This window comes from Nicotiana sylvestris, chromosome 3 (assembly GCF_000393655.2).
Source record: "Nicotiana sylvestris chromosome 3, ASM39365v2, whole genome shotgun sequence".
Classification (NCBI taxonomy): Eukaryota; Viridiplantae; Streptophyta; class Magnoliopsida; order Solanales; family Solanaceae; genus Nicotiana; species Nicotiana sylvestris.
The window spans coordinates 91,911,037-91,983,125 of NC_091059.1; the positions used below are offsets into that span (position 1 = coordinate 91,911,037).

Genomic DNA, 72,089 nt, shown 5'->3' on the forward strand with positions numbered 1-72,089 from the left:
AGTACATAACTGCAATTTAGCAAATAACTCAACAACAAAGAACTATCACTATAGGTCCCAATAATACCAACTTATAGCCTAAATATGATTTCTAGCATCAATTATAGATCAGGTGCTCTAACACATAGAGTACAGTAAAAATGTTCAGATAAGATAGCCACACAGTTCCATGAAATCTATTAAATCACAATTTACACGGTGCACGCCCACACGCCTATCACCTAGCACGTGCGTCCCCTAAACATCAATCACATAACATGTAATTTGGGGATTCATACCCTCAGTACTAAGTTTAGAAGTGTTATTTACCTCGAACAAGCCAAATGAAATACTGAGCAAGCCCAACGATGCTCCATAAATGCCATCCCGCACATACCGACCTTCGAACGACTCAAAACTTTAGCAACTCAAATACATCAAATAAGTCCAAGGAAACAATTTCAAATGATAAAGGTCGAATCCTTAATCAAAATCCCAAAAATATCCTAAAAGTCCAACTGGGCCCGCACCTCTAAACCTAATAAAACTCACCAAATCCGAACCCATTTAATTACGAGTCCAACCATACTAGTTTCACTCAAATCCGACTCCGAATCATCGTTCAAAACTCAAAAATTCACTCAATAAAACTTTAGACAAAAGCCCCCAATTTTCATCTCAAAATACTAATTAATGATAAAAATAATGATATATTCATGTATATTCACCAAATCCGAGTTAGAATCACTTACCCCGATGACTTTCTTGAAAAACCCATATACAATCGCCACAAACCAAGCTCCCAAAGTCCAAATGTAAAATACTACTCTAACCCTTGTTTATATCGTACAAAATCTGACCTCCCATTGTGTTGACCGCACTTTTTCTGTGCGGTCCGCTCATTTCAGGTTCCGCAACCGCAATTCAAAATTGTGCGGTCGCACTTCACAGTGGCTTCACTACCAAGCTTCAGTAAATTAGCGATAACTTTCTATACAAATATCCAAATGATGAATAGTTTACCTTTATAGAAACTCAACTCAAAGGGAAACAACTTTTGTTTTTGGATCATCTACAAATTCCTTATTGATTAAAAGATATAAGCTTCCGAAGTCAAACCATCAAACCTGCAGATTCTCCTTTCTGCGGCGGTCCGCATATTCCCTCTTTGGTCCAAATATTTCCTTTGCGGTCCGCACATTTCCTCTATGGTCCGCACATGAGGCTTTTCCTCAACAGTCCAAAATGTGTCCTCTGCACTCTAATTGTTCCAGAACATCATCAGAGTGTCAAAATGTCCAAACTTGTTCAAAACTCATCCTGAAACACACCCGAGCCACTTGGAAGCCCGTCCGAATATACCAACAAGTCCCGTAACATAACACAGACCTACACAAGGCCTCAAATCACACCTAACAACATCAAAATCATGAATCACACCTCAAGTCGAGCTTAATGAACTTTGAATCTTCAACTTTCAAAACTCTCGCCGAAATATATCAAATCAACCCCGAATGAACTAAATTTTTGCATACAAGTCCAAAATAGCATAACGAAGCTATTACGATTCCCAGAACCATGATCCGAATTGGATATCATCAAAGTCAACTCTCGATCAAACTTATAAACTTTCCAAGCCTACAAATTTCCAACGTTCGCTAATTAGCGCCGGAACCTACTAGAAATATCCGAATGCAAATCCGGGCATACACCCAAATCCAAAATCACCATCTGGACTTAACGGAACCATTAAAACCCTAATCTGAGGTCAAATACTTAAAAGTCAAACTTGGTCAACTTTTTCAACTTAAGACTTAAGTCATGGAATTCGTCCTTTCAAATCAATTTCAAATAACCTGAAACCAAAACTAACGATTCACACAAGTCATAATACATCATACGTAGCTACTTATGCCCTCAAACTACCGAATGAAGTGCAAACGCTCAAAATGACCGGTCGGGTCATTACAACATAAAATAACACAATTTAGTTCAAATGTCGGACAATAAATCACTAAACCAACATAATATAGGGTGAGTAATGTACTAAAACTATAGCATTTTTTCCTAACATCACCACCCCACACTTAAATGTTGCTCGTCCTCGAGTCAACCACCAATTCCTAGAGCACTTTATTTTCTTTTACCACACCATACCTGTGGCTATGGTTGATAGCAACAATTAAACTTTAGCATATGCCTTAAAACTTCCCTTTACTTTATTTCATACTTCAAAAATTTATTCAACAAAAAGACAACATGTTTATAACAATCCTATACTCACAAACCGACTCAATATCACAATGCATTCTTGGTTTGAACACTTAACATCATAGAGACGTTCTATCCCTTGCGAAATCATGTGCCTCACAACAAGAACAAGAGAGTAAGTTGAATACACACATTCGAATCAAATACTCAAATATATTTTAAGGACTCAAATAAACCAAAAAAGTTTGTCACTCTCACAGAGAAGTCACATACATGCACAAAGTACCATAGGCTTGCTCATTATGTAAATCTCTATTAATATAGGCTTGCTCGATCTAAAATAAAGTAGGATTTTTCCATGGTTATAACGTGGGATAAGGGAAAGGTAAGATATATTTTGGATTAGTGGTTCATCCACAAAATCACTTTAACACACCACATAATAAACTTCAAGTGCAAATTCTTCAATCCACTTCAATTTAACAAAATATCAACCCCAAAAATATTTCCTCTTTCTTTAAGCACTACATTAATTCATATACACTAGCAATGACAAGATATGCTTATTTTCCTTTGCTACATATTTTTTTCTTTTCAACAATACTCTTTTTTTTGTACCATTCCTGCTAGTGGTGTATTCCTTACAATACAAGTGCACCTTTCTTTCTTTCATTGGTTCCATTTAAAAGCCACCCAAGTTTCATCCTTACTTCTTTTAGCGCTTATTTTAAAATTAAAATGCTTTAAAAGGTAAAAGGAACAAATTAATGATAATTAAGAACAAAGGGGTATAGGCTTGTAATGTGGTTGCCAAATAAAAGTTTATAGGCTCAAAAGGGTTGACTAGGGATAATTTTTATTGTGGTAAGCATTAAGCTTAAACAAATCAATAAACGCCTAAAATTATTTTTCAAACCTAGCAAAACCTAAAATTTCGCTTCAACTCACATATCAGGCAAGTTCTAGACTTTAATGCAATGACACGGACTATATAATTTCTCACCACACATGGCTGACTCACTAAGGACAGTTCTATTCTGATTCTCAAACAATTACAAGTATTCACGGAGCCACAAAATATTAAGCATCAAGCACAAAATGACACAAGCCAAGAAAATGAGATATAGGCGTCAATAACATGATATCTACTCAACAAGGCATCATAAGCATTTTCAAACCATAGGGAAGGTAGTACACATGCTAGAGCCTAAATATGCTACTATCAAACAATTCAAAAGGGCACCTAGAAATTTCATCTTCCTTCTTTTATTCCCTAAATCCTATTCTACTCTAAAAATATAAAAAAAACTATGACTCGGTTCAAACTACATCCCATGAAAAAGAACCGAGGCACAAAGAAAAATCACGGGGGATTACTATTACCTAAAAAAAAATGTAAAAGACATGTTTTTTTGGATTTTTCTCTTTTCAATTTTCTTTTTTTTTTTGGTCGGACTTTAAACCCTCAAGAAAATTGTCTAGGATATTCATCGTCGGGAAACGTCTAATCTTTTTTAATTTTTCTAAAAAAAACACTATTCCATTAAACTAACACAGCTAAAATAAAATAGAAAGTTAACCAGACAATCTCCTCACCCCACACATAAAATTGTGCATTGTCCCTAATGCACACCATAACTAATAAGAGGGTAAAAGAAACACCCTGGTAGGCCAAAGGCCGAAGCACTAGCAGCTCATGAGGTACTCAAAATTCACTCATGTCACGACCCAATTTCATTATAGGTCGTGATGACGCCCAACACCATTGTCAAGCAAGCTAATGCGGAAATATTAATGCGTTCTCATTTTACTTTACCAAAACAAGTATAGCAATTTCTTAATTTGAAGTTAAAACAAGTGATAATTAGTAAATTACCAAAAATAATTATACAATCCCCAAAAGAATAGTCTACTAATGTGTGTGCCAAGACCTGGTATCACAAGTATGTGGGCATCTAGTAGAATATATAAAAGAGTAAATCTATCCTACTATCTGAAATAGAATAGACAGCCAAAAGTAAAGAGAGACTCCATCAAGCTACTGAATGGCATAGGAAGGGAGCAGCTCACCGTGGAAGTCTCGGACTACGATCAGGAATACGCACCAAACTGGTAGCCAGATGTACCTCCCTTAGATCATGTACAATTAAATACAAAAGCATAGTATGAGTACATAAACAATATGTACCCAGTAAGTATCCCGTCTAATCACAAAGAAGTAGAGACGAGAGGTCGACTTGATTCTTACTAGGGTGAAATAATATAATAAAGTTTTATGCTAAGATAGTATCACAGTTAGCCATTTACATTTCAGAGCATTTAGCAAAGTAAGTCATGAATAATATTTCAGATAAATATCATGCGCATGTTATGTCGAGGTCGTACGGCCCGATCCAACAGAAAAGAAACTGTGCACTGCCAGAGGGTCGAAAGGCGCGAACCATAGATGCATCTATTTCTACCGAGGCGATCAGCCCGATCCACAAATATCCATTATCATCAAGAAGGTGCATAAAGGCACATTTATATTCAAATAATTCATACAAGTGTTCAAACAAGTGCATATGTGCACATATATTCATTTCCAAGTCTCTAGCATATCTTAAGTGATCTCATTAGCATGAAAGGATATAAAGATTCACAAATATGGTATGATACGGGTCCTAAACGACCCGAATAATTAACATAGTAGTAGCTACGTACGGATTCTCGTCATGTAGTGCGTAGGTAGCCCCCGCATTTAGTGGCAATTTATTCAATTATTACACCTATAGGGACAATTCCCTCTTACAAGGTTAGAAAGGAGACTTACCTCGCTCCAAGGCGTACTTCCAATACCAAAAACGTGATTAAACCCTCAATTTGAAGTTGGACGATCCAAAACTAATTAAACGAGATAGGAACTAGTCAATACAAGCTCAAAAGTTTGTATTCTAACTATTGAAGTAATTTACCAACCCTAAACACAAGTTTCCTAAAATCCTACCCCAGGCCGACGTGCCCGGGTTCCGAAAGTTTTCGAAGGAAGTTGTTCTTTATAACCTAAGGATCAATAATATATGATTTCTACTTCATTTCATAACAAATTTTGTGGTTAAATCTAACTTTTATCAAAACCCTAAGTTTTGCTCTAACCCCATGATTTTTCCTTAATCTTTGTGTGTTAATCTACTCAAGACTCAATTATTAAACTAGAAATATGTGGATGAACTTACCTTAAGATGCTAGGTGGAATATCTCTCTTTGGAAGCTCCCAAATCACCCAAACAATTGTGGAAATGTGTCAAAAGTGACACATTCCCATATTAAGTGAAGGCAATACCTTCAGCGATTTTCGCACCTGCGGTTAGAGGAATGCATATGCGGTCTCACTTCCACGAGAGGGGGCCCGCATCTGCGGAATTGGGCCAGGCAGGCTGGGGCCGCTTCTGCGGTCATGGAGTCGCTCCTGCGTAGCCGCTTATGCGAAGAAGGAGCTGCATCTGTAGTTCCTGGGCTCCTCCCCCTTGGCCGCTTCTGCGATGGGTTGACCGCATCGGTGGTCTTGCACCTGCGACTGACCAACCGTAGGTGAGGTTATGACAGATATCTGGAGCTTCAACTCCTTGCCAATTTTTCTAACTTCACTCGAGCCTCGTCCGATTGATGCTCGGGGCCCCTGAGCCCCTTCCAAATATACCGACAAGTTAAAATGGACTCGCTCGAACCCTCGGAACACCCGAAACAATGCTAAATCTATGAATCGGCCCCTAAAACCAATTGAATCAAACTTATGAACTTTAAGTTCTTAAATTCACTTCTAACATGACGAAACATACTTATACTACTCAGATTGACCCCAAATTTTGCGTGCAAGTCTTAAATGTTATATTGGACTTGTACCGGGATCTGGAACCAACATACGGGCCCTATACCAACATGATCAAGCATTATTCAATTTCATTAAATCCTTTAATTTCATTTTAACAATTTCTAACAAAAATTGATTACTCGGGCTAGGGACCTCAGAATTCGATTTCGGGCATACGCCCAGGTCCCATAATTTCCTACGGACTCTCCGGGACCGTCAAAACACAAGTCCGGGTCCGTTTACTCGAAATGTTGACCAAATTCAAACTTAGCCTTTTAAGAAAATATTAGGGAATCAAGTGTGCCTATTTCAACCGAAACTCTTCCAAATCCCGAACCAACCATCCCCGCAGGTCGTAAATTAGTTAAAGTAAGCACATGAAGTCTTATTTAGGGGGACGGTGTACTAAAAAGCAAAACGACCAGTCGGGTCGTTACATTCTCCACCTCTTAAACAAATGTTCGGCCTCGAACGGACATAGAAAAGTGCCTGAGCTAGGAAAAAGATGGGAATATCTGCTCCGTGTGTCCTCCTCGGACTCCAAGGTCTCCTCCTCATAACCTAGGCTCTCATCCATCTGAATAGTATTGAAGTCTAACATATGGGACAAGTCGGCATGATATTTCCGCATTATTGATACATGAAAAACTGCTTGAACTCCCGATAAGCTGGGGGGTAAAGCAAGCTCGTAAACAACCTCTCCAACTCACACAAACACCTCAAATGGGCCAATAAACCTTGGGCTCAGCTTTCCCTTCTTCTCGAATCTCATAATACCCTTCATTGGCGAGACTTTCAAGAGGACCTTCTCGCCAACCATGAATGATACATCACGCGCCTTCTGATCCACGTAACTCTTCTGTCTAGACTGAGTTGTGCGAAGACTCTCCTGAATCAACTTTACCTTTTCCAAGGCATCTTGCACCAAGTCTGTACTGTACAACTTAGCCTCACAAGGCTCAAACCACCCGATAGGAGAACGACATCTCCGACCATATAAAGCCTTAAATGGAGCCATCTCTATGTTGTACCGATAGCTATTGTTGTAAGCAAACCCTGCCAAGGGCAAGAAATGATCCCATTATCCTCCAAATTCAATCACACATGCTCTAAGAATGTCCTACAAAATGTAAATTGTCCGCTCTGACTGTCCATCGGTCTGAGGATGGAATGTAGTGCTAAGCTCTACACGGGTCCCCAACTCACTCTGAACGGCTCTCCAGAAATGGGAAATGAACTGAGGGCCTCTATCTTATATGATGGAAACAGGCACACCGTACAACCAGACTATCTCCCGAATGTAAATCTGAGCCAATCTCTCTGAAGTATAAGTAGTCACAACCGGAATAAAGTGTGCCGACTTGGTCAACCTATCAACAATGACACACACTGCATCAAACTTCCGCAACGTCTGGGGCAACCCAACTACAAAGTCCATAGTGGCCTTAATACAAATGAATCATTAACAACGTTTACCCTTTTAAACACCATGGATTAAGTGCGACACAAGAGCATCAAGAGTTAACTCAACACATCAAAGAACTCTTTCTATTACTTTGGTCATCGTGGAACCCAAACTTACACATCCTTTGCTCTCCCTAAGCAAACCTCGCATTTAGAATAGTAGCACTTAAAACGAGGTTAATGTAAAATCATTCATCTCTCTCAAGGAAAAGTAACAAGTCCGGCTCTAAGTACCATATGCTTGCCCCTTATGTGAGTCACCACTAATGTAAGTTTCATTCAACTCAAGATCATATAGGGCTTTTGTGGAGACATAGTGAAGGCTTTTTGGCTTAGGGTAGGTAATGTTTGGTCTAAGTAAGTTCCATATTCCCTTAAGCACTTCTTTTGTTTCATTTTGGCTCAAATTCATTTGACTTTTTTAGTCTTTTCACTTATTTCTAAGGGGTTAGAGAGACACACTGTCACTCTTTCTTATGCATTTCAAATCTTTTCTCCTTTCTCAAATTTCCACACCTTTCATTCTTTGCTTTTCTTGAATCCCTTTTTATTCAATTCTACTTTGAGCATTCTTTTTGTCTTTTTACTTTTCTTTCTTTTTCATTGCCTTTCCTTTTCTTCATTTTGTACCTTTTTACCACTTTGTTGCCATCCTTGTCTCTCCCCCCAAACTTATACTTTTGTCATGTGCTAAAGGAAAGATCGGGTGCTAAGAGAGGGTATCTTTTTGAACGGGTAAAGGCTTGTATCATGGTGCTTTGAAGGAAAAAGGTCTAAGGCTCAAAAGGTTTGACTAGGGATCTTATCATTGGTAGGTTATGGAAGTGTTCAAGCTATCATTTGGACCAAGGAGAGCCTATAATCATGTCTCAAGTCAAAATTCACTTAGGATTTTGCCTCAACAAACATTCAGGGCAAGTTCTAGACCAATGGCTCAGGACTTGGACTTGTAGTGCGATTTCTCACCACACAAGCTATGGGATAGAGTCGGGGGCGCACAACGACCTTAGATAAGATTTGAGCGCACAATGGTCCCGAAAAACCACTTGATGATTATCGGTCAATACAAGAGTCTCAAGGCCATGATATTCACCGTCCTAAACACAACAATTTGTTTTTGATCATGAGATCAAAGACAAATGTGCTAGGACCAAGTGAAGTTGTGCTTGAGGAACCCTTAACCACTAACTACTAAAAGCGAAAAGAAAGACGGACTCAAACCCTTAAGAAGGTTGTCATGTCATCCATTATTGGGAAGAGCCACCTGGTTCACGCAAACTCCATCTTTGGAAAGAACCTTGGCATTAAGAAAACCAAAGGCTTAATGCAAACGTTCAAAACAAGAAGCTATGAACACAAATAAGGAGCTACGGAAAGGAAAAATGCGAAAAGTAAAATGAATATTTACAAGAGGGGATTTAATCGAATATACAATAGATGGGATGAATATGTACAATGTAACATACCTTTATATACAGACTTAAAGTAAAATAAAAGTACAAGAAATGTAATGAAATGTTAAAATTATATACAAACCACAGATGAAAAATAAAGAAAGCATAAAAACTGTCAAATATATACAATAATCCAAATCTATAAAAGTAGGGCCTACCCCCTCAAATGAAAGCTGCCATTGTCCCCAATGCCAACTAAACCAAATAAGCACCAAAAAGAAAAGGGGAAAAGGATATAGAGACTCCCTATGGCCCGTCTGTCTACATTGGCTCCTGAGTGGTCCCTAGGTCCTCAATATGCTCGGAAACCTCAAACCGGTTCCCTATGGCCTGCTGCTCTGCTGCTAGGACCCGGGCCTGGACTTGGACAGGATCCTAAGGTGCATCTTGTGGCTGACTACAGGAGGTCTCCGGTGGGTCTGCTAACTGGATGATTGCATCGTCTGCTCGGGGAATCATCCTCTTCTTCTTGGGAGGCCTCTAGGACTGCTCAGGCTGAGGATGAGTTGCTGGTACCGGGTCTTGTAGCAATAAGTTTAAAGGCAGACGATCTACCTTCATCCTGTCAATCTTAGCCCTCAGCTCCTTTACGGACTCCTTGGAAGCCCGCGTCTTCCTCAACTTCTTGTGCTCCTCAACAAGCTCCTTAAGAGCCTTGTTGTGTGAATCAATAGCATCCGTGAGCACTTTCTGGGTGTCAAGTATTTTCTTCTGGTTTGCCAGAATATCTTTGAGGGAATCCTCGATAGACTACGAGACCTGCGGAGGCGGAGGCAGAGGTGCTGACTGAACTTCCACTATAGTAGTGAGGATAGACAACTTGGATGAAGCTGTCCGCATCTAGTTGTTGATGCTGAGAAGAGCTTGGCTCAGTCGGTGTGCAGTCATTGGGTAGGCTCGGGAAGAGGGTATCTCGGGATCTGCTGAAGTGGATGGACCAGGAGGAATGTTTGCAGAGGTGGAAGCAGGCTGAGTAGGAGCCACTACCACAACTGGCTCTTCAGACTGGCCAGTTGGAGAAGTAGTTGTTCCCTTGAAGTTCTTGCTCCTTGGGTTGTCATCACCTTGCATATTGTACCATAAAAATAGGGCCTTTGCTTTCCCTTTGATATCAAACGGCCTTTTTTCAACTTTGAGGTCCCTGAAGTACATGGTCATGAAGCTGGGGAAGGGCTAGTTTCTGTCACCCTCACTAACTACCTATATAATTACCCGAGACAATACCTTTCCGACATTAGTCGAGTACCCCGACATGATCGATGCCACCAAAACTGCTCGATGAAGAGGGAGGGAGTTATCATGAGTGGTGGGGTCCAATCTGCTGCACACAAATGTTTCCTACCCCTTGGCTTCGAAATTCAGATTTCTTCTCAAAATTTTCACTCCCGCATTTAGCCAATCGGGGTGTGGTACCTGGGATTTCCAGATACTGTGCCAACCAGGAACGGACCTCCTCGCCCAATTCCATCTATACCATATACAGTTCTTCATCCTCCTCATCAAAGCCAAGGTAATCATTTATTGTTTTCCCGTCAAAAAGCACCTTCGGATTTCGCACCTTGGTCACTTTTGTGCCCTTTTTGATGTGGGAAACATTGGTATAGAATTCCTTGACCAAGTGCTTGTTTGCATCCTCACAGTTGTTTAAGAAATACTCCCAGCCCACTCTCTCTCTAAACTGCCTTCTCACATTAGGGTTGTGAGGTAATAAGTCTGTATCAACAAAGCTCCTCTCCGGGATCAACTTCCTCACCGGCAACCATTCCTTAAATTTGTGATAAGCTACCTCGCTTACAAACCGGTCTTGCCACACCTCCGGGTTTCTAGTTTGTTCTACCCCGCCAACCTGGGGCTCACCCCCTTCTCCTACTACCTCTTCTTCTCCTACTGCACCCTTTCCGGATAATGAAGCTATGGGAGAGGTGGAGTATTCATCCCCACTGCCTTCAGCTGAGCCCTCAGAAGATACATTTACTGACGTTTGGGCAGTAGGGGAAGGTGGGGGAGTGTCTCTTAGCCTGTTCCTCTCCGGCCAGTTAGGGATATATTTTGGCACAAAGTCTGAAGATATCTCCCGGGAGGGCTCGTACTCACTCCCAAACATGTCAATAGCCCTATCAGCAACTTTAATCATCTTCCTCATGTTTTTAATGTTTTGCCAGGCTTGAGGAGTTAGTCTTATCATTTTCTGTTTCCCTCCCCGGGAGGATTCTCCTCTGCCTGGTTGTTTAGAGCCCTTACCTCTTTGTTTCACCATTGTCTGCAAACAACATCCATTAGGTTTGTTAGTATCAGTACAAGTAAGTAAGATCAAAGTTGCAGAAAAGGTTGCAGATAGTTGCAGAAATCACACAGTGCGGACCGCACAAATGGAGTGCGGTTGCACAGAGGCCAATGCGGACTGCACAAAATGGTAATGCGGTCCGCATAGAGGTGGGGTTCAGACTACCCACTCTCTGTATCCAGGCAATGCGGACAGCACAAAATGTAGTGTGGTCGCACAAGGACCAATGCGGACCGCACAAAATGTAGTGTGACTGCAGTCCCTGAAGATTAGAATACAGACACTCATCAATGCGGTCCGCACAAAATGCCATTGCGGACCGCACTAAAGCACCGCGGACCGCACAGAATCGACCACAGTCCGCACTGAGTGCCCAGAAGCAACACTAACTTAGGGTTCAATGTATTTTGATTTTAAGTTCAATTTTACACCTAAGAAAGGTTCCTATGTGTTTGCCCAGTGTTTCTAACTACCTAATCCTACTTTAATCAAGAAATTAACTAACCTAATTTTACCAAATCAAAGAAGTACGGGCAGAACAAAAGGGAAGCAAGAAAAATAAAAATTAAAAGAAATTAACAAAATGAAACAATTAAAAAGAAGTTAATGGTACCAAATGTGAGATGAACTGAAGGTAAATGAGTCCAAGGAGTGAATTACGAGCAAAAGGAAAGATGAGCAGTGCTTTTATGAGTTCTGAGAGCAAAGAGTCAAAAAGTGTAAAAGGAGGACCTCAGGCCCTATTTATAGAAAAGGACCTGGGGCCTAACTTACCAACCCAATGCGGACCGCACAAAATGGCCTACGGTTCGCACCACATAGCATTTTTCAAGTTTGAGAAGGCAACCTACTGCAGTCCGCACAAAATGTCGTGTGGACGCAGTGGTCCACCGCGGACCGCACAAAATGTAATGCGGCCGCAGTGGCAAACTTCAGATAGCTGGACTTTTCATCCTTCATCAGTGCGGTCCGCACTAAATGTAGTGCGTCCGCATTGAAAACTTCAGAGACCTGAACACTTTTTCCATTATGTCCTGCACTGCATCAACACAATCCTGTAGTATCTCACAACCAGTTAGTCCAAAAATAAATCCTATACTACAATAAAAATCAAATAAAAACAAGAAGAAAAACACATGGGTTGCCTCCCAAGAAGCACCTAATTAAACATCACGGCACGACGCAGGTTACTATCAAATTATTTTAGATGAAGAAGTGCCACCACGTGGCTGTCAACAATTTTTCCCAAGTAGTGCTTGACCCTATGCCCATTCACTCTAAAAACTTCCCTATTTTTGTTCTTTAAATCAAGTGCACCAAATGGGGTCACACACACCACTTCAAAAGGTCCAATTCATTTAGACTTAAGCTTTCCCGGAAACAGACGTAACCGAGAGTTGAACGAGAGAACCAAATCACATACTTTGAACAACTTGCTACGAGCATATTTATCATGAAGGTACTTCATTTTGTCCTTGTACAAGGACGAACTGGAGTAGGCATAGAATCTGAATTCATTAAGTTCATTGAGCTGCTCCACACAAAGATTGGCTGCAACATCCCATTCAAGATTTAGCTTCCTCAAAGCCCACATGGACTTGTGCTTTAAATCGACCGGTAGATGGCAAGCTTTCCCAAACACCAACCAATACGGAGACATACCAATCAGAGTCTTGTAAGCAATCCTATAAGCCTATAGAGCATCATCCAACTTCTTTGACCAGTCGGTCCTATTTGCATTGACCGTCTTTGACAATATGCTTTTAATTTCCCTGTTGGAGACTTCAACTTGACCACTTGCTTGAGAATGATAGGGAGTAGAAACTTTGTGATTGACACCATACTTTGCAAGCAAAGTGTCAAAAGCTCTATTGCAAAAATGAGACCCCCCATCACTTATGATTGCACGAGGAGTACCAAACCTTGTAAAAATGCTCTTCTTGAGAAATGCAACAACACTCCGGGCCTCATTGTTGGGCAAATTCATGGCTTCAACCCACTTTGAAACATAGTCCATCACCACAAGAATGTATGTGTTCCCATACGAGCTAACAAACGGGCCCATAAAATCAATGCCCCACACATCAAAAATATCAACCTCAAGAATGGTATTGAGAGGCATCTCATCTTTCTTCGAAATTCCACCCGCTCTTTGACATTCATCACACCTCTTCACAAGTTCACTTGCATCTTTGTACAAAGTTGGCCAATAAAACCCACAACTAAGAACTTTGGAAGCCATCCTCGCCTCGCCATGATGGCCACCATAGGGAGAGGAATGACAAGCCTCCAAGATACTCAATTGCTCTTCCTCCGGGACACACCTTCAGATCGCACCATCTGTGCAAATCTTGAACAAGTGCGGCTCATCCCAATAGAAATCCAAACTATCCTGCTTGAGCTTCTTCCTTTGGTTAGAAGAGAGCTCAAACGGGATATACCAGTCACAAAGAAATTAGTAACATCGGCAAACCATGGCATATCATTCATCGACACCGAAAGGAGTTGTTCGTCGGGAAATGAATCATTGATCTCTAGGCCGTCATGAGGCCTTCCCTCCTCCTCCAAGAGGGACAAGTGGTCCACAACTTGGTTCTCACTACCCTTCCAGTCCACAATCTCCAAAGCAAACTCTTAAAGTAACAAGACCCATCGCATCAGTCTAGATTTGGAATCCTTCTTTGTCATCAAGTACCGGAGTGCGGCATGGTCGATATGAATAATAACCTTAGCACCCATAAGATACGGTCGGAATTTTTCCATTGCGAACACAATAGCCAAAAGTTCTTTCTCGGTCACCGTGTAGTTCACTTGAGCATCATTCATTGTCTTTCTCACATAGTACACCGGATGAAACATTTTGTTCACTCTTTGAACCCAAACCCGCCCCAACCGCAACATCGCTCGCATCACATATGAGATCAAAAGGCAAGCTCCAATTTTAGATGCGGTAATGATAGGAGTGGTGGTCAAGTTATGCTTGAGAAGTTCAAAGGCTTGCATACATTTTTCATCAAACGCGAACTTAGCATCTTTTTCCAACAACTTGCACAAGGGATTCACCACCTTTGAAAAGTCTTTGATAAATACTCGGTAGAACCCCACATGTCCAAGAAAACTTCAGACTCACTTGACAGATATAGGGGGAGGGAGCCTTGAAATCACATCAATTTTTGCTTTGTCTACCTCAACACCATGCTTTGAAATTTTATGCCCAAGAACTATGCTCTCTTCCACCATAAAGTGGCATTTCTCCCAATTGAGAACAAGATTAGTTTCTTCACAACGAGCCAAAACTCTATCAAGATTCTTCAAGCATTCATCAAATGAGTCCCCCACAACACTAAATTCATCCATGAATACCTCCAAAATGTCTTCCACCATATCGGTGAAAATGGCCATCATACACCGCTGAAATTTAGTCGGCGCATTACACAACCCAAAAGGCATCCTAGAAAAGGAAAAGGTGTTATATGGACAAGTGAATGTGGTCTTCTCCTGATCTTCCGGAGCAATCAAGATTTGGTTGTACCCAGAATACCCATCCAATAAATAGTAGAAGGCACGCCCAGCGAGTTGGTCTAACATCTGATCAAGAAAAGGCAACGAAAAGTGATCCTTGCGAGTCACTTTATTCAACTTGCGGTAATCCATGCATACCCTCCAACTGGTGACGGTTCTAGTAGGAATCAACTCATTTTGTGAATTTGCAACCACGGTCATGCCACCCTTCTTCAGTACATATTGCACCGGTAAAGTCCACAGCTATCAGAGATGGGGTACACAACCCCGACATCCAACCACTTGATCACCTCCTTTTTCACAATTTCTTGCATTGCCTCGCTCAACCTCCTTTAATGCTCCAAGGAGGGCTTTGCATCATCTTCCAGAATAATCTTGTACATATAGAATGCGGGGCTTATCCCCCGAATATCAGCTAAAGTCCATCCATTGCCTTTTTCTGCTTTTGAAGCACCTCCAATGTGACATCAACTTGCATGTTAGTAAGACAAGAGGAAAGAATAACTGGCAAAGTAGAATTTGAGCCTAAGAACTCATACCTGAGGTGTGGAGGTAGTGGTTTCAACTCCAACACCAAAGGCTCCTCAATTGAAGGTTTTGTTGGTGGAGTCTTTCTATTCTCGAGGTCCAAAGATAATTTCCTAGGCTCATAAGAGTAAGAGCCCATTCCATGTAAAGCATTCACGCACTCCACTCGGCTTGCATCCTCATTGACATCAAGATTCAATAATACGGCCTCCAATGGGTCCTCCACATTGATCATTACACCGGTACATCAATTATCACTATTGTGACGAGGTCCACAAAAGGGTATAACTCGGTACTATTGGGTTGCTTTATTGATTTGCACACATGAAAGACCACTTTCTTGTCACCCACCCGGAAGGTGAGTTCCCCTACCTCCACATCACTTAAGGCCTTCCCCGTAGCAAGGAAAGGTCTCCCCAAAATGATAGGAACTTCATAATCTACCTCACAATCCAAGATCACAAAGACAGCTGGCAAGATAAATTTGTCCACCCGGACAAGCACATCATCAATAATACCCAATGGTCTCTTCATCGTTCTATCTGCCATTTATAATCTCATGGAAGTCGGCCTCGACTGCCCAATACCCAAAGTCTTGAAAATGGAATAGGGCATCAAATTGATACTAGCCCCCAAATCATATAGAGTTTTAGCAAAATCCGCACTCCCAATGGTGCAAGAAATGGTGAAAGCACCGGAATCTTCAAGCTTCGGAGCCATTGAATGCACTATTACACTAACTTGGTGAGTTATCTTTATAGTTTCACAATCCATAGACCGCTTCTTTGTTACCAAGTCCTTCATGAATTTAGCATGGCCCGACATTTGTTCAAGAGCCTCCACCAAAGGCACATTGATGGATAAGCTCTTCATCATGTCAATGAAATTTTTAAACTGATTTTTATTTTTCTACTTCGCGAGCCTTTGAGGATAAGGAGGAGGTGGCCTTGGCAAAGGAGCCTTAGCTTTAGGCACACCTAGCTCTGGCATGTCTATTATGTGTTCCATAGACGGGTTCACATCATTTTGAGTTTCCACCTCGACATCTTTAATATCAATCCTCACTTCTTCATTCACATTTTCATCAATCACATTTTCAACCACCAAAGGAACTTCATCTTCTTGCAACTCAACATCATCATCCACAATTTGCTTTTGTTTTGAGGCATGCATATCACCGCCTCTCCTACTTCTTGTTATTACCACCATAACATGATTGTTCCCACCCTTCGGGTTCACTACCGTATCACTTCGTAGAGCACCCTTAGAGCGAGTATTTAAAGACTGTGAGATTTGGCCTAACTGCACCTCCAAGTTTCTGATAGAGGTATTGTGGGAAGCCAACTGAGCATCCGAATCCGCCTTCTTCTTCATCATCTATTCGAACATCATTTTAATTCTACCCATATCATTGCTAGAAGAACTAGGACCTAGAGATGGAAATGGGGGTGGATTGTTCGGTTGTTGGTACATTTGGGGCCTTTGAAAGCCTTGCCCCCGGTTTCCTTGGTTTCCATTGTTCCATCCACCTTGATTGTTATTACTACCCCAATTGTTGTTATTACCATTCCAATTTCCTTGGTTGTTTTGATTGTTGTTCTGATTTCCCCAGTTGTTGTTACCTCAATTACCATTTCCTTGTTGTTGATTGCCCCAATTGTCGTGGGGTCTCCATTGTTGTTGGTTGGAAGAATTGCCTCTTTGGCCTTGATAATTATTCACGTATTGCACCTCTTCACTTTGTTCATCATAACCATCATTTTGAAATCTACCACAATTATTGTTAAATTGCTCTGAATTCTCTTGGTTCTGTTGACCTCTTTCTCTTCTTTTGTTGACAAGCATGTTAACACCCTCCATGACATTCACTTGGCGAGGATTTTGAACTTGTTGCAACTGTGCCTTTGCTAGTTAGTTCATTGTAGTTGTCAACTCAGCTATAGCCTGCCCATGATCATATAATTCCTTGTGTAAATGAATAACTATGGGGTCACCCTGGGGCACATTGGCTCTACTTTGCCAAGTGAAAGAAGTGTCAGCCATCTCATCAAGAATGTCACAAACCTCATCATAAGACAGCTTCATGAAGTTGCCCCCAGCAAGTTGGTTCACTATGCATTGGTTTGTGGTGTTAATACCCTGGTAGAAAGTCTGTTGGATCATCGCCTCGGTCATATCATTGTTGGGGCATTCCTTCACTATTGTTCTATAATGCTCACAAATCTCATGCAAAGGTTTCGTGGGCTCTTGCTTGAACGCCAAGATCTCATCTCTCAATGTAGCCATATTCCAGTGAGAAAATCTTTTGCAATGAACTTATCCGCCAACTCATCCCAAGTAGTGATGGAATGATTGGGAAGTCACTCAAGCCAATCAAGTGCTTTCCCTCTAAGTGAAAATGGAAAGAGTCTCAACCGGAGAGCATCCTCGGACACGTTAGTTTGCTTACTGCCCCAACATGTATCCACGAACCCCTTGAGATGTTCGTAAGCATTTTGATTTGCAGCGCCAGTGAAATACCTACGTTGCTCTAGTAAGGTCAACATCACATTGGTTATTTGAAAATTGCCCGCCCAGATTCGGGGTGGGACAATAGCACTTGCATAGCCTTGGTTCGTAAGCACTCTAGGAGCCATTATTGGAGGTGGCAGATGAGGGTCTGGAATATTGTCATTTGCATTAGCATTGGCCTGGTGGCCTCTGCGTTGTCCTTGAGGTACCATAGGCACCTCATCATCTCCGACGTCATCTACCTCCTCCCCCGCAATCATATTTCCAAGAGGGTCATTGGCGTTGTTTGCTGCCATTTGGTACCTGAAGTTGTGACACACACAAATTAGTAACAAAGAAGGAAAGAAGAACAATACACAAAACTAGTTAGATAGATAGCAAAAATCGTTAGCTTCCCGGCAACGGCGCCAAAAAGTTGATCGAGGCCAACCCTGTACTACTATTGAGTAGCGAGAGAGGGTCGAAGCAGTTTTTACCCGATTAAGGTCGGGATCGATTTTCACAAGGAGCTAGAAGTTGGAGTTTAGTTTCTATCTAATTGAGAGTTGTGTATATGTTCCAAATTACACTTCTAAACATTTTTGGGTTTTTGTTTTAATTCTAATTTTATCAAACTACAATGCCAAATTAAACTAGAATAAGCTAAGAGTAAACTATTGCGAGTTGTTCAAATGGTTAAAAGGCACTAGGGTAGTGACTTTTGCCTAGGTGGTCAATTGAGGGGTACTTGTGTCTAAGGCATGATTGACACATTTGGGGAGTATGATATAACCGTTGCACGATTTTACCCACTCTACACCTCTCGGTGGTTCGAGCGATTTTGTTCGAATTGACTTTCTCAAGACCAATTGGGTATGCAAATTTGCACACGCAATCAAGGTTCAAGTCGGGTATTACTATCTCTAGGTTTAACCCTTTAATTGGGGCTATAAATCTCTTGAGTACGCCCTAATTCCTTGTTGGACCAATTTTAGAGACTTAGGCTCTCTTTCTCAAGAAGAGCCAAAGTCAACTAAGCACAAACTAGTGTTTGCAACCATCAATTCAGCAATTAAACATGAAATAGGCCCAAATATCAAACACTCATAGTCAATCTAGCCCTATAACATAAGACCCATCAATTACCCACACTAGGGTTGAGCCACAACCCTAGCTTATAGGTCTAGCTACTCATAATTGAAGAAGCAAACATAGAAATAGATAAAGAAAAACTCATATTAATTAATTGCTAAGATAAACTAGAAGATTCAATGTTGAAATGAAGCTAAAATTGCTCAAAATAGCCAAAACTATCGAAGTCACGAGCACAGCTCAGTACAAAATCTATCTGATGACCTAAAAATGGAAAAGAAGCTATTTATACTAAGCTAAAAATTTGGACAAAAATACCCCTGCGGGGCTAGTGCGGACCACACAAAATCACGCGCGGCCGCACTAGGGCTTTGAACTTGAAAATTCAACTCTCTGAACTCGGGCAATGCGGACCGCACAGAATAGAGTGCGGCCGTGGTGGCTTCTAGTGCGGTCCGCATGAAATGGAGCGCGGACCGCATTGGATTTAATCTCTAAACTGGCACTTCTCTGATCCTTGGTTCTACGGACCGTACTAAATCGAGTGCGGCCGCAGTGACTCTAATGCAGACTGCATTAAATCTCATGCGGCCGTATTGCCTGTTGGCCTAGAAATCAAACTTTCTGAACCTCACTTGTGCGGACCGCACAGAATGGTGTGCGGCCGCATTGGGCCTATTTTACCCGAGCTTTGTCTTGTCTTGGTACTTGTGCAAGTTTTACTCCTTTTTGAGCTGATCTTTGACATCTTGTCACTTTGTTGATCAAACCTGCAATCAAGCACAACTTGTGAGCATTTTGGGACTATTTTGTACAAATTTCTAATCAAAACATAAGCAAGAAGGAGTATAAAATGTATCAAAATTCCCGGTTATCAACAGGCGTGTCCAACTCTTCAAATCTCCCAAACCCATGGACATAACTACAAGACATGTCAAGTACTTGCTCAATTTCTCCCATCATTTCATCTTCAATGTATTCTTCATCCCTAATCAAAGCTTGTTCAAGAGGATCTATGGGGCTCATATAAGGCACCAATGACGTAGCATCACTTTCCACCACAGAATGGATAACTCTTCATAGTGGGCTAGCAATCTAAGTGATTTATATACATTGAATACCTCCACTTGATCACCGACTCTCATCGTCATCTTTCCTTCGCATATATCAATAATAGCTTGGCCCGTGGCTAAGAATGGATGCCCCAAAATAAATGGGAATTCTTGATCAGGCTCGTAGTCCAAGATAATAAAATCAGCAGGGAATATGAAAGAACCCACTTGAACTAATACATCTTCAATAACTCCTTCAAGATGAGCAAGGGGAGCGATCAACCAACTGTAAGATTACTGATGTTGGGTGTGGCTCACCCAAACCCAACTGTCTGAATACAGATAGTGGCATCAAATTGATGTTCGCTCCAACATCACACAAAGCTTGCCCAATTGCATGCTTACCAATCGAGATTTGGATAGTGAAACTACCCGGATCCTTCAATTTCTGAGGTAGCTTGCTTTAGATTCTAGAGCTACATTCCTCAGTGAGCGCCACAGTCTCAAATTCAGTCAACCTCCTTTTATTTGCCATTATGTCCTTGATGTATTTTGCATATTTGGGCACTTCTTGCAGGATGTCTACCAGTGGAATATTGATTTGCACTTGCTTCAAAATATCAAGAACTTTTTATACGCGACATTATCCTTCACTTTCTGCAATCTTTGAGGGAATGGAGGTGGTGGCCTCACAACCAATGGTGGGGGTTTCTTAGCCACCGCCTCTTCAGCTGGCTTCTCTAACTCCTTTGATTTTTCTGATTCTGACTTTATAGTAGCTAGCTTCTCATTAAAGGTCACTTATTTTCTCTTTTTCGACTGGACTTCATCTAACTGTCTCCCATTCCTCAATGACATAGCATTAATAGATGCCTTAGGATTAGCCTCAATATCGCTGGGAAGAGATCCAATTAGTCGAGTATTTTGGGCACTGGCAAGTTGTCCTATTTGTCGCTCCAAATTTCTCATTGCTGCGGCTTGGGCCTGTTGATCAACCATTACTTTATTCATCATTTCCTCAAGGTGACTCATCGAGTTTGCATGTTGTTTAGCCTGAGGTGGTCTATATTGTTGTTGAGGTGCTTGTGGCTTGTATTGATTCTGAGCACCTTGGTTTCCACCCCAAGAAAAGTTTGGGTGGTTCTTTCAGTTAGGATTGTAAGTGTTTCCATACTGGTTTGTCAGGCCCCTATTTGCATTACCCATAAAACAGACAGACTCTGGATTAACTAGGCATAAGTCACTTGTATGACCCTCTCCACCTACTTCACAAAATAATTGAACCTGTTGCATTGGCTGGGCTTGTTGCTTGTTAACCAAGGTCATCTGATTAACTTGGTTGGTCAATATGGAAATTTGCGCAGATAATGCCGAGATGACATCTAACTCGAGAACCCCTGCAGATGTTTGCACTGTGTGTCTGCCCATTTCTCATTGCCAATCAGGATTGCTTTTGGAGAATTTGGTTTATAACGCATATATCTCATCAAAGCTTTTCTAAGGTACTTGACCTCCAGCTGCAACATCTACCATAATCTTTATCTCAGGATGTAGTCCTTCTATGAAAGTGTGAGCTAACACTTCGTTTGTCTGATTGTGATGAGGACAGTCTCTGAGCAGCCCCTTGAACCCCTCCCAAGCTGAGTATAAAGACTCCTTCGCTTTCTATTTGAAGGCGATTATTGCACTTCTGATATTTGCAGTTTTGCCTGAAGGGAAGAACCTTGCCAAATATTTCCTTACCAGATCATTCCATGATGTAATAGAATTAGCTGGTTCTGCCTTCAGCCATTGCTTTGCTTCACCCAATAGAGAGAACGGGAAAAGTGTGAGCCTCACATAGTCTGGAGTGACTCCGTTGGTAATATAGCTATCACTAGCCTCCAAGAAGTTCAGGATGTGCTGTTGTGGATCCCATAAATTTCCCATTCGCATGTAGTAGCTGGATCATGCTCTATTTCAGCTCAAAGTGCCCAGTGATTTTGGGCTTCATAATACTGGAGGTGACATTAGCAATACTGGGCATCTCCACCTCCTGAACAGCCATATGTTGCTCCTCTGATATGTTCACAAGAAATTGAACAAGTGCCTGAAGATTATTTGTGTCCATTGTTTCCCTCAACCTCCTATAAAATGTTCTTTTAGGTTCAAGGTCAAAGCCTTAAAGTCTGTCCTGGCTTCTGACCCAGCGCATTCAATCAAAGTTCCTGAGATCAGAGCAACAATCAAGTAACGTTAGGCTTGACGAAATAAATAATGAAAGCAAAAACTAGAAAGTAGTCGATATTCAAGTTCCCGGCAACGACACCAAAAACATGTTGCTCACAAACGCATACGCAAGTATACGTGGTCGACAAGTAATATAGAATTGTAAGTCCAAATATCATACCCACATGGACTTGTGATTAACTATCAACTAAATTAAACCAAACAATTAATTTATTCAAGCGAATCCTAAAGTATGAATATTTAACTAAAACTAATCTAGAATAGTAAACTAAGAAATTAAAGAAACAAATTGGCGAAATTTTAGAGTCGAACTCAATGAGAGACAATATTCTAGAGCTATGTGTTAGCTAACAATCCCGTTGAGTCTTCTACTTAAATTATCTAATTAATTTATCTGGTTTAGTGGTCGACAGGGTTAATATTACTCGTAGCCTTCTCCCGAAGTACTACTCGCCTATTCAAACTAGCCTAACGCCTATATTCCTATGGAATTAGGATTAACAAGAACACATTTATAATTCCCGTATAATAACCAAGCAATGCGATATTCCTATCCTAACCGCAAATCTGTTCTCGATACTCGAGTTCAAGATCTTGCTCTACTCAATCTTATATGCAATCTAGAATTCCCTCTCCCCAGTTCAATCCTAGATTCATAGATGGTTTTCAATTGGTGATCAAGTAATCAAATAATTAAGCGCAAGATTGAATAAATAAACCAATATGATAAAATAATAAGAACAATTCAAGCTTCAAACTACAACGTTCATGTAGCACACCACAACTCTAGAACTAATAAATTATGAAATTAAGAGAAGATAAGATAAGATAAGAAAAACTAGTTAGAAGCCTCCTCCAAGCGTGGTGTGTCCTCCTTAGGTCTAAAGCATGTCCAAAAGTCCTCAAAATAATATTTTTACATGTATTTCTACCAAGTAGGGTTGGGCCAAGACGAAATCTCCCTTTCCTAGTTGAAATAGGAAAACTTGCAAACTTATTGGTTTTCATGCGTCGCACTGTGCGTCGCCCAATACATTTCTTTAGCAGTTGCTTCTTCCTTGAATTTTGACGTTCATAATTGATCCTCGACCCCCGAACACGATCCTGGCTTAATCCCCTGGGCTTTTACTCATACTTCAAAGCTCCAAATAGCTCGAATAAGTTCCACAATATCTACATAACTCAGAATCACTCCTATAAGGCATAAAACACAAAATAAGTGCAATACACTAGCGATTACATCTCAAACACAATAAAAGTGCAATAAATTAAAGTGTGATAAACGACTAAAATACATAATTATATCCCACCATCAGATAGTATATAAATGAAACTTTTCCTTTAAAATATAATTCTAATATTTTAGGAATTTAAATAAGAAATGCTTACTGTTGAAAAGTTCATATTATATGAGGTCACAAACCAAATCAAGATCAGATGGACTAATTAATAGGTTGTTTGGTCAAGCATCTAATTTAGCTTATTTTGAAAAATATTTTTCTTTTCAAAAGCGCTTAAGTACTTTTGAGAAAAATAACTTGTGTTTGATTAATTAATTTGAAAAATATTTTTGAGTAGCAATTAGTGTTTGATCAAGCTTTTAAAAAATATTTTTAAGTGTATTTTTTTAAAAGTGCTTTTTTGAAAGTGCTTTTGGAGAGAAGATATATTTTTCTGCTCTTCCAAAATTGATTATACTTCTACTCAAATATATATATATATATATATATTTTAAAAGTTTGGGCAAACATTTAACTTTGAAAAAAAAAAGCTTTTAACCTAAGAGACAAACACGCTATGAGAGCAAAGCCTGTTGCCCCGTTCACTGCACGTAAAAAAATAAAAAAGGAAAACGCAGTGAGGAAATGGGAAGTGACGGGGTAAAATTGGGAGAAATCGTAGACAAGCGTAGGCATAGCCCACTCCGTACAATCATCCAATAGGCAGCTGCTGACGTCCCCCCTCTTCCGGTCAGATGTACGGCCAACTTTCCTTTCCCATTCCTTATCCCCCTTCCCCCCCCGATGTTTCTCCCCTTCACCTCCGGCGCACCTTAGCATCTTCCCCTCTTTCTCTCAAGAACCGATCCGCCCGAACCGGAGCCGAACCGGTTTCCAATGGAGAGCCAAACCGCTGTCCCCACTAGGCCTCACGCCGGTGGACGTGAAGACTGCTGGAGTGAAGGTGCCACTGAAACCCTAATCGAAGCTTGGGGCGATCGTTACATCAGGCTTAATCGCGGCAATCTCCGGCAGAAGGACTGGAAGGAAGTCGCTGACACCGTTAACTCCCGTCAAAACGGCGTTAAGCCTCAGCGCACCGATGTACAGTGTAAGAACCGGATCGATACTTTGAAGAAGAAGTACAAGCTTGAGAAAACCAAGTCATCTCCGTCTAAATGGCCGTTTTATAACTGTCTCGATTATCTCATCGGTACCAATAACGTTTCTACCTCGCCGTGTAATAGAAAATTGACTGCCGCGATTACACTTACCGTTAAGTCAAGCTCTAACCCTAACCCTAACTTTGGTGCCGTGAATTATTCCGGCAGTTCATCGAGGATGAATTCAAGTGGTTCAAATTACAGCTCGCACGATGATTTGCCGTTTGGGAGTGGAGGGAGGAAGAATAAAATGGAGTATGTAGGATTAGCGGAGGAAACTACAGCGTACAAGGAGTTGGCGCGGGCAATATTGAGGTTTGGGGAAATATATGAGAGAATTGAGAGCACAAAGCAGCAGCAGATGGTGGAGTTGGAGAAGCAGAGGATGAAATTCACCAAGGACCTGGAGGTTCAGCGGATGAATATGTTCATGGAAACTCAGTTGCAGATTGAAAGAGCTAAACGTCCTGCCAGGCATCCTACTTCGACAGGTGAAATTTCAGATATTTACTGCACTTTTTTGCATTTCTCCTGGCTTTATCTTTATTGATGTAGCTGTTCTTTAGAATGTTGGAATTTATGTCTATCTAGGGTTAAACAGGTTATTACAAAGTTCAGCAAATGAATCTATTTCTCGGTTTGAAAGCTGTAAATGTCCTGAGATGAAACGAATGCTGAAGAACTAGTACAGTAATCTGTTTGAATTGTGTAGTTAAAGGGAATCTTTAGAGTAATTCAGAAACCAACTTGTTGTATGTCCTTAAAAGTAGTGAAATTGAACCAATCCAGAATATCCTGTTCTTTATACGATCAGTTGGATCATACTTGAAGCTAGAGCATTGAATCATCCATAAGAGATCACAGATAATCTGTTACTATGTTTTTCCAGGTCCCATTTTGAGTAAAATTGTCCACGAAAGATGCTATTCATGAGTGCATAACCCCATCATGTTTGCATTTTTTAATGCAAGCTATGGGTTGTAGGCAGTTACATCACTGTTCTGTTACAAGATCCTATAGTTCCCAGCATCTTTCTTCATGCTTTTTTCTTGCCTTTAGGGGCTAAACCAAGAAATTTTTATAACCTAAGTGTTATGTAACCTATGCTTATTTCAAACTTTCTTGCTATTTGTGATTGTGACTGGGTCATGAACTTTGGGAATGTTCCTTTCCAACAATGCGTCTGCAGTCTGGCTTTCCGTAGAGTTAATTGATTTTCTGGAACTTCGCACATTAAAGTCAACCCGCAGTTACATAGATCGTATAGTTCATATGTTTGAAAGATGCGGGTAGAGGATATGTGAGCTGATTAGTAGGCAAGCTTAGGGTTTTAGGCTCTTTTTTCTTGATTCAATTTGATTCCTGTATCTGAAATGTTGCATTGGTCGGTGCTATTAGTTTGTTTTTCTCCTGTATGTCCTTGAATGCACTCACATACATGGGTAATCAACGATGAAAATCCATTGTAATCTAAGTTTCTTTAAAGTCAAGGTCTCACTTGACACACTAGTCATTTCATTTTTTATTCGGAAAAGGGTCAAAAATATCCCTCTACTATTAAAATTATTTCAAATTACCCTTTGTTATACTATTTGATCAAAAATAACCTTGCCGTCTAACTATTAAACAAATATGCCCTTGCTTTAATGGAAGAGCCACGTGGAGGGCTTCTAAGCCTTTTTAATCTCCAACCCAAATTAATTGAATCCGACCCATTACTCAACACCCAAAACCCGTAACCCATAAAATTTAAAGCCCCTATTTCATTTCTCTTTTCAAAAAATTGAACCACAGTTTTACGTTCATGTCGAGAATTTTCTAAACCTTCTTACATATTCTTCATCCTAGGTTTTCACCCAAACTAAAATTATTGTTTAACCATGTAAAAATCATTTGCAATACGGATAAGAATGATGGTGAAAAATTTGGGACACGTCAATCAGTATTGAACAACAAGAGAGAACACATATATTCTCCAAACAACTGGTTTCAATCATTCATTGAGAAAATTCTGGAGGCTAGTTTAACAAACCTCAATCGCCTGGCTACTACCTAAAATGGAGTTTCTCTTACATTTAGACCATTTCAAGCTAAAATAAAGGCCTCTGGCAGATTAATCCAGACCAAGCTATTCTCGCGAGAGATTGATGGCCAAAGCGATCACTTTTTTTTGAAGTTCTGAAACCACCGAATCCCATCATAGTTGCAACATCAAGGTCTATTCAAGGTTCCTCCTCTGCAGCCTTCTCTTTCTGGGTATCAATACAAATACCAAAGTAACCATCAAAGGAAACTTTGTTAGAGAAAACACTGCTGGACAGGGAGAAATGGGGAGGTATATAAAGTTAAGTGTATGACCAAAGTCTGCCTCATAGTATCCGTACCAAAGTCAACCAAATCAGTCCCAAGTTTACCAAATCTAACATCCAAAAGTAAGCTTCACAAGTACAAACCTTCTTCTCTTTCTTCTTTTCTCGGTGTAGACGTTTCCTTTTTTCCTCTTTCTGCTGTTATTTCAACAATCGCTCCTCAAAATCTACAAAAAATTTCTTGACTGATGAAAGAGAACTGAACTATTTGGGTTGAGGGTCTCTGATTTTTAACTCAAGGGGTCTTAAATTTTACGGGTTACCGGTTTTGGGTGTTGAGTAATGGGTCGGATTCAATTATTTTGGGTTGGGGATTAAAAAGGCTTAGAAGCCCTCCACGTGGCACTTTTGGTAAAGTAAGGGCATATTTGTTTAATAGTTAGACGGTAGGGTTATTTTTGATCGAATAGCATAACAGAGGGTAATTTTAAACAATTTTCAATAGTAGAGGGATATTTTTGATCCTTTTCCGTTTTTTATTTCCTTGTTGCCTTGCCAAGAGTTATTTGCTCCTACTTCCGCACTGTAATTTTGTATCACGCAACTATCTCTATATTTTGTTTCTTACTCTTCTGAATTGCCTCTGACGAGAAGGCAATATCCAGAGGTAGATTGTTTACCACTTGTGTGACATTGTCCAATTTGCATCTATGTACTCACGACTTAATTGTCCAAATTCTCGTAGAGTAATCCCTTTCTTGACGCAGATCTATGCAACCATTCAGATACATCGAAGTATATGAATCAAATATATAAAAGTTGCTCTGTTGAAGGAAGGGTTACAAATTTAATCGACCTTTAGCAGCCTAGAAGTTTTAGAAAAATGGCTAGAATAGTAGAAAGTCTTCTTCAGAGTAGATGGAGTTGTCAATAGTTGGAGTTTTTGAGGTCAGAATCTCTTTGGATCAAGATGGATCCGATGAGAAGGACCAATCGATCCAAATGTACTGAAGCGATGTCGAAAGATCGTGAACAACTTCCATATAGGCCTATGAAACGGCGTGGTGCTGAAAAATGACTGCTGGTGGATTATGGAGGCACGTGGGAACTCCTATTGTGGCTTGGCTTTTTGGACTTAGTTCACATTAGAATTTTGAGTTGATTGGTACTTACTGATTTATGCACAGCACCCACGGAAAGCAATAAAATCTCCAATAGATGCGACAATAGCCAAAAAATGCACAGGCACTGAAAATTCCTCTCCTAGACATCTCTGATAAATACATGGATTAATTTCACAATAACTTTGATACCGTGTGAGATAAAAGAGAAATAAGGAGAAGAGATTCAGGAAAAACATGAAGACAAATGTAAATTCACACCTTCGATGTATATAGTTACATTTCTCGATGTGGAGTACATTTATGCAATCTTCTATATTACTCCCTCCCTTTCAATTTATGTGTCTTACTTTCATTTTTGGTCTATTTCAATAAGAATGTCTCTTTCTATATTTAGCAAGTTTATAGGAATGACTTGGCATGTTTAAGACCACAATATTTAAAGGGTAATTTTGGTATCTTATACATACCTTTAGTGTGAGAGACCCAAAAAAAATTTAAAAAAAATAAATTACTGAAACAAAGGGAGTACATATAAGTCTAATCTGTTTAGAACCGATAAAACATGTTGATAGTTGTAAGAAAATACAAGCTGGCCCGGATACTACAGTAATAAAAAAATAGTTGTAAGAAAATAGTAGCAATTTTGGACTGGTATTTCTTTAATAGGAAGCAAAAGTTGATATTTGACGCATAAATCTTGAAGCTCTACATGTGGTTAGGTCGGTCAATTTCACTTTGACCAGCATGTTGGCGCCTATGTTGCACGGACTCTCCAAAATGATGCCGCACCCGTGTCGGATTTTTGGAGGATCCGACACACATTCAGCAACATTTTCGAAGAGTCCGAGCAACACAGGTTGGCGCTTTGTTAACTTACTAAATCCTACTCAATCGCGTTCAATTGAAAATTATGGTAGAATATAATGACCTTTTTAGTGATTTGTCATTACTTCTCCTGGGCACTCAATATTTTCTTTGAGTCAGCACCCTCAGTATTATCTCTCTTTGAAAATTGGCCTAAATCTCTTCTTTGTCGAGTTTACCTCATTCTTTTTAACTTTTTGACCTATCAATTTTGTGGCCTTGGTTAATAAAAGCAATTCATGGTGTTACCACATAAACACCTTCCTTCATATCTCTTGGTTTCTTCAACTTCCCATCTTTGATGGGTTGGTCTAGCTGCTTATCTTAGCTTCATCTGCAACATAGATACAAGAATCACAGGGTTTCTCATTTGTTTTAAAAGCTAATAGAGGTTTACATTTGACCTAAATGGTTGAGTTGATGTTATAAGTTCTGGCACTCACTTTATCTTCAAAATTTGGAGCGTGCGGTTCAGTTAAAAATATTTCACAAAAAGGAATCATAAATTTTCCTTGTGGAGCATTGGCTTGTCTGAGCTAGAGTAATATGAACAAAGTGGTCTAATTTATTTCTGGCTATAGCTTCGCCCACACCTTACTCTGGTTTAGGAACAATATTAAAAAAAAATACTATCATTAATGCAGGACAATTGTAAGGGCACATTAATAACAAGAAAAGTACAGGGATCTATTTGTTTACAAATGCAATTGCTAGCTTTTGCATTTTTTCCAACGTTTTCACTTTCTTTTTGTTTGGTTGGGGGTGGGTGGGTTGGGGGTCAAGTTGTTGTCATCCTTTTTGATGATGTTGTTTGTTTTAATTGTTTTACCTCTTTCTTCCAGTAAGTGCACAAGACTGAGAAAGGAAGAAGACATATGGGATAAGCTATGGTTACTTGAAAATATAGTTATCCATCCCTATGTATGTTTTATATTGAAAATAATCATGACTAATTGCCAAAATTCCGTATACAAAATTGTCATATGGTGTGTATTGTGCGTATTGCCAGGGTAAGAGTATGAGGTTCTATGTTCTTCTTGTACATGGTATTGTGCCACCTGAGGAACAGGATGTATGAATTTTGACTTGGAAACAGTAGTGCAATTACCTTTGCAATACTTTTGTAGCATAGGATTCTATCTCCTTCCCTTTCTTTCTGACACGAAAATGACACACTGAACTATTTCTCTATTTGCTTTTATATGTTCACCTTTTTTGTGGTAAGAAAATCTCTCTCTTTACTTTTGATCTTTACCTAATGATTGGAAGTCGGATGTGTTTGTATTGTTGAATGATGTGGACGTTGCTATACACTTGAGTTTTACTTGCTTATTTTCTAGAAAGGTGTACCATTGCTAACCTTCATGTACTTTTCACAGGAAAATAGTTATCTGCAGCAGTTACATCTATTAGGGCAGGCTACTGCTGCTGACCAAGGGCTAAAGTCACCCGAAGTTGCTTGTAAATTGTTCATGCAGTTAACAGAAGCTCAGGAAACCAAGATTAATGTGTTTGTATTTGGGTCTGCTGTGTTTATGTAGATGATATGTTGATGTGCTAAAACATTAGCTGTAGTAGTATTTATTAGGATGAAGTTTTTTACGCTTTCGTATTACTCAATGTTTTATGAATAACTGGGCTTTTCACGGACTTGTTTACGATCAGTCTGCAATATTGTAGGAACACGGGTATTGAGGTTGTGTGTAACATTCAACTGCCTTGATGCTTCTTCTCTTGAATGATCAATGTACGTACTTCCATTATTTGCTGCTCTATTAAGCAGGCTACTGTTTGCTTGCTTGCAAGCAGTTGACTAGTGGTTTACATCATTGAGGAAAGGACTGATGGGGGTCTATTATAACCCAGGCTTCTGGGGTATTGTTGTTGGGGCAGCAGCAACAACAAAACTATGGCAGGTTTCTATGTCATGGCACATCAGTGGATCATTTCAACTAGCAACCGTGGCCACACTCACGAGTAAGAATTACAGGAACTTTGATTCCTTGTACTGTAGTTGCAAATATGTACCGCCTTCTCAAGGGCAGACAAATGGTCTTAGATTTAATCCTGCAATAACTGAACATTTATCCTTCATGGGTGACTACTACATATATGCATATGTAAGTTAGCTGACGAATCTTGATGAGAAACCATTGCTGATGTAACATGAATCCTTGACAATGGAATTGTGGAAGTGTTTTAAACTGAGAGTTCGGGTAACTTGGTTGGGGGGGAGGGGGGGGGGGGTCTAGGCTAGCTTGTTATTAATGATCATCTGTGTAGTTTTTATTTCAAATTAACTATTGCTGCGATCTTGATGTCTAAAACATGTCCAACATCTTCTCCATGGTTTTACGTCAAATAGAACCGCTAAAGCTCAAATGCATAAACGTTAAACTTATTTTTTCCTGTTTTAACTCCTTTTTATTTAATTGAATGAAATATAATTCTAATGTTTCCTCCAATAATTAAAATGCTACTGGAAAAGGAAAGTGCTGGACCATCTTTAAATTGTGGACTCTTAACCAAAGGAAGTCAACTCATTGAAAGTGAAAAAGGAAATGAAAAGAGAACGAAAAAGGAAACAACTGAGCAGTCATTCATTGTGATAAAGCTAAAAACAGTAGCTCATCGTGTTTAAACTATCTAATGTAACAACAACCCACTTTGGAACTTTACGTTAAATTACCCTGCATCAGTAGAAATGGAAATGAATTTTGCAGTCTAATTTCTTTTTTGTTGACAACTTATTACCCCATCACGTCTGTTCTAATAATTACATTAAATGCCATGGAGTTGGAGTTCCATTATCATTCTGGCAAAGTCCTTCAAATTATTAGTACTGCTACTTAATAACAACACTAGATACAGAAGCAAAGAACTAGATATGGGGTACGGGTGATTAATCATGGAAATTGGCCAAACTCATTGGTAGATGCACAATGGCCCATGTCAAATGAATTTTGGACATAGCTATCTAAGTACCCAGCGGTGACAGGAACATCCGCAAAATCAGAAGGCATCACGTTGGCGACATTAAAAGGATCATAATCCAACATTAAGGAACAATTAGTAGTAGGGTTTTGCTTTGCAGCAAAATAAGCAACGCGAGTTCGAGCAAGCATTAGATCATGTTGTAGCTCCACCATTTTTCGTTGTAACGAAGCTATAGCGCCAATGCAACCGTAAACAGGGTCCCTTAGTCTCACCTCGGCCTCGTAAACGAGAGAATTAACTGTGTCTTCTCGCTGATCCTCGGGCACTTCGTTCAGGATCTTGCTCACATTGCTAGCCCCAAACACCTTGTGAACGTTGGCGAATTTCTTGGGCTCGTCCGACCGGAAATATGGAGCGAATTGACAATTTGGAGTGCACCTTCTCTTTAAGAACTTGCAAGCTGCACAAGATGAGCTTGAACGTGGCTCGTTACTCTTCATGCCTTCCTCTTTTTCTTCAAACTTCACCTTAATATGATTTTGGCTACTCATATTTATAGGCTTTGAGATGATAACGATTGTCAAATATTATGCTTTTCACTATCCGAACAACTGGCCCATTAGCTCAGTTGGTTAGAGCGTCATGCTAATAACACGAAGGTCGTAGGGTCGAGACCTGCATGGGCCATATTAATTATACTCCATATCACTCCTACTTTTCTGGAAACATAAGTTTAAAAAGTCTATTTCAGTTTCTTGACATACAGAAAGATAACTTGCGTAATATCTAATCCTCACAATAGAATTCCGTTTCTTCTCTTTTCCATGGAGAATTTAGCTAATATTTCATTTTCAACAGATTTAGGAGATCACAATGTAACTTGCCCATTCTTATTAAAAGAAAAGACAAAACAACTGAAAAAACTGACTCAGTGCCTGACAATTGATATGTAGTGGATGGAAAATAGTGAAAGATGGGTTATCGGTATATATTTATTTCTAGATGAAGTAATATGGAACATGAGATCAACACTTAATATATATTTTTTAGAAAAAAAAATAAAGATGAGACAATTATGTTTTGATAAGTTACTTGACCCTTGGGGGGGGGGGGGGAGGACAGGGGGCAGTAGGACGAGATGGCTCATCAGCAAAGCAAAGATGAGATGTTTCAACTGATTATCAAAAGAAAAGAGATTTCACAAGAATAGGAAACCCTACAGAAAGTTGTATCATCTCTAAAAGATGGAAACCTAAGAATCTATGGATTCACAGCCTACACAAAGATTTAAAGAATTGAATTGCACTATATTGGAGCGGGGACTTAGTTACGTGGAATAAAGTGAAACGTGTTTCCATAGTACACGAGGACCTTTTATATTTTTCAGGTGATCCTAGGATACCATCAAATTAAATTGACATATATAATTCTTTATATCAAATCTAGTAACCTGACAATACATATAACTGATTACTACTATTAAGGTTTGAATCCTCCATCTCAACCGTGGAAGATAGAAAGCTTATCAAGTAAGCTAGATCACAACAAGGTCAACTGAAGGACTAGGCAAGTAAGGCATAGATTTAGGCCTCCAATTTAGAGGGGCTCAATTTTGAAAGGAATATATTATGTGTTAATATTTTCTTAGAAAAATTTAAGCATTTTATTAAAAAAATTATCATTGTAAAGTTGATGTGACTGTTAAGGGATGAGAAGTCGTCCCGAGTAAAGTAAACATATCTTTATGCTTTCCTTAAACTTGATAAAACTCTCATTTTGCATTTTTTACATTGTCACGACTCGGAATTCTCACTGTCACGATCGTGATGACGCCCAATATTTCACTTGCTAGGCAAGCCAACATTAGAGCAATTTTTTTAGCAGCTTAAACATAACATTAATAACGAACTGAAATAACATATATGTTCTAAGTACAAATGCGGAAGCTAAACAACCGACGTCTATTATAATTCCCTGAACCTGGTGTCACAAGTGCACGAGCTTCTAAAGTAATACACATAAAAGTTTAAAATAAGTACAAAGCTGTCTGAATGAAGTTATACAGCTAAAAGAAAAGAGGATGGGGGCGCTGAACAACCGTACCTCAAGTCTCCGCAAAGGTTCGATCCTAGCTCGCTAGTAACCGCCGCTGGGTTCGTCTCCAAAATCTGCACAGTGTGAAGAGTGCAGTATCAGTCCAACCGACCCTATGTACTGGTAAGTGCCGAGCCTAACCTCGACGAAGTTGTGACGAGCCTAAGGCGGGTTATCAATCTCTACCAGCTCAAATAAAAATACTGGAAAATAACGCAGCTCAAGAAATAGAAACATATAGGTTGTTGCGGTGCGCAACTCGATCCCACCAGACAACACATAATCCTCTCTTATTCTAGTATAACAATATATATATATATATATATATATATATATATATATATATATATATATACCGGATCCCACCATATATCAATATCAATATCACAATTCACCCTTATTTCACCATATCAATTTACCCTTATTCCACCTGTTGTGTCGTGCAGCCTGTTCCCACCGTACATACATATTCACCCTTATTCCACCATATCATTCCTCCTTTATTACACCTGTTGCGACGTGCAACCCGATCCCACCATATCCGTGCCAAATAGTCAATGTACACAGTCAATTCAATAGGCTAAATCACAAGGCCTTTACGATAAATAAATACCAAACTGAACCAAGAAAAGGAACCTTATTCAATATAGAATCTACACAAATAATACTACACAACGAGACCAAACCAGCAATTTATAGTTAAAAGGTACAAACAAGTCAAATTAAGCAAATAGGAGGGATTAAAGGAACTATGAAAAGAGCTAACATGGTTAATAGAAGAAAACATTGATTAACACGTAGCAATTAAGCATGGAAAGCATTTAGAGTATGTAAAAATTAAGATAGGAGGGAAAACAATTAAGGAAAAGCGATAAATCAGGAAAAAACAGATAATTTGGCGGCGTATAAGCACTCGTCACCTTGCATATACGCCGCTCATATGGAATTCACATAACACAAAGTCTAAGGGTTCCTAATTCCCTCAAGTCAAGGTTAGACACAATACTTACCTCGCTCCAAAGGCCACTAAAAGCTTAATCACAGCTTTGCTTTTCAAACATGCCTCCGTACCAACAATATCTAGCAAATTACCAACCAAACGTTTCAAAATAAGACTTGGGAATTACCCATGATCGATAAGAATTTAATTTAGGACATTATTGAAAAAGTCAACAAAATTCAACATCCGGGACCGCTTGGTCCAAACCCGAAATTCACACAAAAACCGATTACCCATTCACCCCCGAGCCCAGATATACAATTGGTTTCGGAATCCGACCTCAATTTGAGGTCAAAATTCCCAAATTTCAAAATCCCCAGTTTCTACCCAAAAATCCCCAATTCCACCATGAAAACCTTAGATTCTAGGTTGAAATCTTGTAAAATGAAGTGAAAGATTGAAAGAAACTAGTTAAGAATCCCTTATCTATGATTTGGGGAAGAAGTGGTCTTTGAAAAATCGCCTAGAGGGTTTCTTGTTTTGAAAGTTTTGAAAAATGAGCAAAAATCCCTCCTAAGTCAAATTTTACCAGTTGCAGATGTCGCAAATGCGAGAAATCCATCGCATTTGTGAAGATTCTCACATTCCTGCCATCTTCGCAAATGTGAAGAAAAGTTCGCAAATGCGAACTAAGCCGGCCGCAAATGCGATCCAATGATCGCAAATGCGAAAACTGCCTCCCCCTGTCCCAGTTCGCAAATGCGAATGCTGGCCTTCCCAACCACTCTTCGCAAATGTTATGAGTGGATCGCAAATGCGAACCCAACAGTGGTCGCAAATGCGATGCTTGACCTCATATTTGCGAGGTCTGAGGCCTGCAACAAAAATCTGATGCACCAGTAGTGTTCTAAGTCCCATATTCACTCCGTAGCCTATCCGAGACTCACCCGAGCCCTCGAGGCTCCAAATCAAACATGCACACAAGTCTAAAATCATCATACGAACTTGCTCGTGCGATCAAATCGCTAAAATAACACTTAAAACCACAAATTTAGCACCAAATCAAATGAAATTCTCAAGAACACTTTGAAATTCCTATTTTCACTACCGGATGTCTAAATCATGTCAAACCAATCTTGTTTCTCACCAAATTTTACAGACATGTCTTAAATATTATATTGAACTTGTACTGGGCTCCGAAACTAAAATACGGACCCGATACATACAAGATCAAACATTAATAATTTCTTAATGACCATTAAATTTTCAGACTTTCAATTTTCATCAAAAATTCATAAATCGAGCTAGGGATCTCCGAATCTGATTTCGGGCATACGCTCAAGTCCCATATTTCGATATAGGCCCATCGGTATTGTCAAAATATGAATCCGAGCCCGTTATAAAAAATATTAACCAGAGTCAACTCAAATAAAGTTTTTAAGCAAAAATATTTATTTTTATCAACTTTCCACACAAAAGCTTTCCGGAAACACGCCCGAATTGCGTACGCAAATCGAGGAGGGGTAAAATGAGGTTTTTAAATGCCTCGGAACCTAGAATTTGGTTTTAAATTATAAGATGACCTACGGGTCATCATATTCTCCACCTCTAAAACAACCATTCGTCCTCAAACGGACATAGAAAAGTACTTGAGCTGGGAAAAAGGTGGGGATATCTACTCCGCAATCGGACTCGGACTCCCAGGTAGTCGCCTCAACAGGATGACCTCTCCACTTCACTCGAACTGAAGGATAACTCTTCGAACTCAACTGACGAACTTACCGGTCTAGAATAGCTACCGGCTCCTCCTCGTAGGTCAAATCCTTGTCCATCTGGATAGTGCTAAAGTCTAACACGTGGGATGGGTCGCCGTGATACTTTCGAAGCATGGATACATGGAATACTGGATGTATCGCTGATAAACCAGGTGGCAATGCAAGTTTGTAAGCCACCTCTCCCACTCGCTCAAGAATCTCAAAAGGCCCGATGTATCTCGGGCTCAACTTTCCCTTCTTTCCAGACCTCATTACACCCTTCATGGGTGACACACAGAGCAACACTCTCTCTCTGACCATTAATGCAATATCATGGACCTTACGGTTGGTATAACTCTTTTGCCTGGACTGAGCTGCGCGAATTCTATCCTGAATGAACTTAACCTTATCCAAGGCATCTTGTACTAAATCTGTACCCAATAATCGAGCCTCCCCCAGCTCAAACCATCCTACCAGCGATCGACATCGTCTACCATATAAAGCCTCATAGGGAGCCATCTGAATGTTTGACTGATAACTATTGTTGTAGGAAAACTCCACAAGTGGAAAGAACTGATCCCAAGAGCCTCCGAAGTCAATAACACACGCGCGGAGCATATCCTCCAATATCTGAATAGTGCGCTCGGACTGTCCATTTATCTGAGGATGAAATGCTGTGCTCAACTCAACTTGCATGACCAACTCACGCTGTAATGCCTTCCAGAAATGCGAGGTGAATTGCATATCTCGATAAAAAATGATAGACACGGGCACACCATGAAGACGAATGATCTCACAGATATAAATCTCTGCCAACCGCTCTGAAGAATAGGTAACTGCCACAGGAATGAAATGCGCTGACTTGGTCACTCTATCCATAATGACCCAAGCTACATTGAACTTCCTCTGAGTCTATGGGAGTCTAACAACAAAATTCATAGTAATACGCTCCTGCTTCCACTCAGGAATCTCTATCTTTTAAAGCAAACCACCGGGTCTCTAATGTTTATACTTTACTTGCTGGTAATTTAGACACCGAGACACATATGTAACTATATCTTTCTTCATCCTCCTCTACCAATAATACTGTCGCAAGTCCTGATACATCTTGGCGGTGTCCGGATGAATAGAATGTTAGGAAATGTGGGCCTCCTCTAGAATCAACTCACGAATTCCATTCATATTAGGCACATAAACACGACCCTGCATCCTCAAAGCCCCATCATATTCGATAGTAACTTGCTTGGCATCTCCATGCCGCACTCTGTCCTTAAGGACAAGCAAATGAGGGTCATCATACTGCAGCTCCCTGATGCGCTCAAACAATAAAGACCGAGCGACCGTACAAGCTAGAACACGACTAGGCTCATAAACATCCAACCTCACGAACTGATTGGCCAAAGCCTGAACATCTAATGCAAGCGGTCTCTCACTGACTGGAATGTATGCAAGGTTGCCCATACTAGCTGACTTCCTACTCAAAGTATCGGCCACCAGATTGGCCTTCCCGGGATTATACAAGATGGTGATATCATAGTCTTTCAATAGCTCTAACCACCTCCTCTGCCTCAAATTGAGCTCCTTTTGCTTGAACAAATACTGCAAACTATGATGATCCGTGAACACCTCACACGACACACCATAAAGATAGTTCCTTCAAATCTTCATCGCATGAACAATGGCTACCAACTCTAAGTCGTGAACATGTTAGTTTTTCTCATGAACCTTCAACTGCCGCGAAGCATATGCAATAACCCTGCTACCCTGCATCAATACCGCACTAAGTCCAATACGAGATGCATCAAAATATACTATATAAGGCCATGATCCTGTAGGCAACACCAACACTGGCGCCGTAGTCAAAGCAGTCTTGAGCTTCTGAAAGTTGCTTCACACTCGTCCGACCATCTGAACGGGGCACCCTTCTGGGTCAACCTAGTCAACGGGGTTGCTATAGATAAGAACCCCTCCACAAACCGACGGTAATAGCCCGCCAATCCCAAAACACTCCGGATCTCCATAGTTGATGTGGGTCTAGGACAGTTCTTGACTGCCTCAATCTTCTTAGGATCCACTTGAATACCCTCTGCTAATACAACGTGACCCTAGAATGCAACTGAACTCAACCAAAACTCGCATTTTGAAAGTTTAGCATATAACTGGCCGTCTCTCAGAGTCTGAAGAATGATCCAAAGATGCTGCTTATGCTCCTCTCGACTGCGAGAGTAGATCAAGATAAACAATCACAAAGGAATCCAGATAGGTCTTGAACACCTGGCTCATCAAATCCATGAATACTGTTGGGGCATTTGTCAGCCCAAATGACATCACTAGACACTCATAATGCACGTACCGAGTCCGAAAAGCTATCTTAGGGACATCAGATGCCCTTATCCTCAACTGATGGCAGCCAAACCTCAAATCGATCTTCGAAAACACTTTGGCACCCTGAAGCTAATCAAATAAGTCATCAATCCTTGGTAGTGGCTACTTCTTCTTGATGGTGACTTTGTTCAACTGCCGATAATCTATGCACATACTCATCGATCCATCCTTCTTTACAAATAATACGGGCGCACCCCAAAGAGAGACACTAGATCTAATGAAGCCCTTATCAAATAAGTCTTGCAACTGCTCATTCAATTCTTTCAACTCTGGCGGGGCCATGTTGTATGGCGGAATAGAAATGTGCTGAGTGCCCGGAGCCAAATCAATATAGAAGTTAATATCCTTGTCGGGTGGCATCCCCAGCAGGTCTGCAGGAAACACCTTTGGAAACTCACAAACAACTGGCATAAAATCCATAAAAGGAACCTCTTCACTAGAATCACAGACATAAGCCAAATAAGATAAACACCGGTCACACCTCCTTTCTCTACCCGCGGAAGGGGTATAAGGGAGTTTTTCCAATTAAAGTGACAATGATTGAAACATGATTATTTATTGAAAGTTCAGAGTCGCCACTTGGGATAATTTATGGTGTCCCAAGTCACTGGTTTAAAATCCCAAATCGAGAAAAGTTGACTCTTATTTATGGTCTGCGAACATCGAAATTCGGGTAAGGAATTCTGTTAACCCGGAAGAAGGTGTTAGGCATTCTCGGGTTCCGTGGTTTTAGCACGGTCGCTCAACTGTTAATATTGGCATATTTATTCGATTTTAAAATATCTTTGAAACCTATGTGCATTTCTATTCCTTGTAAACCACTTTTAATAATCCAATTGTTATACAACTAAATATTTTGATTACATATTGCGAATCATGTCACGGGAGCCGTACCCATGATCCACAACATGTTTATTTTATTAACAGGATTAAATTGTGGCCGGGTCACATAAATGTACCCCCAGATTTTAGAAATTAAGCATCACAATTACGTCACGGGAACCGTACCCGTAGCTATGACAATTTATTTAATTAACGTGCCTAAAGCTAACTACGAAAAGTTCAAGGCATTTCTACACGAATTAAGATATTGATGTGAGGGCCATAGACTTGGTGATTGGATGGCGCACCTTAATTTTATTAAAGGAAAAGCATTTAACTAAGTGAAATTCATATTTAAAACTAATTTGAGATTAAGTATCACAACCACGCCATGGGAATCATACCCTTAGTTGTGATGATTTAATTACGTGCCTAAAGCAAACTACGACGTTCATAGGTTGCAATTGAACAATGAAATACTCTTAAGAGCAGGCATGATCGAATTGCCAGGAATATGAACTACAAACTACCTAAAATTGAAACCAAAAAGAGAAAACATAGAATTAAGAAGAGAGCACTGTGTTTACAGGAAAACGGCAAATCAAATTGGCAATGACCATGAGAATGTCAAAAAAATGGATCTTAGTTAAACCCATATTTTAAGAATTTTAAAAATTTCACCTCTTACCTTTCTCTGAATAAGAGGTGAAACAACAAATATCCAATAAACTGGCAGAGAATCAGCAAATTCAAATGAGCTACAATTATGCTTTTAATTATTCATAGCAATGAACAAAACTAAATATACCAAATACAGTTAAATAAAGAAACAGACCTCAAAGAGCGATAATTTTCCAATTAATGGAATTTCGAGTTTACATTTCTATTCAGTCAAGAAGCAAACGAGAATCTGATCAAAGAATTGAGCAGCGAACAAAGACGCCAACAGGGACACGAATGTGACGGAACCTCGAACAACAATTCAGATCACACCATTATCAGTTTCTGCTCAAAGTTTCTGCCGAGTTTGGTGTGTAGAAGAAGATGAAAATGGCTGTGTGTATCTAAGTTCAAAGAAGAAGGAAAGGCTGAAAGGTCCTTGGTTGAAGAGGTGGATAAGCAGCCGCTGGTGGTCTTTTCAGCTCGTTTTCTGGCAAGCTGTCATCTCTTTTATCTGTGTGCGTCGCTGTTTTAGGTTGAAAAAGAAATATCAGAAGTGAGGGCGTCTAAGGGCGGCGGCTGCTGTTCTTTTCTAGGATTTGTGTTGGTTGAAAAAAATGGCTGGAGATCTCGACTATGGCTGCTTGTCCTGATAAAGATGAAGACACATGTCTTTTTGGTTTTTCCTTGGTTTTTAGATCATGAGAAACGGTTGTTCTGTGTAGTGTTATTAGCGCTAAGTCTGTGTAGGTTTTCTAATTCTCAGAAACGGCTCGTAGGTTAAGGTCCTTTTGGCTAGGGTGTTCTTCGATGGGGGGGGGTCACGAAGAAGAAGATGTAGGGGGGGGTCCTTATGAAAACGGTGAATCCTCTCCTTTTTTAGGGGTCTAGGAAATTAGGTTATTAAGAAAGGTTTTTCTAGGTTAAGGGGGTATGGGTTTGGTCTTATTGGTCCTTAAAATTGGGTCCAAGACTAAAAATGGACTACAAAATTCATTAAAATGGGATAAACCAACCCAACACTAGCCTTCCTTCTAAAATTATATACAATTTATAATATAAAGATATAAAACTAATCTTAATTAATTAAAATAAACAATATTATGTTGTGAGACTATTTTGGTATTTTTCAAGATTATATAAAAATAAAAATCCTAGTAAAATAGTATGACTACAAAACATTAACGAAACTGTTTTTTGTAATTTTTATTTTTTTGTGATAAAATAAAGTAAAAGAGTCAAAACTAGTTGAAATAGTTTATTAAACCTAAACTAAATATTAAAATGCTAAAATATGTAAAATCTTGGGGAGGGTCAAAATAACATGTCTACAACTGCCCCTCTTTGACTGGAAATACGAAGTATTTTCAGACATAGAACGACTAGACATGTTTTTGACCCGACCCTTATTTAGGAAGACCAAAAACTAAGAGGAAGGAAAGAATGTGACCGAGCCCTGGTATCTGAGCTACCAACATATCCTTGGCTATAAAGGAATCAGGCCACATGTAGTTCAAAAGTAGGAACAGTGATGAAGTATACTGAGGTGGAGAGCCGGTCGAGGTGCCATTTCGTCGAGGTTCCGGTCTACGGTCCTATTATTACATCAAAAAAAAAATAAAAAAAAATAACTAAGCTTGTCAACTAAGAGTTACAAGATTCCTATCTATAAGTCTTCTAAAGCTTGATCTTGAGTCTTGAATGGTTCTTCATGCAAACTTCAGTTTTGAACCTTGACGCTTGCTAGCTACAGGTGCTAGTTCATTCTTCTTCGAATCAAGACCGGTCATGCAATGCTCGTGATTTCAACCATGTCTTGAGCAGTTCACATCTTTCTCTACTTCTGCACTTTGGATTCACTTTTTTTTCTGGATTGTGATTAACTTCTGTTGATTATCTCGGACCGTTGACTCGTATTCTTGCTGTGAACTTCTGCTACTTCTACTTGAATTGAATTCTGAAATGACTTCCCTTGTTTTCTAGGAGGCGCCTGATTGCCAAAAACTTGAACTGTATTCCCTTGTTCTCCAGGTGGGCGCCTGATTGATTGCCAAAACTTGAGCTGTATTCCTTTGTTCTCCAGGTGGGCGCTTAATTGCCAAAACTTGAACTGTATTCCCTTGTTCTCTAGGTAGGCGCCTGATTGCCAAAACTTGAACTGTATTCCCTTATTCTCCAGGTGGGCGCTTGATTGCCAAAACTTAAATTGTACTCCCTTGTTCTCCAGGTGGGCTCCTGATTGCCAAAACTTGAACTGTATTCCCTTCTTCTCCAGGTGGGCACCTGGTTGCCAAAAACTTGAAATGTATTCCCTTGTTCTCCAGGTGGGTGCCTGATTGCCAAAACTTGAACTGTATTCCCTTGTTCTCCAGGTGGGCGCCTGATTGCCAAAACTTGAACTGTATTCCCTTGTTCTCCAGGTGGGCGCCTTATTGCCAAAACTAGAACTGTATGCCCACATGATTGCCAAAACATGAACTGTATTCCTTTGTTCTCCAGGTAGGCGCCTGATTGCCAAAAACTTAAACTGAATTCCCTTGTTCTCCAAGTAGGCGCCTGATGGTCAAAACTTGAACTGTATTCCTTTGTTCTCAAAACTTGAACTATATTCCCTTGTTCTCTAGGTGGGCGCCTGATTACAAAAACATGAACTTTATTCCCTTGTTCTCCAGGTGAGGTGACTGATTGCCGAAACTTGAACTATATTCCCTTGTTATCCAGGTGGGTGCCTGATTGCCAAAACTTCGAACTGTATTCCCTTGTTCTCTAGGTGGGCGCCTGGTTGCTTAAACTTGAAATGTATTCCCTTGTTATCCAGGTGGGCACCTGATTGCAGAAACTTGAATTGTATTCCCTTGTTCTCCAAGTGGGCGCCCGATTGCCAAAACTTGAACTGTATTCACTTGTTCTCCAAGTGGGCTCCTAATTGCCAAAACTTAAACTGTATTCCCTTGTACTCTAGGTAGGCGCCTGATTGCCAAAACTTGAACTGCATTCCCTTGTTCTCCAAGTGGGCGCGTGATTGCTAAAAACTTGAACTGTATTCCCTTTTTCTCCAGTTGGGCGCCTGATTGCCAAAACTTGAACTGTATTCCCTTATTCTCTAGGTGGGTGCCCGATTGCCAAAACTTGAACTGTATTCCCTTGTGCTCCTGGTGGGCGCCTGATTGCCAAAACATGAACTATATTCCCTTGTTCTTCAGGTAGGTGCCTGATTACTAAAACTTAACCTATATTCCCTTGTTCTCCAGGTGGACGCGTGATTGCCAAACTTGAACTGTATTCCCTTGTTCTCCAGGTGGGTGCCCGATTGTCAAAACTTGAACTGTATTCCCTTGTTTTCCAGGTGGGCGCCTGATTGTCAAAACTTGAACTGTATTCCCTTGTTCTCCAGGTGGGTGCTTGATTGCCAAAACTTGAACTGTATTCCCTTGTTCTCCAGGTGGGCGCCGGATTGCCAAAACTTGAACTATATTACCTTGTTCTCCAGGTGGGCGCCTTATTGCCAAAACTTGAACTGTATTCCTTTGTTATCCAGGTGGGCACCTGATTTTCAAAACTTGAGCTTTATTCCCTTGTTCTCCAAATGGACGCCTGATTACCAAAACTTGAACTATATTCCCTTGTTCTCTAGGTGGGCGCCTGATTGCCAAAACTTGAACTGAATTCCCTTGATCTCCAAGTGGGCGCGTGATTGCTAAAAACTTGAACTTTATTCCCTTTTTCTCCAGTTGGGCGCCTGATTGCCAAAACTTGAACTGTATTCCCTTATTCTCTAGGTGGGTGCCCGATTGCCAAAACTTGAACTGTATTCCCTTGTCCTTCTGGTGGGCGCCTGATTGCCAAAACATGAACTGTATTCCCTTGTTCTTCAGGTAGGTGCCTGATTGCTAAAACTTAACCTATATTCCCTTGTTCTCCAGGTGGACGCGTGATTGCCAAACTTGAACTGTATTCCTTTGTTCTCCAGGTGGGCGCTTGATTGCCAAATCTTAAACTGTATTCCCTAGTTCTCCAGGTGGGCGCTTGATTGCAAAAACTTGAATTGTATTCCCTTGTTATCCAAGTGGGTGCCTGATTTCCGAAACTAGAACTGTATTCCCTTGTTCTCCAGGTGGGCGCCTGATTGCCAAAGCTTGAAATGTATTCCCTTGTTCTCCAGGTGGGCGCCTGATTGCCGAAACTTGAATTATATTCCCTTGTTCTCCAGGTGGGCGCCTGATTGCCGAAACTTGAACTGTATTCCCTTGTTCTCCAGGAGGGCGCCAGATTGCCAAAGCTTAAACTATATTCCCTTGTTCTCCAGGTGGGTGCCCGATTGCCGAAACTTGAATTATATTCCCTTGATCTCCAGATGGGCGCTTGATTGCCGAAACTTGAACTGTATTCCCTTGTTCTCCAGGTGGGCGCCCTGATTGCCAAAACTTGAAATATATTCCCTTGTTATCGAGGTGGGCGCCTGATTTTCAAAAACCCGAACTATATTCCCTTGTTCTCCAGGTGGGCGCCTGATTGCTAAAACTTAAAATGTATTCCATTGTTATCCAGGTGGGTGCCTGATTGCTGAAACTTGAAATGTATTCCCTTGTTCTTCAGGTGGGGCCTGATTGCCAAAACTTGAACTGTATTCCCTTGTTCTCCTGGTGGGAGCCTGATTGCCAAAACATGAACTATATTCCCTTGTTCTTCAGGTAGGTGCCTGATTGCTAAAACTTAACCTATATTCCCTTGTTCTCCAGGTGGACGCGTGATTGCCAAACTTGAACTGTATTCCCTTGTTCTCCAGGTGGGCGCCCGATTGTCAAAACTTGAACTGTATTCCCTTGTTCTCCAGGTGGGCGCCTGATTGCCAAAACTTGAACTGTATTCCCTTGTTCTCCAAATGGGCGCCTGATTGCCAAAACTTGAATTATATTCCCTTGTTATCTAGGTGGGCGCCTGATTTCCAAAACTTGATCTATATTCCCTTGTTCTCCAGGTGGGCGCCTGATTGCCAAAACTTGAACTGTATTCCCTTGTTCTCCAAGTGGGTGCTTGATTGCCAAAACTTGAACTGTAATTCCTTGTTCTCCAGGTGGGCGCCCGATTGCCAAAACTTGAACTGTATTCCCTTGTTCTCCAGGTGGGTGCCTGATTGTCAAAACTTGAACTGTATTCCCTTGTTCTCCAGGTGGGCGCCTGATTGTCAAAACTTGAACTGTATTCCCTTGTTCTCGAGGTGGGTGCTTGATTGCCAAAACTTGAACTGTATTCCCTTGTTCTCCAGGTGGGCGCCTGATTGCCAAAACTTGAACTATATTACCTTGTTCTTCAGGTGGGCGCCTTATTGCCAAAACTTGAACTGTATTCCTTTGTTATCCAGGTGGGCACTTGATTTCCAAAACTTGAGCTTTATTCCCTTGTTCTCCAAATGGACGCCTGATTACAAAAACTTGAACTATATTCCCTTGTTCTCTAGGTGGGCGCCTGATTGCCAAAACTTGAACTGCATTCTCTTGTTCTCCAAGTGGGCGCGTGATTGCTAAAAACTTGAACTGCATTCCCTTTTTCTCCAGTTGGGCGCCTGATTGCCAAAACTTGAACTGTATTCCCTTATTCTCCAGGTGGGTGCCCGATTGCCAAAACTTGAATTGTATTCCCTTGTCCTCCTGGTGGGTGCCTAATTGCCAAAACATGAACAGTATTCCCTTGTTATTCAGGTAGGCGCCTGATTGCTAAAACTTAACCTATATTCCCTTGTTCTCCAGGTGGACGCGTGATTGCCAAAACTTGAACTGTATTCCCTTGTTCTCCAGGTGGGCGCTTGATTGCCAAATCTTAAACTGTATTCCCTAGTTCTCCAGGTGGGCGCTTGATTGCCAAAACTTGAATTGTATTCCCTTGTTATCCAGGTGGGTGCCTGATTTCCGAAACTAGAACTGTATTCCTTTGTTCTCCAGGTGGGCGCCTGATTGCCAAAGCTTGAACTGTATTCCCTTGTTCTCCAGGTGGGCGCCTGATTGCCGAAACTTGAATTATATTCCCTTGTTCGCCAGGTGGGCGCCTGATTGCCGAAACTTGAACTGTATTCCCTTGTTCTCCAGGTGGGCGCCAGATTGCCAAACCTTGAACTATATTCCCTTGTTCTCCAGGTGGGCGCCCGATTGCCGAAACTTGAATTATATTCCCTTGTTCTCCAGATGGGGCCTGATTGCCGAAACTTGAACTGTATTCCCTTGTTCTCCAGGTGGGCGCCCTGATTGCCAAAACTTGAAATATATTCCCTTATTATCGAGGTGGGCGCCTGATTTTCAAAAACCCGAACTATATTCCCTTGTTCTCCAGGTGGGCGCCTGATTGCTAAAACTTAAAATGTATTCCGTTGTTATCCAGGTGGGTGCCTGATTGCCGAAACTTGAAATATATTCCCTTGTTCTTCAGGTGGGGCCTGATTGCCAAAACTTGAATTGTATTCCCTTGTTCTCCAGGTGGGCACCTGATTGCCAAAATTTGAACTGTATTCCCTTGTTCTCCAAATGGGCGCCTGATTGCCAAAACTTGAACTATATTCCCTTGTTATCCAGGTGGGCGCCTGATTGCCAAAACTTGAACTGTATTTCCCTTGTTCTACAGGTTGGCGCCTGATTGCCAAAACTTGAACTGTATTCCCTTGTTCTCCAAGTGGGCGCCTGCCATTACAATAAAACACATGCTTTCCTCATGGAGGGTTCCTGCAGATCGAACAGATTTTCTTTCCCCTTCTCAAACTGCCTTTGTGCTGACAAAATTTGGGCACGACACTTGAAAAATTCAAGCTTCTAAGCTTTGCTTTGAACATAGTCTTTGTCCCTGTTTCAAACAAAGAAAACTTGTGAGTTTAAACATGGTGGTTGGTTTGTGGCCTTGACTTTGAGGGCAATTGCTCCTTCACTTACCATGATAACTTTGATTTCAACTCAAAAGTCCTTGCTTGTTTATTGATTGACCACTTTCTTTATCTCCCTTATCACGGAAAATACCTCTGTTCCGTTCAAACCCAATACCATTTATTTGTTGCGTTGTGCTCATGCATTGACATATACCGAACCTTTGTTTTTCACATGAATCCCAAAGCACGTCAATTGCCACCCACTCAATGTGCATACCGTTCTTTCCTAACTTAAAACCACTGGCCTTGAGGTCTATTGCTCCTTCACTTGCCATGATAACTTTGATTTCCAGTTGGAAGACCTTGCTTGTTATTGGTTAATCACTTTCTCTGTCAAACTTATCACAGAAAATACTTTCGATCCGTTCAAACCCAACACCCTCTATCTGTTGCATTGTGCTCATGAATTGACATATACCGAACCTTTGTGTTTCACATGAATCCCAAAGCACGTCAAGTGCCACCCACTTAGTGCGCATACTGTTCTTTCCTGACTTAAACCACTTTGATGTACTAGCTAGACTTCGCTTTGTGCAATGAAAAGCTGGTAGCAAATTTTGAAGTCATTTCTCACTTGTTCTGACCAAACAGACTCGGAAGAGGAAGTAAACAAGACAAAAGGAATAGAGTAAGGACAATGGAAAGAGATGATTCCTAACAAGAAAACTACAAAGTAGAAACTTATCAGATGTGGATACCAACTCTAAAGACCATGGCGTGCACCTTTGGATTAAGTGGCCTAATCTGTCAAGCAAGTCTAATGTTCAACTCTCGTTGTACCTCTGAGTCGTGAAACTGGGCTTCCATGCTCCGATTATCCTATCTGATACATGATCCTTATTCGACTTGTCGTGCCCGAAGGATTTTCACCATCAAACCTCTCTCATTTTGTTCTTTCTCTCAACTCACCATCGCCTTATGTTGCCTGTGAAGGTTTTCACCAATAAGACTCTCTCATTTTGTTCTTTTCTTCTTATTTCCTCTGATTCTGCAGATGACAAGGCATTAACAATGGTAAAAATATCATATACTCTTGGCATGTCTAAACTCAGCACTCTCAAAGATTATCTGAGAGGTTTTTTTGGACTGTAATGTGGCTTTTGGACGAGGTTAGAAAGAAAGGATATCATAAAAGCTCAAAATAACTAAGACAACGGGGTTAATTTATTTACAACTTTTGAAATCTATTCTAAAAACTTTTGCCCCAATTTCTAAAACAAGTGAATTGACTCTTTTTTTCTTTTCTTTTTTTTCTTTTTTGAGATGGAATTTCTAAGAAAGACTGCTCCACTCTCGACTTCGTGGGATTATAAAATATTTTATTTGGGTATGGCCGAACCGTAAGGCTCCCTACGTATCTTGTGGTGACAAGAATCAGGTCAAACGTAGTTCACAAAACTACTTTTATTACTATTTTCCTTTTCCCTTTTTTTTCCTTTTTTTCTTTTTTCTTCTTTTTTTTCTCTTTTTTTTTCTTTTTCCTTTTTTTTCTTTATCTCTATTTTTCTCTTTTTTTTTGAATTTTCCTTTTGGAATGAACTTTCTAAAATAAACCTATGGGGACAATTTTATTCGTATGACTCTAACTTGATTCCAAAAGAGGGGAGGTTAAGAAAATTAGCACATGCTCAAAAAGGGGTACCGAATGGTATAAAGTGTTTGGGTAGCTGAAAGAGGCCTCCCAATCTCTGAAAATGCCAAGTATAATACATGCAACTTGAGAATGAAAAAGGAAAATCATGCACAATATTTCTTTTGCAGCTTCGACATTGATATCACTGATATGCCTTCCACCTTTTTTAGTGCCTTGTCAAGTACAGAACTCTCATTGGGTGGTTTTTTCTTCACGATGGATACTTGCCGTCTGTTTGGAGCAAACTTCCTTGGCTTTATCTCGTTATATGAGATGCACTTGAACTCAAAGTCGCTCGCTTCAAATTGTTGGGACATACTCTATTGTAACAAATCCTGTCATCCTCTCACCTTCCCAAACCATCTGCCCTAGTTTCACACAATTCGGGCTTTAAATGATCTCAAAATATCCAATCTTTACTTATTTCCCTCAAATGTCACTATCATCTTCAAAGTTGTTTCATTGCTTCATGATTAAACTAACTTTTAAGACCAGGCCTAGAATTATGCGTACATATCATGTCACTAGAGCCAGCGTAAAAGAACTATAAAAGGAGAAGAGAACTAAACAAAAAATGACTAGAAATAACAGAAAATAGAAAATTGCATTAGATAGACGGTGAAAAGGTTTGAACAATAAGACAAGCAAAATAAACTGGGGTACAACCCTGGAATAAACCTAGATAACACTAAATGTGTTACTACGACTAAAGGAACTAGGCAAAGTAAAAGGATAGAAGGGTTTGAGTCACAAGACAATATCCGGATTACAACCCCGAAATAACCCAGACAACAAAAATGACAACAAAATGAACCACCAAGACTCCTCCCTGGCTAGCCAAGAAAGGAGAGTCTTTCCAATTACCAAGCTCGGTATCTTAGCCACTGAGTTCCACATCAATATTACTAATATCATTACTAATTTCAATCACATTAACCTCAGCAAATAGCTTTTGGGTCCCTTTTGAAAACTTGTTCTTAACATCTACTTTTGGATTGAGACTGATAGCAAAGAAAACTTTGCGGCAAGTGGCCCTCCGAGGATCTCAGAAGAATTATCATATTCCTTTTCAACACAAATCATACCCACCATATGCGTCTCATTATGAACAGGCGATGGGCTTTGGCTAGTGTCTACTGCATCTGGATTTTGCACGATAATTTCACCTGTATCAATAAGCTTCTGAACTGCTCTTTTCAGATGCCAACACTTTTCTGTGCTGTGACCCAGGGCATTAGAGCAATATGCGCACCTTTGAGAATAATTAAAATTCTTTGGAAGAGGGTTCAACATTTTTATCTGAATCGGCTTCAACATGTCCAATTGCCTCAACCTTTGGAACAAACTGGCATATGATTCTCGAATAGGAGTGAAAGTTTTTTCGTTTTCCTGATGTCTTTTCATTTTGTACTCAGGCCTCAGTTGGAACCTCCTACGGGTAGGTGGTTGACATGCTTGAGGAGGCGAGTACGATATTTGTGGAGGTGGTGCAAGCCATTGCGGGTCTTGTGGGTATGGAGCATATGGCGGTGCATTGTGGATAGAGTACTGGGAAGGTGAGGCATGACCTTGGTGATTTTGTGGAGGAAAGTAGAACTGGGAAGGATTATCTGGAGTACGAGGATACTCATGGGGTTGGTATTGAGGCTGAAAGCATTTAGCAGGAATGCCCATCGGATCCTGTCATTGGCGGGACTCAGCAACATCTTTTCTATCAATCGAAGAACTGACCCGAGCAACTTGTTCGTTCCATCTGAGACAAAACTCCCTAAAACTTCCCTCGGGTTTCTTTTCCATTTGAGATAGGGAAGAGTGATCTGGGATAATGTCTACATTATACTGATAGTGCCAAACAAAATCTTGAGCCATGTCACCTCATGCATGCCACTTACTGACATTTTGACGAGTAAGCCATTCCAAAGCTGCCCCAGTCAGGCTCTCCCTGAAATACGCCATCAACAACTCATCTTTCCCGCCAACACTTATCATTTCACCGCAATAACCCATCATACAAATTAAACTTTGGCATCTTAAACCCTTTCAGCTTTCTGGATATCTCATCTTGCTCCAGTGTCTTAGCAGACTTTGCAGTCTCACCGGGAGGCTCAAAATGAGAAGCATAAGAGTATGGACCAGAGACCTTGAAAATTGGTTCTGGAGCATAGTGTTGGGCATTGGGGATTTTGAACACAGTCTCGCTAGAGGATCGAGGAAAGGTAGCAGGTGGATGAGCTACAAAAACATGAGTGGTCAAAGGAGCGGGATATGAGGTGGTTCTGGGGGGTGGAGTGTAAAAAGGTTGTGGGGAGATATCCTGGACTTGTGACAGTGGCGGAACAACGACAAGGCTTTCAGTGTAATCAGTGGGAACCGATGGTGGAGGGCGCCCACTAATCCAGGCTTGGTATATTTCGGTCATCTGTCCTTTCAACCTTAAGACCTGTTCTTTTAACTCAGTTTCTGATTCAACAATTCCCTTAGACGGATCAATAACCCCTATGTCCAAGTCTTTGCTAGCCATGACTACCTTGCTCTTTGACCTTACAGATGAGTTACTTAAGAACCAAAAACCAACCACCCTTCAGCTCAATGAAGATAACAAAAGGAACAAAATAGGGACATCCTATTAGCATTAGGGCATTTAACACCTAAAAATATCACATTGCGTGCAATGCACCTAGCAACAATTAACAGTTCTAGAATGACTTCTAGGGTCACAAGGTCACTTGGCATCATCCCAATTTTGTTCATTTCAATCTTCTCTATTCTTTATTTTCAAGTACTTCTTGGCTTGCTCATTTTCCTTCCTCTTTTCTTTCTTCTAATTATCACTCTTTTCTTTCCTCTCATTTCTAACATCCCAAAATTTCATCTCTCTTTTTTTCCTTTTTCTTTTAATCAAAAAAATAAAAAAATGATTCGATCGAACCCTATGTAGGTTGCCTACGTATCATGACGCCGCATGAATCAGATCTTTGCGTAGTTCGGAAAGATCGGGAATAAAGTAAACAAACTAACGTTCTCTTTTTTTTTTGAAATAGATACTCTATGAGAAATTATTAAGGAAGGAAAAAAACCTAGAAGAGAAAAATATTTTTTGATTCTTGTTTTTTAGGAAGGAGATCTAAAGAATGAACCAAAGAAAAATATTTTGAATTTTCACTTGATATCCTGAAGAAAGATTTCGAAACAAAAAATAAAAAAATTATTTTTGTATTTAAGTTTTTGATTACCTAAGAGAGAAACTCTAAAGATAAACAAAAGATAAAGTATATTTTTTTCTATGTACAATGTCCTAAAGTTCTAGTGACAATAAAAATAATATTTTTTTGCTTTTTATATATTTCTCAAAGAAGAACCTCAAAAGGAAAATCTTTTTTTTTTTAAATTTTTGGAATTAATATCTTAAAGAAAACTTTTAAAGAGGTATTAAAAAAAATTCTTTTTTTTGGGAATTTTTAGTCTTAATATACTAAAAGAAATATAAAAGCAATTTTTATTTTGAGTTCCAGATATTAATTTCCTAAGGGAAAACCACAAAAGATTTTTTTTGAACTTCTAGAATTAGTATTCTAAATAAAACATCTAAACGAAATATAAAAACGCAAAACCTCTTTTTTTATTTTTTTTTATTTTTGATTTATAACACATCTTTTTTCAAATACAAAATAGGAAATACAATAACAAAAGACTCGACATTACTGTACAGAACTAGAAGGTAAAAGCAGACATAAAAAAATCTCCTTAAGCAACTCCTGAATGAGCAATTCTAACTGGATGGTCCCGGGGTGTCTGTCATGCTCAAACTCCGGTAAGTAGATCCACACCTGTATGAGAAAATTAAGACCAAATAAAGTTACCTAGAACACTATGTGAGACAACAACACTTCCTATTGAACACATGCAAGTTATGATTGGGGCTATTTTTGCAAAATGACTTATGTGGCCAAAAGGTGGCTAGAAGTGCAAACTCAACAAAAGTGACCTCTAAGACATGGAAAAATTACTTTGGAGAAATGACCCATTTTGTAGAAATGGCCTATGTGGATAAAAAGACAGCTAAGCATGCAAGTTCAACACAATAGATCTTAAACAGAGAGGGCACCTTGTTGTGGATTTAGGACTCTAGGACATGGGTTAATTGAACCGCTTTTGCGAAAATAACCCTATTTTGCAAAACGGCCTATGTGGCCAAAAGCGTCTAGACATGAAAATTTGACAAGGACATACCTTAAAGTAAAGAGACACCTAATTGTGGATTGAAGACTCTCTAGACAAAATTAAACAAACCACTTTGCGAAAATAGCCCTATTTTGCAAAATGACTGATGTGGCCAAAAGTGGCTAGACATGCAAGATTTGGCTAAGATCCTGCGAAGCCAGGAACCTAAGACTCACTAAGAAGACCGGACCCTATGTGGGTTGCCTACGTATCTCGCCCCGAGAGACGAGAATCAAGTTCGTGTAGTTCGGGAAGATTGGATACAGGCGAGAATTATATATAAAAAAATAACTAATTTAGAGAAAATATATTTGTCTTTTTTTGAAAAATGATGAAATATGTAAACTCTTTTTGGATTTTTTTCTTTTTTTTTTCTTTTTCTTTTGAAAATGATGAGAAAGTGCAAAATCTTTTTTTTTGTTTTGGATTTTTCATGTTTTTTTCTTTTTTTTATTTAAAAAAATGAAAACAAAAATATAACTGGGCCCTACTTGCTTTATTTTTTACACTTCACCCTTTTTTTTTATCATTTTCCCTCAACCATCATTGGTCCACCAAATGACCCTTTTTACCCTTGAAGATTGCAACATGTAGCACATAAGATGCAACAGGATAGTCTTTTATTTTTTTGGGTACACCTGTCCTAGACGGACTTAACCCCTGTATTGAGTCCCCAAAGTCAGATGCACATGATACAAACAAGCGTTCCTACTAGGGATCCAGTATGAGGCTATGTTATTCTAGGTTTAAAACCTGGGTGTATTGTTCTGGACTTGGCTTACCCGAGCGGACAACTCAAGCCGGTAGGGGGGGGGGAGGGAAGCGTACCGGTAACCAAAAGATCATACGGCTTTACAACTTGTTCGAACCTCGTTCTAAAATTGGGATATAACACTAACAGAAGAGAAGTCATGCCAGCGTACACTTCCCAGAAGATTAGAAGAGAGGGGTTTCGTAGCAGTTTATATACAATTTAGATAATATCAAAGCGGTAAAGAGCAATATTTAGCACATTAGGCCCAAACATGTAAATAAATTCAGATAATAAATAAAAGCCAAATATAACAATTATTTTAAGCTCGAATTCTTGAACCCTGAACCAGAGATTCTGGGTTCTTTTTCCCAACAGAGTCGCCAGAGCTGTCACACCTCCTTTTTCTACCCCCGGAAGGGGTATAGGGGAGTTTTCCAATTAAAGTGACAATGATTGAAATGAAATTATTTATTTAAAGTTCAGGGTTGCCGCTTGGGATAATTTATGGTGTCACAAGTCACCAGTTTAAAATCCTGAATCGAGAAAAATTGACTCTTATTTATGGTCTGCGAACACAGAAATTCGGGTAAGGAATTTTGTTAATCCGGGAAAAGGTATTAGTGTCACGGCCCTAAACCCGAACGCGGTCGTGATGGCGCCTCTCGTGAAGACAAGGCCAGCCGACACTTCCCATTTCAGTATTTAACATTTAAATAGTAAGAAACAGTCTAAAGCATAATAAAATAATCCAAGGTTTAAGAAGATGATAGTATAATATGCGAAATACAACCCAACATAGCCCGATACCGGGGTGCCACTAGTCATGAGCATCTAAACAATCCAGTATACTCAGAGACTAAGTGTCTCAGACCTTACCAATTCTTTTCCGAACCCTAACCAATCAATCCGATCACATATAGAACCATTATACAAAGCAATAAGAAGCATAAATGGGGGAAACAGAGCGGTAACTCATGAGACGACTGGCCGGGTCGTCACAATTAGGCATTCCCGGGTTCTGTAATTTTAGCACGGTCGCTCAACTGTTAATATTGGCCTATTTATTTGATTTTAAAACATCTTTGAAACCTATGTGCATTTCTATTCCTTTTAAACCACTTTTAATAATCCAATTGTTATACAACTAAATATTTTGATTACACATTGTGAATCATGTCACGGGAGCCGTACCCATGATCCACAACATGTTTATTTTATTAACAGGATTAAATTGTGCCCAGGTCACATAAATATACCCCCAGATTTTAGAAATTAAGCATCACAACTACGTCATGGGAACCGTACCCGTAGCTATGCCAATTTATTTAATTAACGCGCCTAAAGCAAACTACGAAAAGTTCAAGGCATTTCTACACGAATTAATATATTGATGTGAGGGCCATAGACTAGGTGATTGGATGGCACACCTCAGTTTTATTAAAGGAAAAGCATTCAACTAAGTGAAATTCATATTTAAAACTAATTTGAGATTAAGTATCACAACCACGCCATGGGAATCATACCCATAGTTGTGATGATTTAATTACGTGCCTAAAGCAAACTACGACATTCATAGGTTGCAATTGAACAATGAAATACTCTTAAGAGCAGGCATGATCGAATTGCTAGGAATACAAACTACAAACTACCTAAAATTGAAACCAAAAGAGAAAAGATAGAATTAAGAAGAGAGCACTGTGTTTATAGGAAAACGGCAAATCAAATTGGCAATGACCATGAGAATGTCAAAAAAATGGATCTTAGTTAAACCCATATTTTAAGAATTTTTAAAATTTCACCTCTTACCTTTCTTTGAATAAGAGGTGAAACAACAAATGTCCAATAAACGGGCAGAGACTCAGAAAATTCAAATGAGCTATAATTATGCTTTTAATTGTTCATAGCAGTGAACAAAACTAAATATACCAAATACAGTAAATAAAGAAACAGACCTCAAAGAGCGATAATTTTCCGATTAATGGAATTTCGAGTTTACATTTCTATTCAGTCGAGAAGCAAACGAGAATCTGACCAAAGAATTGAGCAGCGAACAAAGACGCCAACAGGGACACGAACGCGACAGAACCTCGAACAACAATTCAGATCACACCAGTATCAGTTTCTGCTGAGTTTGGTGTATTGAAGAAGATGAAAATGGCTGTGTATATCTAGGTTCAAAGAAGAAGGAAAGGCTGAAAGGTCCTTGGTTGACGAGGTGGATAATCAGCCGCTGGTGGTCTTTTCAGCTCGTTTTCCGGCGAGCTGTTATCTCTTTTGTCTGTGTGCGTCGCTGTTTCAGGTTGAAGAAGAAAGATTGACAGTGAGGGGTCGTCCAAGGGCGGTTGTTGCTATTTTTTTCTAGGGTTTGTGTTGGTTGAAAAAGAATTGCTGGAGATCTCGACTATGTCTGCTTGTCCTGATGAAGATGAAGACGCAGGTCTTTTTGGTTTTTCCTTTGTTTTTGGATCATGAGAAACGGTTGTTCTGTGTAGTGTTATTAGCGGTAGGTCTGTGTAGGTTTTTTAATTCTCAAAAATGTCTCCTAGGTTAAGGTCCTTTTGGCTGGGGTGTTCTTGGAGGGGGGGTCATGAAGAAGAAGACGTGGGGGGGGGGGGGTCCTTACGAAAACGGCGGATCCTCTCCTTTTTTAGGGGTCTAGGAAATTAGTTTATTAAGAAAGGTTTTTCTAGGTTAAGAGGGTATGGGTTTGGTCTTATTGAGCCTTAAAATTGGGTCCAAGACTAAAAATGGACTACAAAATTCATTAAAATGGGTTAAACCAACCCAACACTAACTCTTCCTTCTAAAATTATATATAATTTATAATATAAAGATATAAAACTAATCTTAATTAATTAAAATAAACAGTATTATGTTGTGAGACTATTTTGATATTTTTCAAGATTAATAAAAATAAAAATCTTAGTAAAATAGTATGACTACAAAACATTAACGAAACTGTTTTTTTGTAATTTTTATTTTTTTGTGATAAAATAAAGTAAAAGAGTCAAAATTAGTTGAAATAACTATATTAGACCTAAACTATATATTAAAATGCTAAAATATGTAAAATCTTGGGGAGGGTCAAAAATCATATGTCTACAAAACCCCTTCTCGACCATATGCCGAGCCTTCATGTACGAGATAACCCTGCTGGTAGAATAGCTTGGAGTCCCTCTCCACTCCAATCGAGGCGACACCGCAAGGCTAAGTTCATCGTCTTGGCGTGACAATCCAATATAGCATGAGAAAGTGACAACCAATCCATACCCAAAATGACATCAAAATCAACCATATCGAGAAGCAGAAAATCTAACCACACACGAACGATAGACATGATCTACAACAATAGAATCTCCTACAGGGGTGTACATATATATAGGAGCAGTCAAAGAATCACGAGGCATAACCAAATATAAAGCAAAGTAGGACGACACGTATGAATATGTAGAACCGGGATCAAATAGAACTGAGGCATCTCTACATAAACTGAAACCTTACCTATGTTAACCGCATCAAAAGACTTAGCCTCAGGCCTGACTGGAATAACATAGCATCAGGGCTGGGCCCCACCACTCTAAACTATATCTCTAGGACGACCTCCTGCTGGATGGCCTCCATCTATAGTGTCCTGGCCTCCACCTCTAACGGCCTGACCTCCACCTCTAGCGGCCTGACCTCCACCGCTAGTGGCATGACCTCTACCTCTGGCTACCTGACCCCTACCTTAGGCTGGCTGAGTGGGCGGTGATGCAATTGGTTCCAGAATCATGGCACGAGAACTCTACTATGGCATGCCGCCCAATAATCTAAAACAAGTCCTCCTAATATGCCCATAACCATGACACTCAAAACATCCATCCTAGTACTATGGCTGCTAAAACTGAGACTAACCTAAACAGGCTGGCTAACCACGGTAATAACTCTGAATAAGAGGTGCACTGATGGGAGATGGCGGTGCACTATAGGCTGGCTGCCAAAAATAAGGCACATAATGACCATGACTCCCTGAAGCACTGAATGATATGGCCTAGGAGGATGGCCCCTACCAAAAGACGAGGCACCACTAAAACCACCTGAATGATGAGGTCTCTTGTCAAATTCCTGACCACTCCCCTGAGCTAGAACCATCTCGACTCGCTTGGCAACATTGGCACCCACCTGAAAAGAAATCTCATTCCCAGTCTCCTTAGCCATCTATAATGTGATAGGCTGAGCAAGTCCCTCAATAAACCTCCTCAACCTCTCTCTTTCGGTAGGAAGCCAAAAAATAGCATGACAGGACAAATCCAAAAATCGAGTCTCATATTGAGTGACAGTCATAGAACCCTACTGCAGATGCTCGAACTGCCTCCGATAGTACTTTCTCTGAGTGATAGGAAGTAACTTCTCAAAAAATAACTGAGAGAACTGGTCCCAAGTGAGAGCACGTGACCCAGCTGGTCTGGTCAACATATAATCCCTCCACCATTTCTTGGTGGAAGCCGACAATAAAATGCAGCAAAGTCGACCCCATTGGTCTCCACGATCCCCATGTTCCGTAACACCTCATAACAATTGTCCAGATAGTCCTGGGGATCCTCTGAAGATGCACCACTGAAGTGAACTGGGAAAAGCTTGGTAAACCTATCCAATCTCCACAAGGCCTCAGAAGACATAGCTGATCCATCACCAGTCTATGTTGCGACACCCGGTGAAACTACCCCAACTGGCTGAGTTGCTGAAGTTTGAAACTGGGGAGCCATCTGCTCTAGAGTGTGAGTAGAGGGAGTCTGGGCTCCTCCCCCATCCTGAGAGACGGCTGGTGCCATAGGAAATGTGCCGGTTTGAGCAACACTCTCCATAAGGCCCACTAGATGGACCAAAGCATCCCGAAGCACTAGGGTGGCTATGAACCCCTCCAGGACCTGAGTTGGTCCGGCATGAACAGTCTGGGCTAGAACCTCATCATCAAACTGCACCTGAGGCTCCGATACTGGTGTTGTTGCTCGAGCTCTAGGATGAGCCCTGCCCCTTCCTCGACCTCTGGCACGACCTCGACCTTGACCTATTCCCTCATAGGAGCTGCCACGGGGGGCTCTAGCTACTGCTCAGCTAAAGATGCATTGCTTATTCTCGCCATTTGCGAGAGAATAGAGTAGAAGAGTTCAATTAGCACTGATAGAATAAAAATCGCACGACAAAGAAGAATAGAAGTGAAACTGTTCCTAACTCCATAGCCTCTGGAAGATAAGTACACACGTCTCTGTACCGATCCTCCAGAGTCTACTAAGTTTGCTCGTGACTCATGAGACCTATGTAACCTAGTGCTCTAATACCAACTTGTCACGACCCGGAACTTCCACCTTCGGGATCGTGATGACATCTAACATTTTACTTGCTAGGAAATCTAACATAAGAATAATTTACTTCTTTTAGAAGCTTAAACGATAACATTAATAACAAAATGAAATAACACATATGTTCTAAGTACAAATGTGGAAGCTAAACAACCAACGTCTATTGCAATTCCCTGAACCTGATGTCACAAGTGCACGAGCTTCTAAAGTAATACACATAAATGTTTGAAATAAGTACAAAGCTATTTGAATGAAGTTGTACAACTAAAAGAAAAGAGGATGGGGACTCCAGGAGCTGCGGGCAATGAACAACCGTACCTCAAGTCTTCACAAAGGTTCGATCCTAGCTCGCTAGTAACTGCCGCTGGGACCATCTCCAAAATCTGCATAGTATGAAGAGTGCAGTATCAGTACAACCGACCCCATGTACTGGTAAGTGCCGAGCCTAACCTTGACGAAGTAGTGCGCGGTCTATAATAATGACAGAATAATTAAAATACGGTACATAATTAAATAGCCAACAGGAATTGATAACCACAACCTCGAAAATAAATCAGTGTCGTCCACAATTTACCAATCTCTACCAGCTCAAATCAAAATACTAGAAAATAACGCAGGTCAAGAAATAGAAACATATAGGTTGTTGCAGTGTGCAACCCGATCCCACCATATATTAATATCAATATCATAATTCACCCTTATTTTATCATATCAATCTACCTTTATTCCACCTGTTGCGGCATACAACCCGATTCCACCGTACATACATATTCACCCTTATTCCACCATATCAATCCTCCCTTCTTACACCTGTTGCGACGTGTAACCCGATCCCACCATATCAGTGCCAAGCAGTCAATGTACACAGTCAATTCAATAGGCTAAATCATAAAGCCTTTACGATAAATAAATACCAAACTGAACCAAAAAAGGAACTTTGTTCAATATAGAATCTACATAAATAATACTATACAATGAGACCAAACCAGCAATTTACAGTTAAAAAGTACAAACAAGTCAAATTAAGAAAATAGCAGGGATTAGGGGAGCTATGAAAAAAGCTAACATGGTTAACAGAAGAAAACATTTATTAATACGTAGCAATTAAGCATGGAAAGCATTTAGAGCATCTAACAATTAAGATAGGAGGGAAACCAATTAAGGAAAAGCGATAAATCAAGGAAAAATAGATAATTTGGTGGCGTATAAGCACTCGTCACCTTGCATATATGCCGCTCACATGGAATTTACATAACACAATGTCTGAGGGTTCCTAATTCCCTCAAGTCAAGGTTAGACACAACACTTACCTCGCTCTAAAGGCCACTGAAAGCTCAATCACAGCTTTGACTTTCAAACACGCCTCTAAACCAACAATATCTAGCAAATTACCAACCAAACGTCTCAAAATAAGTCTTGGGAATCACCTACGATCGATAAAAATTCAATTTAGGCCATTATAGTCAACACCTGGGTCCGCTTGGTCCAAACCCGAAATTCAGATCAAAACCCGATTACCCATTCACCCCCGAGCTCGGATATACAATTGGTTTTGGAATCCGACATCAATTTGAGGTCTAAATCCCCAAATTTTGAAATCCCTAGTTTCTACCCAAAAATTCCCAATTCCACCAAGAAAACCTTAGATTCTAGGTTGAAATCTTGTAAAATAAAATGAAAGATTGATAGAAAGTAGCTAATAATTACTTACCTACGGTTTAGAAAAGAAGTGATCTTTGGAAAATCGCCTAGAGAGTTTCTTGTTTTGAAAATTTTGAAAAATGAGCAAAAAATCCTGTCTAAGTCAAGTATTACCAGCTGCAAATGTCGCAAATGCGACCTGGGCTTCGCAAATGCGAAGCCCGCTAATGCTAGAAATCCATCGCATTTGTGAAGATTCTCACATTTCTGCCATCTTCGCAAATGCGAAGAAAAGTTCGCAAATGCGAACTAAGATGGCCGAAAATGCGAGGACTGCCTCCCCCAGTCCCAGTTCGCAAATGCAAATGCTGGCCATCCCAGCCACTCTTTGCGAATGTGATGAGCGGATTGCAAATGCGAACACAACAATGGACGCAAATGTGATGCTTGACCTCTCATTTGCGAGGTCTGAGGCCTGCAACAAAAATCTGATGCACCAGCAGTGTTCTAAGTCCTATCTTCACTCCGAAGTCTATCTGAAACTCACTCGAGCCCTCGGGGCTCCAAACCATATGCACACAAGTCTAAAAACATCTTGCGAACTTGCTCGTGCGATCAAATTGCCAAAATAACACTTAAAATCACGAATTTAGCACCAGATCAAATGAAATTTTCAAAAACACTTTGAAATTACTATTTTCACAACCAGACGTTCGAATCACATTAAACCAACTCCATTTCTTCGAATCTTACAGACATATCTTAAATATTATATTGAACCTGTACCGGGCTCCAGAACTAAAAGACGGATCCGATACCGACAAGATCAAACATTAATAATTCTTACAAACCATTAAATTTTCAAACTTTCAATTTTCATCAAAAATTCATAACTCAAGCTAGGGACCTCCGAATCCGATTCCAGGCATATGCCCAGGTTCCATATTTCGATATGGACCTGCGGGACTGTCAAAATACGAATCTGAGTCCGTTTACCAAAAATATTGACCGAAGTCAACTCAAATGAAGTTTTAAAGCAAAAATCCTTATTTTTATCAACTTTCAACATAAAAGCTTTCCGGAAACACGCTCGAACTACGCACGCAAATCGAAGAGGGATAAATGAGGTTTTTAAAGGCCTCGGAACCTAGAATAGTTTTAAATCATAAGATGACCTACCGAGTCATCACATACATTCTGAACACTAAAGCATAATAGTCACTCTAATATTGATGCCTTAGACATATATTTCGAATTAAAAGTGTTAACAAAAGTAGTATAAGTAGCAGATAATACTCTAATCGATATACATAATTACATAAAAAGACTTAATTCTTTTTCAAATGCCCAATAATTGCATCAACTTAAAGAAATTTTTCAAAAGTAAAGATAGATAATCCTACATAAGATCAATAACGTCTCAAAAATATTAAATCGGATAGCTATATATCAATTGAAAAATAATCACTAAAGATTATAAAAATTTGGACGCGCTTTAGCCCCCTCATGTATGTCGAGCTGCCCTGGATCACAACCCCACTGTAAACGTATAAAAGGAGTATAACTTAAATTCCTTATTTTATTTTCTTTTTTATCGATAAATCTTAATTTTATACATGTTTGAAGTATTTAATATGTTTCCGCATGTAATTCTATAATAAAAGATTTTATGCGAAATACTTATGATGAAGGTTATATACGAATCTTGGTTGTTTTAGATTTTCGCGATAAGCCAAGTCTTGTCATAATCATATTTCCCAATTTTCACAAGGAAATGATTCTAGTCAATAAACCATTTCATTTCCACTGCCTAAATTGATTTACAACATCGATATCATTTTAAATCATAAGGTCAAACACGTTTTCAGATTCTTTTGTCATTACTAATTTGTTTGGCAACTATAAGAATGGGGCTACATAAAATGTGGTTTAACTTTCCTAACCTCGTTACAATTAATTGGTTTGCACTTGGAGTTAACTTTTGCTTTTAGTGTACAAGTCATAAATTATTTCAGGATGCAGGTTTATCTTAAGATTCTTGCATTTTATTAATCCTTTTTATAAGAATGTGATGACCCAAAAGGCCGTCACTCGTTTTGAAAGTAAATTCTGTGTTCTGAGGCCTTAAAAAACCTCTTTTTGTCTCATCTCGATTTGCATGCACAATCCGGGCGCGTTTCCGGAAAGTTTTTATGTGATAACTAAGTGAAATAAGGAAATTGGCTTTTAAAATTAATTAAAGTTGACTTTGGTCAACATTCTTGGTAAACGGATCCGGACCCGTGATCCGATGGTCTCGTAGGGTCCCTAATAAAATATGGGACTTGGGCGTATGCCCGGAATTGAATTCCGAGGTCCCAAGCCCGAGAAATAAATTTTTGAAAGAAATTGTTTAATTGAAATTATAAGAGTTTTTGAAAATGAAAAGATGTTTGAAATTGATGGTATCGGGCCCATATTTTTGTTCTGGAGCCCGGTACAGGTCTTATATAATAATTAAGTTAAATTTGTGAAGTTTGGTAAGAATCGGAGTTCGTTTAGTATAAATCGGACCTTTATTTGAGAAAGTTAAAAATTTGATGTTCTTGAGTGATTTCATGAATTTGAGGTTTAATTCATAGTTATTGATGTTATTTTGATGATTTGATCGCACGAGCAAGTCCGTATGATATTTTTGGACTTGCGGTCATGTTTGGTTTGGAGTCCCGAGGGCTCGGGTGAGTTTTGGATAGGCCACAGAGTGAAATTGGACTTAGGAAAAGTTGCTGGTATATGATATTTTTGCCCAGGCCTCTGATCTCGCAATTACAAGATCAGGCTTCACAAATGCGAAGTCCTCAGGCATGGAGTTGCGACCCAGGCGTCGCAAATGCGAACCTAGCCTGGGCAGGCCTTGGTCGCAAATGTGACACTGTTATAGCAAATGCGAAAAGGGCTATGTCGCAAATGCGAAGACAACAAGTTCCCAAGGGGTTCGCAATTGCGAACCCTGGTCGCAATTGCGACATCTGCCACCAGTTAATTGGGACTTAGACGGATTTTTCTTTATTTTTCAAACTCTCTCAAACCCTAAGCTCTCTTGGCGATTTTCTAAAGAAAAGTTCTTCTCCAAATCAAGTATAAATCATTTCTAACTCATTTTCTCCAATCCATAACATCTTTTTACATGATTTCAACTCAAAATCAAGGGTTTTCACGGGGAATTAGGTGTTTTTGGGTAGAACTAAGGATTTTCAATTTTTGGGGATTTGGACCTCGATTTGAGGTCTGATTTCAAAACAAATTATATATTTGAGTTTGTGGATGAATGGGTAATCGAGTTTTGGTTTGAACCTCGGGTTTTGACCATGTGGGCCCAGGATCGATTTTTGACTTTTTGGGAAAATCATTAGAAAACCTATTTTCAAGCATTAGAATTAGTTTATTTAGCATTTATTAATATTATTAAGTAAATTGTGGTTAGATACAAGCGAATTGGTGGTGGAATCGAGGGGTAAAGCGGTAGTTGAGGCTTGATTGTGTTCGTGGTATTGAGGTAAGTGTTTGGTCTAACTTTAGCTTGAGGGATTAGGAGTTGTGTCTTAATTGTTATGTATTAATTGTTGAGTACGACGTATAGGTGTGGTGACGAGTATCTATACGTCGGTGTCAAGCATGCCCGTGAGTCTTATATTATGATGGATGTGACTGTTTTGTATTGTCCATGCTTAATATGATGATTACTAATGTTGAACAAGGCTTATGGAAGTATTCTTGGTGATTGAACACTGTAGAGCATTGGCTCAAGTTGAGAATTGATTTGTGAAGTAATTGTGGAAAAGAGGAGAGGTTTATGATATTGTTCCCTTGCCGGGATATTATTGCTTCTGATATTATCTCCCTTGCCGGGATGTTATTACTCATGATATCGTTTTCCTTGCCGGGATATTGTTGATATACTATTATTCCCTTGCCGGGATTCTATTGTTATTTTATTGATTCCCTTGCCCGCATTACTTTGTGATTGTTGCTTGGGGTAAGGAAGAGTGTAAAAGCACGAAGGGTGATGCCGTGCATGATATTTGTGAGTGAGTGTTAATGTACGAAGTGTGAAGCCGTGCTGATATTGTAAATGTAAAAGCATAAAAGGTAATGCGGTGCCATGATATGAGTGATAAAGTACAAAGGAAAATGACGTGCCATGATTATATGAGGTAAAAGCACGAAGGGTGATGCCGTGCCGATTATATTGATTCTTATGGTGAGGACGAGAGTAAAATCATGAAGGGTGATGCCGTACACTTGTCATTGTTTTCCTTATAGAGCGTATAGTTGATTTTTGGTGTTTTGTATGTTTCTTTACTGAATTTCTGTTTGTACATGATATTTCCCCGAGCATGTTACCCCTTCCCATCTTTAACTACTAGTTTCTATCATTATTACTTGCTGTTATGATATAACTGCATAGGTTTATTTGGTAGTCTTGTCCTAGCCTCGTCACTACTTCGCCAAGGTTAGGCTAGGAACTTACCAGCACATGGGGTCGGTTGTGCTGATACTATACTTTGCACTGTGTGCAGATCCCGGTGCTGCAGCTTTTGGACCACAGTGAGGTTGCTGCCTTCAGTCCAGTGGCTAAGACCCGAGGTAGTCCTGCAGGCATCCGCAGGCCTTGTCATCTCCTACTATCTTTCCATTATGTTTCTTTTATGTATTTCAGAGATAGAATATCTTTCAGACTACTATTTGTAGTATTCGTAGATAGTCCGTGACATTGTGACACCAAATTCTGGGTAGAGTTGTATGTTGGATTCTACACTAGTATATAGTTAAACTATTAGTTTTCGTCTTCTGCATTTCTATTTATTATAATTATGTTGATCACCTGTTACATTGAACTGTTAAAAGGGCTAAGTAAAAAGTTTAATGAATCTATAATACGCGGCTTGCTTAACTTTCATGAGTAGGCGCCATCACGACTCCCGAGGGTGGGAAATACGGGTCGTGACAAGTTGGTATCAGAGCTCTATGTTACTTAGGTCTCACAATTCATGGACAAGCTTAGTAGAGTCTGAGGGATCGGTATGGAGACGTCTGTATTTATCCCCTAGAGGTTACAGAGTTAGGAAAAACTTCACATCTATTCTTTCTTGTCGTGCGATTTGATTTCTCAATGCTAATTGAACTTCCACTCTGTTCTTTCGCAGATGGTGAGAACACATACCGCTTCATTAGCTGACCAGCAGCCCGAGCCCCCAGTAGCAGTTCCTGCGAGGGGCAGAGGCCGAGGTCATGCTAGGGCCCGAGGCAGAGGCAGAGCTCAGCCTAGAGCTCGAGTAGCAGCACCAGCGGCAGAGCTTCAAGTTGAGTTTGATGATGAGGTTCCAGCCCAGACAGTTCCAGTAGGACCAGCTCAGGTCCCAGAGGGGTTCATCGCCACCCCGGTACTTCAGGATGCTCTGGTCCGTCTAGTGGGCCTTTTGGAGAGTGTCGCCCAGGCAGGCTTGCTTCCTGTAGCACCAGCCATCTCTCAGGCTGGCGGAGGAGCCTAGACTCCTGCTACTCGCACTCCGGAGCAGGTGGTTCCCCAGTTTCAGACTCCAGCAGCGCAGCCAGTTGGGGTAGTTCAGCCTGGTGTTATAGCACAGACCGGTGAGGGGCCAGCTATGTCTGCTGATGCCTTGTGGAGATTGGACAGGTTCACCAAGCTTTTCGCTACTACTTTTGGTGGTACATCTTCTGAGGATCCCCAGGATTATTTGGACAGCTGTCATGAGGTTCTACGAAATATGGGGATAGTGGAGACCAATAGGGTCGACTTTGCTGCTTTTCGTTTGTCTGGATCCGCCAAGACTTGGTGGAGAGATTATTGTTTGGCTAGACCATCTGTGGCACCGGCTTTGACTTGGGATCCGTTTTCTTAGCTATTTCTAGAGAAGTTTCTTCCTATCACTCAGAGGGAGAACTATCAGAGGCAGTTTGAGCGTCTCCAGCAGGGTTCTATGACTGTTACTCAGTACGAGACCAGATTCATTGACTTGGCATGTCATGCTCTTCTCATACTTCCCACTAAGAGAGAGAGAGAGAGAGAGAGAGAGAGAGAGAGGAGGTTCATTGAGGGACTCGTTCAGCCTATTCGATTGTATATGGCTAAGGAGACGGGGAACGAGATTTCTTTTCAGGATGCAACAAATGTGGTCAGGAGAGTTGAGATGGTTCTATCACAGGGGAGTGGTCAGGGGTCTGACAAGAGGCCTCATCGTGGTTCTCATATGCAATATTCTGAAAAGTTGCCCTACAGTGCACAGTTATACTTGTGGCGACATGAGGCACATTGTTAGATTTTGCCCTCGAGCACCGAGCAACTCTCAGCATCAGGGTTCCCGTGCCATGGTTCAGGCACCGAGTGTTCCATCGCCCGCTCATCCAGTTAGAGGTGGAGGTAGAGGTGCTAGAGGTGGAGGTCAGGCCGCTAGAGGTAGAGGCCAGCCAGCAGGAGGCCGTCCTAGAGATGTAGTATAGAGTGGTGGCGCCCAGCCTCGATGTTATGCTCTTCCAGCCAGGCCTGAGGCTGAGGCCTCCGATGCGGTTATCACAGGTACTGTTCTGGCTTGTAGTTGAGATGCTTCAGTTCTATTTGATCCAGAATCTACATACTCCTATGTGTCATCTTATTTTGCACCGTATCTGGTCATGCCTAGTGATTCTTTTAGTGCTCCTATATATGTGTCTACACCGGTGGGTGATTCATAACTAGGGATTCTAGTTCATTTTACACTCCTTTTTACTTGAGTTTTTATTAAAAATGTATACAAATAGTCTCAATGGCTTACATGTTGTACTTGTTTGCAGGGTTTGGTCAAAAAAGTAACAAGTAGTCAAAACCAGTTCAAAAGGAGTGAAACATGCACAAGTACCAAGAACAAGTCAAGGCACTGCTGCAACATAAAATCAACTGCAGCCGCAACAGACCCACCACGGCCGTAGACCTTTTAGTGCGGTCCGCGATGGAGGAGTTCAGAGAGGTGCACTTTTGGAGCTTCAATAAGTGCGGTCTGTGGAGGATTTCTAGAGGCCGCAAAAGCCTATGCGGTCTGCGGAGAGGGGATTCAGATAGTTGGGAGTTTGGGCGATTGAAGCCAGCGCAGTCCTCAGAGCATTTTGTGTGGACCGTAGTGAAGCCACCGCGGTCGTGGTGCAATTTATGCGGCCCGTAGTGGCCAGATTAAGAGAATGACAATTCAAGCCAAAAAGCCTCATTCAGCGTGCATTTTATGCGGACCGCAATACCTCTGTCAGGGGTATTTTTGTCCAAAAAATTTGGCCTAGTATAAATACTTTCTTTTCACATTTTTAGGGTATCTTTTGTAATCTGTTAGAGTCCAGAGCACATGAACGGCGTTTTAGTTCCATTTTGAGTAATTTGTAGCTAGATTAACACTGAATCTTCATTATCTTAGTTTGTAATCAATTCATATGGGTTATTCTTCATCTATTTTTTTGTTTTCTTCTATTATTATAAGTAGCTAGACCCATTAGCTAGGGTTGTGGCTCAACCCTAGTGTGGGTATTTGATGTGTCTTTTGTTCTAAGGCTTAGATGTTTATGAGTAGTTGATATTTGGACTGATTTGTATTTTTCATGTTAAATTGGTGGTTGCAAACACTAATTTGTGCCTATGTGACTTGGGTTCTTCTTGAAAAAGAGAGCTCGAGTCTAGGAAAATCAGTCCAACAAGGAATTGGGGTGTAATCAGGAGATTGATGGCCCCAATCTAGAGATAGTGATACCCAACTTGAGTCTATATTGCTTGCATAATTTTGACACCCAATTTGTCTTGAGAAAGTCAATTAGGGCAAAGCCACTCAAGCTACCGAGAGGTATAGAGTGAGTAGTTCTGTGCATTGGCTATATTACAATCCCTAACATAACAACTTTGCCTTAGTCTTTTAAGTCTCGTCAGGTATTCACTAGGAGAAAGTCACTTCCCTAGTGCCTTTTTAACTATTTAGAAAATCTTACAAGCAATCATTCTTAGTTTAATTTAGTATCTCTTTAGTATAAAATTAGAAGTAACAAACATCAATTATGATTGGAAGTGTAATTAAGAGCACTACGCATTTCTAGCTTAGATAGGAATCCAATTCCCAATTCTAGCTCCCTGTTGATTCGATCCCGACCATCTCGGGTAAAAGCTACTTTAACCGCTCTTGCCACTTTGTAGTGGTGTAGGGTTGGCATCGATCACTTTTTGGCGCCGATGCCGGGGATCTAACGCTTTTGACTATCTATCTAAATAGTTTTGTGTGTTGTTTTTCTTTCCTTCTGTATTGCTAATTTGTGTGTGTCGCCAACTCAGGTACAAAATGGCGGCAAACATCAACAATGCACCTCTTGGAGATCTTCCGCCAGGGGAGAAAGCAGATAACAATATTGATGATGAGATTCCTATAGTACCTCAAGGATAAAGGAGAGGCTGCCATGGCAATGATAATGTTTCTCGCCACCTCCAAGAGTGGATCCTTGAGTGCTTCCCAACCAAGGACATGCTAGTGCAATTGTCCTACCCCGGATCCGGCCGGGCAATTTTCAAATTACAAATGTGATGTTGACTTTGTTGGAGCAACGAGTGTATTTCACAGGTGCTCCCATCAGAATGCTAACAAATATCTTAAGGGTTTCGTGGATACCTGTTGGGGTAGCAAGCAAACCAATGTGTCCGAGGATGCACTTTGGTTGAGATTATTCCCTTTCTCACTTAGAGGGAAGACTTTGGACTGGCTTGACAGGCTTCCCAACCATTCCATCACTACTTGGGATGAGTTGGCGGATAAATTCATTGCAAAGTTTTTCTCGCCGGGACATATGACAGCTTTGAGTGATGAGATCTTAGCTTTCAAGCAGGAGCCCAACGAACCATTACATGAGATATGGGAGAGATACCTAACCATGGTAAAGGAATGTCCCAACAATGATATGACTGAGGCAATGATACAACAGATATTCTACCGGGGCATTAACACAACAAATCAGTGCATAGTGAGCCAACTTGCCAGGGGTAATTTCATGAAGCTGCCTTATGATGAGGCTTGTGACATTCTTGATGAGATGGCTGACACGTCCTCTGCTTGGAAAAGTAGAGCCAATGTGCCATAGGGTGAACCCGCGATCACTCACTTGCATAAAGAGCTCCATGATCATGGGCAGGCAATAGCAGAACTGACAACAATAATGAACTAGCTAGCAAAGGAACAATTACAGCAGGTTTAAAATCCACGACAACTAAATGCTATGAAGGGTGTCAACATGTTAGTGAACAAAAGAAGACAAAGAGGTCAAAAGAACCAAGGGTGTTCAGATCAATATGACAATGATAGTGGTGGATTCCAAGATGATGGTTACGATGAGCAGAATGAAGAAGTGCAATATGTGAACAATTATCAGGGCCAAAGGGGAAATTCTTCCAACCAACAATAATGGAGAACCCAAAGCAATTGGGGTAATCAACAATAAGGGAATAGTAATTGGGGGAACAACAACATAAATTCCAATTGGGGCAACCAGAACAATAATCAGAACAATCAGGGTAATTGGAGTGGCAACAATAACAACTGGGGTGGTAATAACAATCAGGGCGGTTGGAACAATGGCAACCAAGGAAATCGAGGGCAAGGCTTTCAAAGGCCCCCAATGTTGACAACCGAACAATCCACCCCCATTTTCGTTCCAAGGTCCTAGTTTGTCTAACAATGAAATAGGGAGAATTGAAATGATGTTTGAACAGATGATGAAAAAGAATGCTGACTCTGATGCCCAGTTGGCATCCCACAATACCTCAATCAGAAACTTGGAGGTTCAATTAGGCCAAATTTCACAATCCTTGAATACTCACCCTAAGGGGGCTCTACCTAGTGATACGGTAGTCAACCCGAAGGGTGGGAACAATTCCGGACATGTAATGGCGGTAACTACAAGAAGTGGACGAAGTGGTGATGTGAATAACTCCAAACAAAAAGAAATTTTGAGTGACGAAGTTGAGTTGCAAAAAGATGAGATTCCTTTGGTGGATGAATGAGAAAGTGAGGATTGATATCCATGAGGCCGAGGAGGAAACTCAGAATGACGTGAACCCGTCTAGGGAACACGTAATAGACATGCCAGAAACGGTTGTGCCTAAAGCCAAGGTTCCTTTGCCAAGGCCACCTCCACCTTATCCTCAAAGGCTAGCGAAGCAGAAAAATGAGAATCAGTTCAAGAAATTTATTGCCTTTGGTGCAGGATCTAGAGCAAATGTCGGGGTATGCTAAATTCATGAAAGATTTGGTGACAAAGAAAAGATCCATGGATTGTGAAACTATCAAGATGACCTACCAAGTTAGTGCAATAGTGCACTCAATGGCCCTGAAGCTAGAAGATCCCGGTGCTTTCACCATTCCTTGTACCATTGGGAGTGCAGACTTTGCAAAGGCTCTATGTGATTTGGGGGCAAGTATCAACTTGATGCCCTACTCAGTTTTCAAGACTTTAGGTATTGGGCAACCGAGGCCGACTTCCATGAGATTGCAAATGGACGATAAAACGATGAAGAGACCATTGGGTATAATTGATGATGTTCTTGTCCAGGTGGACAAATTTATCTTGCCGGCTGATTTTGTGATCTTGGATTGTGAGGTAGATTATGAGGTTCTGATCATATTGGAAAGACCTTTCCTTGCTACTGGGAAGGCCTTAGTTGATGTGGAAGCAAGGGAACTCACCTTCCGGGTGGGTGATGAGAATGTAGTCTTTCATGTGTGCAAGTCAATGAAGCAACCCAACAGTTTTGAAGTGTGATCTTTTATGGATCTTGCACGGCAGTGATAGTTGATGATACTAGTGCAATGATCAATGTAGAGGACCCTATAGAGGCGGCATTGTTGAATCTTGATGTAAATGAGGATAAAGGCCGAGTGGAGTGTGTCAATGCTCTACATGGAATGGGCTCCTACTCTTATGAGCATAGAAAACACTCTTTGGATCTTGAGAATAGGAAGACTCCACCAACAAAGCCCTCAATCGAGGAACCTCCGGTGTTGGAGTTGAAGCTATTGCCTCCACACCTTAGGTATGAATTCTTAGGCCCTAGTTCAACTTTGCCAGTTATTCTTTCATCTTGTCTTACTAACATGCAGGTAGATGCCACATTGGC

The 72,089-nt window shown here is 40.4% G+C and overlaps 2 protein-coding genes and 1 non-coding gene across 3 annotated transcripts; 2 read left to right on the top strand and 1 right to left on the bottom strand.

The window, feature by feature from the left end:
- The first annotated feature begins 23,965 nt into the window (after positions 1-23,965).
- Positions 23,966-30,598, top strand: LOC104234753 (trihelix transcription factor ENAP2-like). Its single transcript, XM_009788377.2, has 2 exons — positions 23,966-25,029; positions 30,215-30,598. Exons 1-2 carry the CDS (start codon positions 24,273-24,275, stop codon positions 30,220-30,222), a joined length of 765 nt encoding a protein of 254 aa, XP_009786679.1. The 5' UTR covers positions 23,966-24,272; the 3' UTR covers positions 30,223-30,598.
- A 1,143-nt stretch (positions 30,599-31,741) lies between these two features.
- Positions 31,742-32,323, bottom strand: LOC104234754 (LOB domain-containing protein 21-like). The gene has a single exon (XM_009788378.2). The coding sequence runs from the start codon at positions 32,321-32,323 to the stop codon at positions 31,742-31,744; it is 582 nt and encodes a 193-aa protein (XP_009786680.2).
- Positions 32,324-32,385: 62 nt separating this feature from the next.
- TRNAI-AAU (transfer RNA isoleucine (anticodon AAU)) lies at positions 32,386-32,459 on the top strand. The gene has a single exon. It is a non-coding gene; the product is annotated as a tRNA-Ile (tRNA).
- Positions 32,460-72,089: the final 39,630 nt, after the last annotated feature.

Coding starts and splice junctions, on each gene's coding strand:
- LOC104234753 (XM_009788377.2), top strand. CDS start 24,273: ATGGAGAGCCAAACCGCTGTCCCCACTAGGCCTCACGCCGGTGGACGT.
- LOC104234754 (XM_009788378.2), bottom strand. CDS start 32,323: ATGAGTAGCCAAAATCATATTAAGGTGAAGTTTGAAGAAAAAGAGGAA.